Here is a 69,004-nt window from a genome sequence, read left to right on the forward strand (position 1 = left end):
AAAAAAAAAAAATACAGTGCTGAGGGGAACAGTGGACAAGACAGGAGAAGTCTGCTGTGCCATGAGTCACTTCCCTGGGTAGGGATTGAATTCATGCTGCAGTGGCTGTGGCTAGATTCATAGCACTGCACTTTAACCTATTGTGCCACCTGGGAGGGCCCTACATTTATTTTTAATAAAATTTTAAGAATGATTACTTTTGCTTTGTTAAATTGTCCCTTATCGTGTAACAACCAATTTTTTAAATTTATTCTTATTGAGTCCAAAATCTAACTTAAGGGCCTAAGGCTAGCTCATTCTGGAGAATTCAACCTATTTTTCTTTTTAAAAAACGCTTTCATGACCATTTTGTCCTTTATGGATCTTCCCCTAAGCTAGTTTTAGTCTCCCAACTCATCTCCTTGCTGACTGAAAGTAAATATAGGTCCATTTCATTGCTGCTATGCTTATGATTTAAGAGGGTAGTGAAAATAATGCATATGAAAAGGTCCAAATTAGTAAGTTTCTGAATTACCTTTGCTGAGTTAATGGGGGGGAAATGGAGATAAGAGTAGCTTTTATCTAAATTCCTCCCTCTCAGGTAAGTCAGCAGATACTTCGCTGATCTGCCTGTTCTGCTCCCTGCTCTGTCTCCGGTGAATCCTCTCACCCTCCGCATCTCTGGCCGGTACCCCAGTTCTGTATGAATAAATAAATGTTTAAAAACAAAAAAAAGTATTACAATTTAGCTTTACTGAGATCTGATGAACTTTGTAAGAACGCAGAAGATATTGAGAAGAAAAATCAGAAACTAGAACGATATAATTAAAAGCCCAATTTTAACATTTTTCACAACTAATGCTAAAACAGAAGGCAATGAATTAGTGATTTTTGTTGTCCGTTAATATAAAGGCAAATTGATTTCTCAGGTAAAGTAGATTTTTTCCTAATACAGGTCTGAATGAAATTTCTTACTTCTTGGGCCTCCAAGAAGGCCCAAGCATTAAGTCTCAGCACCATCTCCATAAGGGCTTAAGTTAGGTCCCCCGCCAGGGAGCTGACCCACATGGCACAGCAGACCTCTCCTGTCTCAACAGCTGCTCCTCTCATCAGACGATTTCAGTCAGTCCACCTGCCCTGCTTCCCACCCTGCATCTGGTAAATCCTCGCATGTCCTGCATCTCTGGCCTTCCATGCAAAAAATAAAATTTCTCACTGACTACTGAGTCTCAGTATCTTCCCCCAGTGGTAACAACAGGACTTTATTTAGCTATTTTAATGCTATAAAATGGCAAATTATCCCACATTACATTTGTTTTAATTCTTAAATACCTGAAAATTCAAGCTGGAGTAATTAAATTGCTGGCTAAAATTACTGGTGACATCCACATTGTAACAACATATAACAACACAACAGCTACAACTATAAAAGAAATCCTCAGCACTTTGAACATGGGCTTGCAGTAGGTACTTGGGCACACTGAGTTTCTTGGAAACAAAAATGTGTCAAATATTCCCTATCTGCTCTTGTGTATCTTATGCTTATTTTTATTGTTGCTGTGATGGCACTGAATTATTTACAGATCTCTTCCCTAAGGTATGAGTTCCACATCTGTGTTTTCTGTGTACCACACAAAATGTGCTCAATAAATATTCAATGAATAGATGAATCAACTCAAATGCTCATCAGAATACTAAAGGATTTAGTAGTAAAATAGCTACCAGAACCTACAACTCATAATAAAGAAAAAAATGATTTCGCGCATAAAATACTTCCCAGAGCACTAAAGCCTTTCATAGCTCTACTTTTTTCTATTTTTCTTTTTTCTTAGAACTTTTATAAGAGGGGGCTGCCCAGGAGAAAAGGGAGGTTCTGGGTTCCCCACTCCCCTTTCCCCTCAACATAGAGCCAAGCTGAAAGCAGCTGGTTAATCTTAGTTTTTACTCTTCTTCCAAACTTTTCTATGAGTCCCCCTACTTAAAGGTACTTTAAACTTGTGACAGACTTTTGGGTCTTGCTTTGGGCCAACCCTGTTTGGCTAAACATTTACCCATGAGAAGACAACAACTTCAAGTACTTAATTTAAAACTATATTCCTTTTTACCTGTAATCACACACTAATTAAAGTTCCTTTCCATAAAGGTTTTGTGTTTTATCTTAATATGAAAGGCAACAAAACCTATTTAATAGACAGGTTTGGGGGTTCTAAAGTGCCCCTCTCCCTGCCCTGTAACAAAACTACCTGGTCTTAAAGCATTTCTTATGCTCCCAATTCCATCCATTCCATAAAGGATTATTTGCTACAAAGGCTAATAACTCATCTTGGCTATTGGTGGTGTATATTCAGTCGTGTTGGTATAATTCCACTGAAACTTCTGATAACCTTTTAAAATGAACTACTTTATAGAAGAAAATCATTCTGGGGTGATTACATTTTGCTATCCTAGGCAACAGTCTCTAAACCATAATGAAAATAGGATGATTGAGTCATTCTAAAGACGTTATGTGTCATGGTTTTACAGTTGTAGTTGTAAGTTCTATTTCTGTCTCTCCTTTTCTAATGATTCTTCTCTAGCATTCACATTGCACACCAATGCACAGTATTTTCTAATTCTGTTATTTGGCTGTATTACCTATACTCTCCTTTGACATGCTACCTAATCAATGGGTGAAAACTTTTCCTTCCGCTTTCAAATCAGTCACATCCTGTATTCAATAAGCTTCTTTGCCCCTTGACACAGCTCAGCTATTTCCATCATGGATGGTTTCTCTGTACTTCTTCAGTTTTTCTACCTTCATTGTTCCAGACAAATGAAGCTGCCTGTGGTTTAAAGAGGAAGGAGGCCAGTGCCAGTAAGTCAATATGTTATTTTAAGGTCATCCTGGCCTCAGACACAAAGTTTTCTTTTCATTTAATTTTCAAAATACAGTACAAACATTTCTATCAGTGGCTCAGTTTCAACATCAGCAAAAAGTCCTGGAAAAGAGAAGCTGCAGACCAAGATATGAAAATATCTCAGTGAAAACTAAAACTTCCATACCATTTAGTAACAATGCACATAATATGCATAATTATTTCTTTTAGGCAATACGAAATTTTGCCCAAAACAAAAGTGATAAATATGATATTAATGATAAAAGCTCTCTTTAATATTTTCATTTTGTCTACTATCATAATTTTAGGAACTCACTTAATAAAAATAAGACCTTCCTAAGATATCAACTATTTCTATTGTGCAATACAAAAGATTTTAAGACTATGTATTCTTATATGCCTCAAGTTACAGTTTCACTCACACCAAAATAAGGTAAGAAACTTTGAAAAGCATCCAAATTCTTTTTGTATGGAATTTGATTAAAAGAATCCATGGCTAACACCACAGGATAAATTGATGAAAGAGAGCTAAAAATGCTCCCAAAGCCCAGGCTGTGTTTTTGTTTTTGTTTTTTTGCATATTTTCACATTAGCTGTAATTATGGAATCTGGACCTCTTCCTGATGAGGAAGTTTGTTTGAGGTAGAATGAAATGAAGGCAGGCAAGGATAATTGTGATTAATGAAAGGAAAGCAACATTTCAAACTATCAAACAGTTCATTTCCTGCTTCATGGTACGTTTAGCCAGGTCTTTAATTATGGAAAGATGGCTTGTCTGGAATCAGAGTGAACATGGGATGTAGAAAAATCAGTGTTACATAACCTAAAGAATCCAATTCCTTTTGGTCATCTAAAGGGGCATGGAATTTATTTTTGTTACAAAAAGAATTAGTTTTGTATTTTAGTAACGGAATTTTACCTATGAAGATAGTAGTAAAGGTTTGCATTTACTGAGCATCCTATTATGTGCCAATTGTTAAGCATTTCATGTAGACATTTAATGTCTCTAATAACTCTATGAGTTAAATATGATTATCATTATCCCTGTTTTATAGATAATGACCTCAAATAATTTACTCAAGCTCACTGAGGTTCTGTAACAGACATTCAAATGCCAGACATCAGTTAGTTTAAATCTCCATGCCAGACTGTCTCCTTACTTCTACAGAAAGAGGACTATGTCCAAATCATGTCAACTCTCATCTTCTGTGAGACTTTTTTCTCTCTTGCAGTTTATTTAAAATATATCTTGAAAGCATTAGATCATGGAAGAACCAGTGCCTCCAAAGGACAGTTTTGGCTTAAAAATTAGACTACTTCTTCAATACAACTATTATTTATAAGTTGTACTATTTCTAAAAATGAACATAGAAAGCATTTGAAACATATGAAAATCAGAACAAAATATTAAACCAAAAAATTGAAAGAACGGAACCAATTAGTTGGGGTGCCACTTGAAAGTATCTTATAATAAAAATAAATGTAAAATTTTCATTTAACAACACTAAAGAATGAGGTATATAAACGTTTTAATCACAGACTTTTACTGTATGCAATTAACTGTACTTCACAACTAGCATCTTACAAAAAAAAAAAAAAAAGACAGTACCACTTGCCTGTAAAAAGTACTGCAATTAAACAGAAAATTACATCAGCACACGAAACCACACATATCACAAGTCAGGGTCCACAGTTTTATTTTTTTCTTCAAATGCTATCATGATGACTTTGTATGATATTTTGTGTCCAAGTTAAGCTTCAACTTCATTTGTATTTCAGAAACCCCCTCAAGGTAGATAGATATTAAACAAATGGCTAATAGAAAGCAGGAAATAGACCCTATGAGAATCTAAGATGTACTGTGTGGTTTCTAGGTTGGATTTTTAAATACAACATAAAACACTGTATTCGTTGTAAACAAAAATGCAACATCTGTAGTCATAAAAATATTTTATTGGTAATTTTACATAATAGTGATTGGGCTGTAAATACTTTTTATTTCAGGATATTGATAAATGTAACTTGAACTGATATTTGTGTCTGAAAATAGGGCACTATGATTTTCATAAGAATTGTTCTATTTAATAACATGCCAACAGAACTGACTTATGATGAATTATTTTCCAGTTCTGTACAATGGTTTCCATTTTCTGTACTGAATAGATTCATACTTCTATGACCCTGGATCAGTTTGGGGCAAGGGAACAGTGATAAAACTATTATTAAGTTAAAGCTTTTCCAAAATTGCAGCTTTTAAAATATGGCAGGTTTCTTTTTCTTGCTTTTGCCAAATGCTTAAAATTATTTGAATTTTAAGGTTTCATATAATACAGAAAATACCAGTGTTCAATGACAACAACACTAAACCTAAATTATAAAGCTAAATAATCAATGTTTTATTGTTTACTAGTTTGCTAGTAAACATTACAATAAATGATGTCTTGAAAGATAAGCAATAACAAACAAACAGAAAAATCAGGTAAGACCAGAAATATAATTCAGGAACAATAATTTAGTAAAATGTGTCAAAAACATTGGCAACGGTTTATACAAATTCTTTATTTAATAACAATTTTCCTATTTAACCACACCAAGTACCAGCAGGTGTATTTAAGAAGATAACCATTAAGAAAATCCTGTTGCAGCCAGAGTTGATTAAGTTGATCTTTGACTTGTATACATATAACTATTTGTTTCACAATTCTCAAATAATACATATTTAGGCAGCTTGCACTATGTTATAAAAATTTTTAATTCATTACATGCCAATAGTAGAGAATTCAAGAATTAGGTGCTAGAATTCACTAAACTAAAAGTGAAAATAGACTTACCAGTAACACTGCGTAATGAATAATCCACCACATTTTCATGGCACCTTTAACTGTGGAGACCAGAATGTCTGGGAAGTTTTGGGAGGCATAGATAGCGATGAAATCTAACAAAACCTGAACAAATTCTATTTTACGTGAGAATCAAATTATGGATTGTACAGGAGTATGCTTGTCATGAAAATGTGGTACTTCTTGGCATAATCTGTGTATTTGCATGGTCTGACAGAAGTGGCTAAGAAGTCGTAGATAATAGACTTTAATGTGATTCTCCATTCAACGAGGCTTCTCCCCTGGGCGAGGATGACCTGGACACACCCCGCTCCGTGTTATCGGAGCTGGAGCCACTCTGGCTGTGCTGATCTGCGGATGCCGCACTGGATGCTGGCGGCGACTTCGTTTTCTCCTTAAAGTCTGTAATAATGACTGTCAGATCCCCAACGGTGACTTCCAGGTGCTGGGCACTACTCCGATCCACATTTTTCAATCTGGGCCTAGATACAACAGATGATGAAATTTTATTTTACTTTATTATTTTAAAAGATTTATCTTTATTTTTTTAAATAAAATAAAGAACTGGGATGTGGGCCAGAGGTGTGGGGGAGGGGGGTAGAGAGGGGAGTTGGGTAAAGAGACGTTGTGTTAGAGGATGCACCAGAGACAGAGTGGGGAGCAGAACAGGTGGATTCACTGAAATCCACTGCTGGGGGGAGCAGCAGGCGAGACAGGAGAGGTCTACTGTGCCATGTGGGTCAGCTCTCTGGCTGGGGTTTCAAACTCAGGCTGTAGGGGTAACAGTGCTGAGACTCAGCCCTCTAGACTATAAGGGAGGCCCCAATGATGAAATTTAAAACTAGGTTTTCTCTCAACCAATGTTCTGAGCATAGTGCAAATTAGAAATTAGGTAAAAACAGAAAGAACACCTTGATGGCTAGAGCTGGAGATCCATGTGTAACACAAACACAGTTGTCTCAAATCTTTAGCAATCAAGTTGCTCATTCATGAATCTTCATTGTAACAAACTACAAGACTCTGGAAACAATGGTCTCTTTGTGTTTTCACAGGTTTATGATAATTTTACAGAAAGCTTACCAATTACATTAAAATAAATGTTTCTGAACAACTAAGAAGCATTGCATGCCAGTTATGGCCAAGGTCACAGGGCTGTCACACCTTGCTGTGCACAGGTCACAGCATCGCAGCCTTCTGGTTTGCCTGGACTCATGACCATGTTGATTAAACCATATGCTCAATATTTACTAACAATAAAACCCTATGAAAATGCCTGTTCAATACTTTGACTATCAATCATATAGAGATAAAAATAAAACAGTTCAAACACGACATTTTTCTGAAGTAAAAAACAGGAAGCATCCTTATATTTAAGCTTATTTTTGTATTTGTAGACTCTGTTTAAACTACCTTTCATACTCTGAAAAATGCTTTAATGACACTCTGTAACATAAGAGATGTAATCTTCAACTTAAATTTTGCATATATCAGTGTAAAGAGAATAATGGTTTTATGGTCATAAAACATTCTTAAAATTTACCTGGTTTTCTTGTGACTATTCTTTTTGCTAGTTGTTTCCTTTTCACTTTTTTCTTTGTCTACTTTATCTTTTTTCTCTTTCTTTGACTGTGTAGGGGGCACAAACTGCTGAGTAACTTGTTGCGCAACCAACTGGGACACTGGCCGAGGTTTCCTGTGTGCATGTTAAAAAGAGAAGCGATTTCATGATTATGACTTCAGAATATCTATTTTTATGAGAAAAAACCTCAAATTACAATAACAGATATACATTACGGTCTCTAAGAAAAAATTCCCCCGTGTGCATGTGCAAGTGTGCAAATTCCCTTTCCTATCCAAGAAAAAAATAGAACTCTTTGCACTTAACATTAGTCTAAGATTTATGATCAAAATGAAGATAATTATTACTCAAATCAGCTTGAAAATTATTAAAAATGTATTATCAAACAATGCTCACAGGGAAACTCACATAAACATGAATTTAAAAAATAAACCTTGAAGTTTATACTTAAATAGCATTTAGATTTACTCTCCACCCCCCAGAAGGAACTGCCTAACCATCTGTGACGATAGCTGTGTGTTCTCACCTTTAAATCTTTCATATATTCATTTAAGAAGTATTTATGGAGTGTCAAAAAATCTCACTCCTTATTGCTCAAATCCTTGAGGTTTATATCTCTAGCCACAATCTCATCAGGCTTTTTCGGACCTTGGAGACCTTTAAGACATGCTTACTCATTTAAAACATATTCACTGGATTACAAATGAGATGGGCAAAAGCACAAAATGATGTAAACATATTACATTATTTAAAAAAAAAACATATTCACTGGGAATTCTGCACAGGAATATGTGCAAAGGTGCCTGTCTTCACAACTTGTGCCAGCACACTTGGTCAAGGGTCAAGAGTGGAACTTAAAATTTCAACCTTATAGTGGAACTTAAGTCAACTGAGGCCCAGAGTCAATGTAAATCGTCACTAAGTTCTTAAAACAAGAAAGAAGACTACAGAGTGGAAAGGAATGGGAGAGGAAAAGTGAGGGAGAATAAGATAAAAATACATTTTAACAGATGATCTACAACTACTACTGTTAGTTGTATTGTCTGGGAAATGCTGGCCCTGTTTTGGTTTGTAGAATTTAAAAAAAAAAATCTTTATTTTTTGGGTCCTTTACAGCAAGACCAAATAGAAAACAATGAGAAAATACTGTTCAATTTACAATTCAAATATTGCAAGGAGGTATCCTTTGAAGGAGGAAATAGGAAACCATATGTAAAACAAATTTTGGAGATGATGATTTTCCATCTGGATAAAGAAGATATCCAAAACCAGATGTCCAATACCCAATTTTAAAAAGAGGACTAACTTAGAAGGCAAAATTAAAGCTACAAATTGTGTTAAAGATGCAAATTAAGAATTGCACACATGAAAATGACAGTGAATGCATGGCAATTAATTGAGGAGCTTGCAAAATCACTATTTTTAAAGGCAGAAAATTTTCATCCAAAAGGCTTGGCAGTGTGGTGAACTCTTCTCTTCCTTTCTTTTTATCGTGGTCACATTGTTTTACAACTCTACACATGATTCAGAGCCCATGAGCACCCCACACCCATCCAGACACCCACCGTCCTCCACAACAGTCTACTGTGCCCAAAACAGGAACAAAGGACAGGGGGCTCTCAATCCCGCCAGATAAGCTCTTCCATTTCCTTGATGGCAAAGCTAGTGGTGTTCACCCAGACCCCAGACAGGATAGGTGGCCCTGCCCACTCCCCTTTCTTGTCCTTGTTGCTGGGTACGCACCCCTGGCCTCTGCCCAACAGCGAGACAGGGGTCTTTCAGACACACATTTGCTGCCTCGCCCTGCTCAATTTGCAGACACATTAAACTACTTTCCCTTTCCTCAAATTGTTTCTTTTTACTGGCCAAGGGAAACCTGAAACCAGAATTGGGTATCTTGACCTCTCTCTCTCTACTTTGCTCTCCCCCAAACCTTTGGAGCCTCAGTTCTACAATCAGATTTCTAGGATTTTTAATTGACTTGGTTTCATATGACTCTTTGTTTTTTGTCTGTATATTCCACATAGAAAAGAAGGGTATAGAAAAGAAGGGTATAGAAAAGAAGGGTTAAAGCAGTGGTTCTCAGACTTAAGATATCTCAGATACAAGGTATCAGGATCACCTGGAAAGCTTGTTTAGCTTGCTCAGCCCTACTCCCAATGGTTTCTAAATTCAGCAGGCCTTGGGGCTTGAGTCCCAGAATTTGCATTTCTAATTAGCTTCCAAATTATGCTAATACTTCTGGTTTGGTGACTAGACTTTGAAAAGAAGTTTGAAATAGGAGGTACATTACTGGTACTACGGCAGCATAAAACTTAAGAAGGGCAGGGAGTGGCAGAGAATGAAAACACAAAAAGTCTGGACAGAGAGGAAAAGGCCTGAAAGTGGAAAGCTGGGGCGTAGGCTTTACACTTAGAACACTGAAGGTCAATAAAGAAATTGAGACGTGAATTTTACTAAGATTACTGGCAGCAATCCAAGGGACAGAAGGACTAGAGACAGGGAAACTGTACAGAAACTAATAGACCAGGCAAAACCAAAACAGGCTAGAGTTAAGGCAGCAGCAGTTTTAAGCAGTGGCTGCTTAAAACAGGTTGAAGCTGCAAAATGGAGTGGACATGGCACATAATTAAATGTGCTTGTCTTACTTCTCAACCAACAAAGTCTCCCTCAGCACAACAAACAGAATCCCCTCAGGTAGTAAACATCCTGTCAGTGGGACCCAACAAAATACAGGGTATTGGATGTTGGTAAGGGCTAGGAGAAAAATGAGAAACATAATTAGTATTGGGAAAGGACTTGTAATTTTGTTTCCTCTTCTAGACTATACACTGCACAAAGAAAGGAAAGCTATCAGCTTTAAGCACCAAAATACAAATAGCACTTAGCACTGTACTGAAAAAATACTCAGTATTTAATGTATAATTGTTGCAAAAAGAATAAAAATCAAAGTTCATAATGATTATTATTATTATTTATTTATTTTTTTTTTTAAAGAAAACTACTCGGGGGAAGTGCACAGGACTATGGTGATGGCACACAGGTAAACTGGTGATGGGAAGCCCACAGAGATTACAGCCGAGATGAAAAAAGGCACAAAATGATGCAAAAATAAGCTATTATAATAAAAAACAAAAGAAAAGTACTACTACCTCTAAGTTTAGTCACTGGCATGATCAAGATCACTACTCACTACACAAAGAAGAAACAGAGGAAGGAAGAGCAACAAGAATTAGTGACTCTTAGTCATTTGGGATATGGGAAGAGAAAGAAAGCTGAAAGATGTAACAGGGTAGAGAAGAAAAGATTTGTTAAGATGAGCATCCAGTGAGTGAGTCACCTGAAACTGAAAGCCTCTCCAACATGGGAATGCAACGGCAGGGTAGGATCAATCTGGGTCTACACAGGAACCTCCTCCTTGTTAACAGAGGACTCACAATTTCCTTTGTTAATTTTGTCAAGTCATTCCCTCCATTCCAAAATTTAATGCAAAATGAATATCCAAAAATGTTAGTGTATTATACTGAATTATACTAAAATTACAACATTAAAATAAATTTATATTCCTTGGAACCTAAAGCCAAACCTTGATATTTTTAGTAATTAATCAATAAATTGCTGAGTAGCCATTATTAGCTAATTTCAGATACTTTATAGTCTCTTTCATTTAATGCTGCCTTTGGTAAATTTGGTATTTTTCTAAGTATTCTGGATTCATTAATAATCTCAATACCCCGGTTGTTTTTCCCATTAAAGTGGAAATAATTTGACAATTCAACCACAGATTATTTAATCATGGAGATTATAGAAAGTAACATTGTGCTCTGGGGTTAGGTGCAAGTGTTTTTATCACATGATCCACCCCCAGGTTCTGTCTCCCTGTTGGCACCTGTTAAATTACCTGATACTGTTCCTTAACCCCTCACTCCTGCTCTGTGTCAGAAAGGGCCAGCCCCCAACTTCTGTCAATACCATAACTGTTGCCAGATATTTTTCATATTTAACAAGTTTTATTCCTCCAGAATCTTCTTAAAATTGCTTTGCCTTTTTATATATAGCACAGCAATTTGAAAATGAAAGCATTAGAGCATAATTTGCTTTCCAAAAACTCTGAGCTTGAGTTCAATGATTTATTTTCAAATGGATTATGAATCCTTCTAACCATTCTACTCTTAGCGTGAATATGCTGAGTAAAAATGCCTGTCCAACAAGGCAAAATCACTGCTGAAAAAGGAATTAGGTAAACTAGTCCAATAAGCAATGTGGCATCAGGAGAAAGCATGATGACACTAGAAACGAGGTCGGTCCTAACAATGATGGCCCCCAGGATGTGATCAGGGTTACAGAAGTGAAGCAGTTATGTAGATGACATTGCAGACAAGTGGAAAAAAAAAAAACCCGATATTTTTGTGGATGACTAGGATAAAGAATTGCCCCCAAAGAAATACTAAAGGACGTAGGGGAATGTTTTATGGATGGAATGCTTATATCTCCAAAATTTGTATACTGAAGTCCCTGCCTCCTATTTATGGTATTTATATAGTAGTTCAACTGAACTAAGACAGGCAGGTCAGAAAGCCAAGAACGGGCCCACTTTAAATAGAGGGCTGAGGACCCTAGTGCTGGCTGTGTTTGGTTCGGAGATTCTACAGAGTAGTGGTCTGGTAAGTAGACTTGCAATCTCTGTACCTAGTGCTGTCTGATGATTTTGTTACTTTTTAAAAATAATATAATAGCTTATTTTTATATCATTTTGTGCCTGTGTCCATCTCAGTTGTAATCCCCACAGGCTTCCCATAACCAAGTCACCCATGGGCAATCACCATAGTCCAGTGCATTTCCCCCTCCCCTGTTTTTGGTCCCATTCCCCACTCCACCCCTGAAAAATGTCTCTGGTATATAGTTGCTCATAATTATTATTATTCCCCCCCACCCCCGGTCCTTTATGCCCCTGCTATGAGTGAAACCATCTGGTATTTTTCCTTTTCTTTCTGGCTTATTTCACTGAGCATGATCCATTCCAGCTCCATCCATGTTGCTGCAAAAGGCATGAGTTTATCTTTTTTGATTGCTGAGTAATATTCCATTGTGGATATGTACCACATCTTTTTAATCCAGTCATCTACTTTTGGGCGTTTGGGTTGTCTTTCCTATTGTAAATAAAGCAGCAATAAATATGGGGGGTGCAGGTGTCTTTTTGAATCAGTCTTTTTTGTGTCCACCAATCAAATTTTTTATAGTGGTTCTCTTCTGCCTTTAAAATGTGAATTTCAGAGGGCCTCCCTGGTGACACAGGGGTTAAAAATCTGAGCACTATCAAGCTATCACCAACCACTGTGGCCTGAATTCCATCCCAATCAGGGAGCAGATCCACAAGGTGCAGCAGACCTCTCCTATCTTGCCTGTTGCTCCCCTCAGCAGTGGATTTCAGCAGATCCACCTGTTCTGCCCTCCCACTCTGTCTCTCCATTCTGTCTTGCGTAGTTATGTCTCTTTGTATCCTAAACTTTCTGCCAATTACATACTCTTCCACTCTCTTATTCTTATTTTAATGATGATGGCTGATTTTCAAAGATCATAACCTTGTTCTTTTGTTTTAGGATTATTAATCTAATTTAATTGGGGTGGAGCACAATATATAAATATGTACATTTTCACAGAGCGTAATTTATTTTTTAATATTTATTTATGCATACTAAGTTATAGGCCAGAGGTGTGGAGTTCCCAAGAGGATTCCCCAGAGACAGAGTGGGGAGCAGAAAAGGCAGATCTATGAAGTACACTGCTGAGGGGAGCAGCGGGCGGGTAGTGCTAGGTCTGCCACGCCATGTGGTCACCTCCAGGGCGGGGATTGAACTCATGTTGAAGTGGCTTTAGCTTCTTAGTACTGTGCTTTAACCTGCTGTGCTGCCAGGGAGGGCCCGATGGTATGTCTTTTTACATGTACAGTAAGTCTGTTGGCTTACTGTACATAAGAAAAAGGGGAATAATAAAAACCATATCAGTCATGGTTTTGACATTCACCTATGATACCAAACACTTTCTAATAAGGAGAACAAAAAGACCACCTAGCTAGTAAAATTGTCCAGCCATGTCCCAACTGTTCTCTATTGTGATCTACATAATCACATAGGGCACAATTAGTTTGTAAGCTGTGAAATATGGTATTCACAGAAGTATGGGGATCCCTATGTGTCCCTGTGTATCTTTTATAAATTGCCCAAATAAACTGAGTATACACTGGCAGTCTGTTGGCTTACTGTACATAAGAAAAAGGGGAATAATAAAAACCAAAAATTAAAAATTTGAAAACAGAGAGAGGGGAGAGAATGAGAGTGAGAGTGAGAGCGAGAGAGAGAGAGAGAGAGAGAGAACCATCTGACAAACCTACTACATGCATTATCTTGTCAGGCACTAAGTATAGGGCTGGAGATTTACCATGAACAAGACACAGCCCCGGCTCTTAGTTTATTTATCTGATTAAATAGGAACCATACGAAGGGAAACCAAGTAAAAAAATTTTGTCAAAAACAAAAAAATTGGAGTAAAAACAGCCTTATTGTAAACAAGGTAGAAACAACTTCAGTTCTTATTTAAACTGTCGATTCATCAGGAAAGTCAACTTATGGGTCCTTTTAAAAATACATACTTTAGGTCATTTTATTAATTTATAGTTATAAGAAATAAAGGTACAATGAATATCAAACATCTTAATAACTATTTAAAATGTAGAAAACCCTATCATTCCATAATAACTTGGCTTTGAAGATTCACCGACTTGAAATAGACAAAGTATTTTTTTAATGTTACCAATACATTACTAGTTATCAGCCTTAATCCTAGGAATATATCTGTCTTATAACTACTGATACCCAGTTTAATAATCTCCCATAGATTTGGCTTATCTTTACTTCTACTTCTTGCATTTGTATCGTTAAAAATCTCCACTTTAAAAGCCTTGACAGCTCACAATCCTTTGAAGACAGATTTTCAATGCCCCAAAATTACCATTTTCATTTTAGACTAGGTATACATACCTACTATTCAGTAAATTTTGTTGCCAAGTGTCACAGAAGATGAAAAAACCATCATCTGCCCTTACAACAAAACAAGGTGATTCAACTTCATTATTACAAAATACTACATATAAAATTCCTTTTGTTGGGAAGCCGTATTTCCTTCTATCCTTAAAAATATATTTTCAGGCCCTCGCTGGTGGCACTGTGGGTTAAAGCACAGCACTGAGAAGCGAAAGCCACTTCAGCATGAGTTTGATCCCTGCCTGCTCCAGAGGTGATCCACATGGTGAAGCAGACCTCTCCTGACCCGCTCTCTGTTCTCTTCAGCAGTGTACTTTGTAGATCTGCCTGTTCTGCTCCCCACTCTGTCTCTAGTGAATCCTCTCACTGCCCCTCTACCTCTGGCCTGTACCCCAGTTATGTATGAATAAATAAATCTTTACATATCTATCTACCTATCTATCTACCTATCTATCTATCTAATCTATCTATCTATTCTTCACTTATGTTTACTGCAGCACCATTTATAATAGCCAAGATGAGGAAACAACTCAAATGCCCCAAAACAAATGAATGGCTCAAAAAGGTTGAGGCATATTTACACAATGGAATACTACTCGACAATCCAAAAGACAAACTTGGTGCCATTTGCAGTAACATGGAGGAGCTGAGGGGGATTATACTAAGTGTAGTAAATCAGAAGGAAAAAGATAAATAATCAGATGGTTTTACTTATATGTGGAACAGAAACCAAATAAAGGGACAAGAAAAAGACAAGGCCCGCAAGCTGACCAGAGATCTGAGGCATCCTGCAAGGGAGGGGGAGGAGATGTTGAACACAGGAGGGAAGAGCAGAGGGGAATATGGTGACGGTACAGAGTGCTGTGATGAAAGAACTATGGGGACTACACCTGAAGGGAGAAACCAACTACTGTACAAAAATGAACAATGCTACAAGAAAAAAAAATGTATGTGTGTTTTGTTCACTTAATGATTCTTGAATTTGTAAAAAAAGAAAATAAATAAATGTATCTGAGATGTTGTTATTCTGTATAGACTCAAAGAGCTCTGTGGTACCACACCACCTACAAAGGGTTAACAGAGGTGTAAGCCTCATGTGAGCTCCCTCAGCTTGCTATCAAGCCCTCTGAAGAGCATGCTGGGTTTGTGTCTTCTCACCATGTTTGAGAAGTAAGAACAAAGGATATGCTATCTTATTCTGAAGTTCTCCAAATGCATAAATCGGCAAAAGTAATTTGGTTTAGTGGTCTAGTGCTATATGCATGTTAATATTACCACGCAGAATACATTTATATAATGTATTTTTATTACTTTATGCTTTTTATGTCTCCCTTTTTTAAATGGCAAAATACTTACAAAAAAAAAAAAAAAGGTACATCCAATAAGTAACTGAGGAAGCCTGCAGTACTTCTGCAGGGCTGTGGTCTTACATGGTTCCCTGTAAAGCTAAGTTCTACCTCCCTGCCAGATCCAAATTCCCACCTGGAAAAGACAACAGTTTGTTTCTGTGCTCCCAGCACAATACAGCAGAGTTTACATGTCTTAGAGGCCAATAAACATCTGTTCATACTAACAATCACCCAAAAATACAGCTTTTCACCAATCATGTAAGGGTTGATTTGAAAGTACTCATTTTCACTTTCAGGGATTCACTTTCTTGAAAAATTACTGATGCCACTTTGCCTTTGACGTGTTTACTTATTTTTCATGCAAATAGAATGAAAGGTTCAGTGTACATTTCTGCATTCTATAAATGTACATTCGTCCAAAAAGCATGCCCATCTCCAGGCAGTGAACTCATCTTTGCTAAAACCAACATTGCTTGATTTAGCAACAATTTCATTGTTTCCTAAGTAATGATACTCAAATGGTTTTTGTTTCGACTTCTGCAGGACAGTCATCAGTTTGGCACAGGAATAAAGGATGTGGCTCTCTCTTAGTCCCACCAGATTAAGTGCTCCCATTTCCTTTATTGACCCTCTGTGTCCAACAAACCCTTTCCAGGGAAAGAGCATCACCAGGAAGTCACAACTGAACCACCGAACACCAGCTGATGGCAAAGTCAGTAGTGCTCACCGAGACCCCAGACAGGATGGGTAGCCCTGCCCACTGCCCCTTCTTGTCCTTGTCACTGGACAAGGATACGCACCCCTGGCCTCTGCCCAACAGCAGGACCGGGCTCTTTCAGACACACATCTGCTGCCCTGCCCTGCTCAATCTGTGACAAATTACACTACTTTCTTTACAAACTGTCCCGTTGGCCAAAGGAAACCAAGCCCAGCATTGGGTAACAGAAAAACCTAACTTCCACGGGACGTGCTAAGGAGCCCATGGCTCAGCCTTCACTCTTGGGCCTCCTGTCACCCAAGCTGTGGCTGTGAGGAACAGATTTGAAAATTACTGATTCAAGATAATAACGCCTTATCAATGAATGTACACCTCAGGCTCCACACACTCTTCTTGTTACTAGCTTAAGTATGCTTAGAGGATGCAAGGAATGCCACTCACTACTTCAAGAATCTATGCTGAATAGTCCAAATAGTTTTTACTCCAAGGTCTGTACATTCTAATTTTTAACATCAAACATTTCTGGAGAAGTCCAAAACCCAATTTTTCCTAAATTCTGGGGAGTTGCTGGCAGGGAAGATTTGATTTCTTGGCAAGTACTGAGGTCATAATTAGTAATAAGCACAGACAAAATAGGTGACTACATCAGCATTATAAAAACTAGGTTAGAGTGTTCAGTAATTAAACTCCCTCTGAAACTCTGAAAACCCTCTCAAATCATTAATAAACAACACAGCTCACTTAATTTGAAAGACAAAAGACGCTCCCCAGCACAACAAACAGGTCATCTTCAACTCTTCTTTCCCCTTAGTTAAGTAAACTAAGTCCTTTCAATTTTCTTCCTTAATTTTTGTGCACTGAAAAACTGGGGTGCAGGCCAGAGGTGCCGGGGATAAGAAGATTCTCCAGAACAAAGTGGGATGCAAAACAGACAGACAGACTGAAATCCACTGCTAAGACAAGCAGCAGGCAAGACAAGAGAGGCCTGCTGTGCTCTATATGGGTCAGCTCGCTGGCCAGGGATCCAACTCAGGCGACAGGTGAGAGTAGGCCAGCAGGGAGGCCCCTTTTTTATTATTACTGGTAGTCTCCCCTCTGTCTTTCCCCAGCATTCCTCTAGCTCAACCTAATAGCTGCCTTCTGCATCATCTCCTTGACTCCTCGCCGTCTCCCCTCCAAAGTAACATTACTTTTCCTTATGCTCATTTAACAAACAATTATTCAGCATTTGATCTTTTCAAATCACTATTTGCAGCAATAGGAAAGGGGCCCTGAACAAAACTTAGTTTTACTATGAGCAGTTTTATAAAGGAGTAGGCGGGATTCTCACTGCACAGAGAGAACATAAGCTATTTGATTAAAGCTCCACCGTACCTGTGCCCTCTCCCCGACCTACACATGCTTCTTTTATGGCCCTGCTTCTCCATGCACATTAGACTGTTTCTCCAGGGTAGCAGTGCCCCGAGACTGATCTTTCTCTCCTGCCCCCAACATTCCTTCTCTACTAGGTTATTGCTGTCAGCAAACACACATTACAATCGCTCATTTGAAAAAAATGCTTCCCTGAATCCACAGAGTTTCCAGCCTCCATCTCATCTCTCTGTGCATGCAAATGATCTGTCTTGTCTGATTCTCTACTTTTCTATTTTCCATTCTCTCACTAGGCCACCTCAACCTGTCATTTTTACCACCATGTTATTTCTGTCAAAGTCACCGACAACCATTTTACAACATACCCAGAGGTGGAACGTGGCTCTTACTGACTCATCTTTTCAAGCATTTATCTAAGTTTATCACAACTTATTTTATAGGAGAACTTTCTTCACAAGCTTCTAGAACACTATGCTCTTAATTTTCACTTGCCTCACCAGTGACTCCTTTACAGTCTCATTTACTGGTTCCTTCCCCTTTTCCAATTTCTAAACCTTAGAGTGTTTCAGGATTCAGCTGGAGCATAAACTTTAACAATGAATATAGTCCCTGGATGATCTTTTCTGGACATATGGTTCCTCTGGAAGACACATGTATAGGTGTGTATGCACACACACCCCTCACACCACAAACACACCACTCACACCTACACACACCCCTCACACCACTAATATACCACTCATACCTCACATACACACTGTAAACACACACCACACTCTACACACACACCCTCATGCTGAAATGTAGAAAAAAATATATACTGCAAAATATTTACTCTCTTCATATATCTATGCAGAGAAGAAAAAAATACCGATAAAAGGAACTGTACATGAATATTCATAGAAGTTATTGTGATGACCAAATTTGAAAACAACCCAAATGTCCATCAATAGCTGAATAAAGAAACTGTGGTACATCATGTAATGGAACACTACTCAGGAATGCACAGCAGATACAGGTAGTAACACCAATGAATTCCCAAAGCAATTATACTTTTATTTTTATTTTGTACACAGAAGAACTGGGGTGTAAGCCAGAGGTAGAGGAGGTGAGAAGATTCACCAGAGACAGAGTGGGGAGCAGAACCAGCCAACCAACTGAAATCCACTGCTGAGGGAAGCAGTGGGTGAGACAGGAGAGGTCTGCTGCACCATGTGGGTCAGCTCCCTGGCCAGGGACTGAACTCCAGCTACAGCAAAGATAGTGCTGAGCCTTAATCCCTAGGCCACCAGAGAGGCCCAAAGCAATTATGCTTAAAGAAGTCAGGGAGTATAAACAGTAGGAGGCTAACCTACAAAATTCTAGAAAACGCAAGCTGAGCTATCCAGAGAGTAGTCTAAAATCCTACTTAATTCACAATTCCTACCTCATCTTCTACATGCACCCCTCTGGATCTCTCTATTTCCACATTTTCTCAGCCATGGTTGCCATAATAAAAGACTGTAGCCTGCATGGTTTACACAACAGGAATTTATTTTCTCAGTTTTGGAGGCTAGTTAAGTCAACACCCAAGACCCCACAGGGCTCAGCTTCTGGGGAGTACTCTCTCCTTGGCAGGCAGAAAACTCCTCCTGTGTCCTCCGATGGCAAAGGAAAAGGAGAGAGATCTCGCTTTTCCTCGTCTTATAAGGTCACTAATCCAGTCATCCTAGGACCTCAACACTATGACCTCTGAAAAAAGCCCTCTCCCAAAACAGTCACACTGAGGGTTCAGGTTTCAAATTATAAATCTGGGAAGTTCACAATTCAGCCCATAAAATCCAGCCAGAACTGGGGAGGGAGGGAATGCACTGGACTGTGGTGATGGCACATGGGTGAACTGGTGGTAGGAGGCCCATGGGGATTACAGCTGAAATGGAAAAATGCACAAAATGAAGAATGATGTAAAAAAAAATTATACATACATATATACATATATATATATATATATATATATATATATATAATAAGAAATAAAAAGGAACTACATGTAAATAAACACAGGCATTCCATGCCTGGCTGGGGGATTCCCCCACTGTAGTCTCTGCCAACCTAACCCCTCCTTTTTCCAAATCTCTCAGCTCAATGTCAATTCCCACCTGGCATAAAATAGTCTCTGCCCTCCAATCTCAGTGCCCGCCAGCTCTTCCTCTATCTCCCTTACTCTGCTTCATTTTCTTCAAAGCACTTATTTCGATTTACCACACTGTGCATTAATGATCTGTTTTCCTCTACCAGCAAATATCACAAGCTCTCAGTACCTTCATCAGTTTAAACATGGACTTTTCCCTGTTTTGTTCACTGCTATTTCTGTGCCTAGGACATTTTAAAAGTAACTGATGAATTTTCATTGGTGAGTGAATGTTAAGCTCTTCTATTCCAAAATTTTGCAGAAACAGAAAGACCACAGCCACTGCCTATGCAGAGCCTTGGCTCCAGCTGGGCATACACATAAGCATGGCAAAGCCATGCTTCTAAGCTGAGGATACTTAGGTCCCACCTGGACCAAATGAATAAAACTAATCCAGTTATGAAACCTGATGTTTATCTGATCTCAGCATAAGGTCAAAGCTAAACTGTCAAAACTACAAATCAGACCCCAGGATCAAGATTATGTCAAGTGAAATAAATTACTGCATTTGACTCAGGCTTTAGTGCATCTGATCTCCCCTTCCCAAATATTTAGTCTTTTTTATTCTAGTCTATCTCCATCTCTCCCCTCTCTGAAAACCCTAGCACCTATGTACACTGTGCTGGATAGTCATAGTAAATACATGCATAATTGGACCATACAACTAGCTGTGCAGCTACCACATAGCTACATTGGTAGCTAGCTCCTATTTATAAACTTCTTACATTTCTTTTTTTTTTTTTTATCCCCTACAAGTGTTACACTGGACACTGAAAACACACATGCAGAATGATGAAAGTCTGTTCACAAAATTCTTTTCCCTTTTCAGTATATACTAAAGCAGAGAGGTGTTAACACAGTGGAATGATCTAGGAGCTTTTAAAAAATGTATCTCCATGGCTGGTTCTACTTTAGGGGTTCTAATTTACTTAACCTGATATAGAACCCAAGTATCTGTTTTTGGTCCCCCCGCCCCACCGTTTCCAACACGAGTTTAACAAAGAGGAAGGGATAAGAAGTAGTGACTGAAATACATCAAATCCAAATGCTCTACTATTTCTTTCTTTTTAAGATTTATTTATTTATTTAGACATACACAATGGGGAAGTGCAGGGGTGGTGAGAGGGTTCACCTGAGACAGTGGGGAACAGAACAGGCAGACTGACTTAGTACATTGCTGAGGGGAGCAGAGGGTGAGTCAGGAGAGGTCTACTGTGCTATGTCAGTCACCTCCGGGGCTGGGGATTGAACTTGCACCAAAGTGGCTATGGCTAGCTTGCAGTGCTACGTCCTAACCCATTGTGCCACCAGGGAGGACCCGCTCTACCTTTTCTAACTATAGATCAGCAGTATTAAAGGATGTTACCTGATGTAGAATCTGCAGAAAATAGTACCCATATTTCTAAGCTTTCCTTTAATAATTTGTATAAACAGTGTATTTGAAGGCCAAAATATTTCCTTTTTTAGCTAAAAAAAAAAAGGTCATTTTTAAAGATTTTATTTATTTATGCATATAGAAACTGGGATGTAGGCCAGAGGTACAGGATGAGTGAGTGAAAGGATCCCCCAGAGACAGAGTGGAGAGCAGAACAGTAGATCTACTGAAATCCACTGCTATGGAGAGAAGCAACGGGCCAGACAGGCACAGTCTGCTGCTCCTATGGCTCAACTCCCAATAGACAGCTTCAGAGTGTGCCCCGCAAAAACAACTCTTATATGGAGATTTCTTTTCTCTTTTATAGTTCAATTTCCATTCTTATGCTTTTTATTTATGGAGGACTTACTGTTAGAACCTACTTTCTTCTTGAGTTTCTCTGTGTTTTATTCATTTACTCATTCATGAAAGTGTATGTTGCAGTAGACAATTTTCTACAATGCCTCCCCCAAATGCCTGCCTCCTGCCATTCATTCCCTTGTCTACAGTCCCCTCCATGCCCGTGAGCTGGGCCTAGAAAAGTGCTTCTAACAAATAGAAACAGCAAAACTGAATGGATGCCACTTCCAAAATCAGGTCACTAGAGACTCCAACTTCCCATTTGCTCCTCATCTTACCTTGCAAGTTGCCCCACAAAGCAGTTGGCATGCAAAGAGCTGAGGGAAGGCCCTGGCCAACCAGTCAGCGTAAACTGAGGTCCTCAGCCCAACAACCTGCAAACCATCCCCTGAGCAATCTTGGGAGAAATCCTCCCCAGGGAAGTCCTGGAATGCCTGCAGTCTCAGACCAGAGTCAGAGGAGCCAGCTGAGCTGCAGCCAGATTCCTGAGCCCCAGAAAGGGCAGAGGGGTGGGGGAGCGATAAGTGTGTTTTATTTCAGGCAGCTAAGTTTCAGCAGTAATTTGTTCTGCGGCAACAGCTAATATACTTCCTGTCATCCCTTGCTGTCCAAGCACAGAGGGGCTGCTCCTCTCATAGAACACCCGCCATTAGGAGGCCTGTCTGATACCCCTAGATTTGTGCTCCCACCCCAGGTCTTTATTCCAGTATTTATCTGGTAGTTCTAGCTCTCTTCTTTTCACCTCTCCTTAATTGAACTTTTACCATCCAGATCTTGTTACATCATGTGATATAATCAGACTTCTGGCTCTTATGATAACTGCTCCTGGCAGAGTTTAACGCAAAGTTCTCAGATCTTTGTGCATCACAGGGGAACACCGTTGGACTATCAAAGGGCTTCACAGATGGCCAGATATGATCATCAAAATGTATTTATTTATGTATTTATTTCTGTGTAGAGGTAGTGGGGGTACAGGCCAGAGGCACAGGGGGTGAGAAGACTGGGCAGGCAGACTGAAATAAACTGCTGAGGGCAGCAGCAGGAGAGACAGGAGGGGTCTGCTGCCCCATATGGGTCAGCTTCCTTGACAGAGATAGAACTCAGAACCTAGCAGGCGCTAAGAATGAACCCCTAGGCCACCAGGGAGGCCTATGTTATCATCACCAATTTAAAAGGAAAACTCAGTCATGATCCTCCACAGAAACCCGAATGCTTTGTAGTGCACATTCCAAACTTGTACAAATTGTTTTAACTCATAAAAGGAGACATGAAAGTCAACCATTTTAGTGGGATGACATTCATTATAGTACAATAATCTAAGAAACAGCTTTCAGTAACAAAAGAATCCATAATTTGGGGTCATGTTCAAACTGAATATTCAAAATTACCCAACAAAGCTATAATTTTGCTACCTTTTAAGGAATGTACAAACTTAAGCAGAAATTAAGATCAGAAAGGGACATCCAGTACAGACTTTGATCTATTGTCCAAGCTCATGGACCCCATAGAAAACACAATAAACAGTATTTCTCTCACAGCTGTGTCTTGTTATAAATAACACTATTACTTTTTAAAGTAATATCTTAACTTTTATTATTTTAGGTGTGATCTTTTTCTTACAATTTACCAAAAAATTAGGGGTATGTTTACATACTTTGTGTTCCAAACGGTAGAAATCTTAGATTCAAAGGTATATTATTTAAGAGTGTGGCTCTCATGTAAAAGTGTGCCTAATTATACTCAGAACATTTACTTTGACAGTAATTGTGAGTTAATATTGTGAGCGATAAAAGCTGCAATATTAATATATTAATATTAATAGGTCAACAATAAGCTATTATTCTTCGAGGTTCCATTGAAATCATGAAGCATCTGAAGGTGTTATAAAATTTTTGAATTCGTAATTCATATTTACAAATCTTTCACACTTTGTTACCTTTCAGACAAAATGGCACTGTTGACTTTTTAAGTTCCAATTTGGAAAAAACTAAAAGCTATTTGGCTTCATTTGAATTTTGTATTGGCCAATTCCAGAACAGGGTCAGAAAAGGGCTGCAGCCTCCACAATGGTCCCAATGAGCTTTAGATACCTATGTGGTCCTGCCCCAGTACAGCCAGAGCTCTGGAGGAGTGACCAAGAATTTCAACACAAGGTCATGGACAATACTGTGACTTTCAGATTGCTCACTCTTGGATACTCACCCTGGGAGATGCCAGATACTGAGCCAGGGGATACTGCAGCAGACCCGAGGAGGAGGGTACATGGCACAGAACTGTGGCCTCCAGCCAGCAAGAGTAAGGAGTGCCAAGTTGGGAACAGGTACTGCGGTAGTCACAGTAACTGCACAATGCACCTGATTTTTTTTTTAAGATTTATTTTATTTATTTGTGCATACAACAACTGGGGTAGGAAGCAAATCTACTGAAATCCATTGCTGAGGGGAGCAGTGGGCAAAACAGGAGTGGGTCAGCTCCCTGGCAGGGGTCAAACTCAGGCCACAGTGGTTGGCAAGAGCTTGCTAACACTTAGACTTAACCCCTGTGCCACCAGGAAGCCCCACACCTGACATCTTACCTGTAGCCTCATGAGAGACCCAAAGGTGGAACAACCCACCTAAGCTGTTCCCAAAATGACTCATGCAATTGTGAGAAAATGTTTTGGGATAGTTTGTTACACAGAAGCAAATAACAAATCTGTTCTCCAAAATCCATGTGAAAAGATGGTGATTTCTACTTTGAGAAAAGAGAACACAAAAGAAAATGAGGAGAAAGGAACAGGAATGGAGCTAAAAGTGAATGAGAGGAGTCAATGCAAAGTGTTCAAAAACTTATCAGGCTGTCATTGTCTCTAAGTCTACGATCATTTCAACTGTTTTTTAAAGATTTGTTTATTTATGCATACAAGAACTGGGGTACAGGCTAGAGGTGCAGGGGAGGGGTGTAAGAAGATTCACCAGAAGTAAAGCAGGGAGCAAAAAAGGCAGACTGACAAAATATACTGCTGAGGGGAGCAGTAGGCAAGACAGGAGAGGTCTGCCGTGCCCATGTGGGTCACCTCTCTGGCCAGGAATCGAATTTGTGCTGCAGTGGCTGCAAAGAGTTTTAGAGTGTTGTGCTTTGACCTGTTGCACCACAGGGAGGGCCTTATTTTATTTTTTTATGATAGCCATACTTTCAACAGTATATCTTACTCTTGAAATAAAAACATTTTTAATTTAAATATTTTCTAAGTATTCACATGTGTCCTTTTACTATAAAGTAAACAGCCTACTGGCAATAACTAGAAGCCCATCCTGGATAACTCTGCACTTGAAGGATGCACTGACCCACAGGCCCTTTGCTAAATGCAAGAGAGAGTAAAGGATGAAGACAACCAGCTGTTTAACATTACCAAGTCCAATTCAGTAGGAAAAATAGACACGAAGAATGCAGTGATGGTCTAGAATGTAGCATATACCCCATAAATAACTGTTGAGTAGAAAGGAGAGGCAGGAAATACTAGAAGAGCCCACACACAACTGGGAGATTCAGGGTGGGGAGGAGACGCACAGGGAAGCTGTCTGAGAGCCTGTACTTAAGCCAACCCTTGGGTAAATGTAGAATTTTCAACAGATGGAGCTGAAAAGGACAACGAAGGCAAAAGGAACACTGTCCGAAATCCTGAGGTCAAGAAGACACATGTAATTTCCAAAGCAGTTTCAGAAAACCTGCAATTATTTAATTATCCAGTACAACTGGATTTAAGTAATTATGAGATCAAATAGAAGAGATTATGCTATCAGATGAAGCTAGAAAAGCAAGATGGAAACAGGCATGGAGAATTCTGGGAGATAACTTTGGTTGTCGGGAGTCTGGCTTTCATTCTGCACGAACAGGGAGAGGCAGTTCAATCAATGTGGTTATAATGCCATTTACTCTATTTTACATGTTTGAAAAGTTAAATACTATTTCTGAACCCTCACTGCTGACAATGCAGGGGCATCAGAGACATACCAGGGGCAGGAAAACCATTATGACATTATTACAATAGGGCCCTCCCTGGTGGTGAAATGGGCTGGAGTGCTGCACTGTGAAGCTAAACCAAGCCATGGCCACTTCAGTGCAAGTTTGATCACCGCCCTGGAGATGATCCTCATGGCGTGCAGACCTGTCCTGTCTCACCCACTGCTCCACTGAGCAGAGTACTTCGTAGATATGCCTGTTCTGCTCCTCACTTTGTCTCTGGTGAATCTTCTCAACACTCCTGCACCTCTGGCCTGTACCCCATTTCTGTATGTGTAAATAAGTAAAATCTTTAAAAAAACAAATTATAATAACAGTCAAGAAAGAAGTGATTAGGGTTAAATCAGGCTTTAGGGATCACACAGCCTTTGAGAGAGAGTGTCAGGATGCACTCAGAAGTCTAGCTGGATTTGAGAGTGTTGAGACTGAGGGTAATGGTAAAAATGACTTCAAAGTTTAAGCATGGGTGCCTGGAAGCATGATGACACCACATAGCACAGGTGCTCTTAAGTTGTGCTGTGTGCCCCCTGGGTGTGTGTTTACCTGAATGTGCATATATGTAAACACACACATGTTCACATATAATCTGATGTTTAAACATGTTATTCACATTATGTCTTACAAAAACTAAGTAATTTGTACACGTCTTATTAAAACTATAAATATGAAATGCTCAATTTACATTTCTATGTTTCTTAGATTAATATTAACACTAGGTGGAATTTCCTAAGTACCAACTGAATTGTATATGCTGCAGTTAGACTAGGGGGTAAACAAACCCAAACTAAGTATCAGAGGAAAATTATTCTAGAATAAACACACTGTTTATAATTCATATACAAACAGTCAGTCCAATACAAACAACAGGTCCAAAAATGTATATATCACTGTAGCAAATGCTTGCTAAATAAAAGCAGTTACATTTCATTTTGAAAGTGTTAAACACAAATCTTGATCAAAATACTCTGTTTCATATATACAATGCAATACATTTACTTTTATCATTTCCTTCAAATTGTTTTTTAAGATGGCCATAATTAAGAGATTTTGTTCTGACTTAAAGGGTGTTTTTTTTTTTGTTTGTTTCGCTTTGTTTTTAAAAGAGTAGGAATTTTATTCAGAATATTGAAAATGCAGTTTTAAAGGGAAAAAACACTTTGTTAGTTAGTAAAATTTGAAACAAGTAGAATCGGCTGACCTACTAAAACATATTATCATGCATTAGCTTCCTTTAAATAAAGAAGAATTTCTGTGTGCTATGGCATGAGATATTTTATTATGTAAATTTATATTTAAAAAAGCTTCCCATGATAAGGTTAGCCCCCCCCCCTTTTTTTAACATCATTTTTTGCATTTTTTCCATCTCAGTTGTAATTCCAGAGGGCTTCCCATCACCAAATCACCCATGTGCCATCACCAAAGACCAGTGCATTTCCCTCCCCCCACTGTTTTTGATCCCATTCCCCTCTCTACTCCCATAAAATGTCTCTGGTGTATGGTGTATGTTCATTATTATTTTCTCGCCTGGTTCATTATTCTCCTGTTATGTGTAAAACCATCTGGTATTTTTCCTTTTCTTTTTGGCTTATTTCTAAGCATGATCTTTTCCAGCTCCATCCATGTTGCTGCAAAAGGCATGTGTTTATTTTTCGTTGCTGAGTAATATTCCATTGTGTATATGTACCACATCTTTTTAATCCAGTCATCTACTTTTGGGCATTTGGGCTGTTTCCATGTCTTTACAGTTGTAAATAAAGCAGCAATAAACATAGGGGTGTAGGTGTCTTTCTGAACCAGTGTTTTCATGTCTTTTGGATTGATACCTAGGATACCAAGAATGGGATTGCTGGGTCATATGTTCAGCAGTTTGAGGAACCAAAGAGTATTTTTTGTTTTGTTTTGTTTTGTTTAAAGATTAGCTACCCTATAAGTAGAAAGATTTGAAAAAAAAAAATGAGCCTTCAAAAATATCTTCAAGTATATATCTCCGGCAGCAGGGGAAACAAAAGAATATAAACAATTGGGATCAAATCAAACCAAAAAGCTTTTGTACAGTGAAAGAAACCACAACTAAAAATGAAAAGAGACCTCAATGAATGGGAGAAAATATATGCAAAAATCAGTAATAACACAACCCAATAAAAGAAAACAAACCAATCAAAAAAAATGGGCATAAGAACTAAGCCAGGCATTTCTGAAAATTAGACACACAGATGGCCAATAGGCATGTGAAAAAAAAGTCCATCATCATGTATCACCAAGGAAGGTAAAGCAAAACCACAACGAGGTCCCATCTAACTCCTATGAGAATGGTTGTATCAAAAAGACCAAAGACCACAAGTGCTGTGGAGAAAAAGGACCTGCTTATCCTGGTGGTGTACAGTGGGAATGCAGACTGGTTCAGCCCTGTGGAAAACAGCATGAAAGTTTCTCAAGATATCAAAAATAGATCTGCACTACAACCCAGCACTCCACTCTACTTCGGTATCTGCTCCAAAACTATAAAACCACTAACTGGATGGGGAACCTGCACTTCCATGTTCACTGCAGCACAATTTTTAATAGCCAAACTATGGAAACAACCTAAATGCTCCCAAACAGATGAGTAGATAAAGAATGCAATACTCAGGGACTTCCTGGTGGCTTAGGGGCTAAGTCTCAGGACTATCACCTCTACAGTCCAAGTTCCATCCCCAGCCCAGGAGCTGACCCACATGGTGTAGCACATCTTTCCTGTCTCACTCACTGCTCCCCTCAGCAGTAGATTCCAGAAGATTCACCTGTTTTGTTCCCCACTCTGTCTCTAGTGAATCCTTTTACCCCCAGCACCTCTAGCCTACACCCCAGTTCTTGGAAACATAAATAAAATAATTCTTTTTAAAAATGGAATAGTTTAAAAATAAACTCAGTTTAAAAATAGACTCACACATTTGAAGCAACATGGATGGAGCTGGAAGAGATGATGCTCAGTGAAATAAGTCAGAATGAGAAATACAAGTCTCAAATGGTGTCACACATAGGTGAAATTTAGAGTAACTAAAAGATCAAACTCAAAAGGTAACCTTTCAGAGCTGGCTAGAGAACAGAGGCCTTCAGGGGGATGGGGAAAGAGAAAGGGTGTGAACAAGTGGGGAGTGAGCATGATGGACTCTGGGGGAGGGCTATGGATGCTTTAGTGGTGGGAGAACTGCGGTGACAACACCTGAAGGTAGGGAACCCAGCACTTCTTAAATACAAACAGTGGCATAAATCAACATTAGTGGTCTTTTTTTTTTTTTATTGAGCCTAATAATATCAATCACAGTTTGTCAACTTCCTTTTGATTATATGACACATTAATTTTTCACATTAGTCAAAAGAAATTAACAAGTGGTTATAATCTTCTATGTGCTAACATAAGACTTAATTCAGTCTTCATGAAGTTCTCCAAAATTTACATCATATGAAATTATGGCAGAAACCCTATTTCTTGGGGTAAGAACAGTATTCATGTTTGCAAAGATAAATTTAGTTCTAATCACCTAAATTCTACCACAATAAGGGAGGAAAGAAAAACAAGGGGAAGTGTTTTTTGTTGATGAATGAGAGTTCTAATTTAAAGAGAACATATGTCCTCCTATTCTCATCATTTCTTATCTAACCAAAGTAACTCACAGCCTCTTCCCAAAGACAGTCAGGGACCAACTGAGGATCCTCCATCCCCTAATGTGCTTGAGAGATTTAAATTTACCTTCCAGGTCAGCTAAGGAAATAAATGTGATTTTCCCTTCTACCAAACAAACAGCTTCCCATTTGTTTCAGGCTAATCCAAAGTTACTAATTAGTACATACAGCAGAAAGGTAAATGTGGATGATCTACAAACACATCCAAGTAATGAGTCAACCAACCAGCGGGTGTAAATGATTAATCAGATCTTTGGTGTCAGCTAAAGGAAGAAAAGAAGTGTATTAGGCTCCCCAAATGAGACAAATAAAAAAGAAACTTGTCTAATAAATAAGAAACTTAAGGGGACTAATTTCATCATCTTCAATAGGGACCCAGTTAACATTGATTATGTGCTGATAAATGGAAGCCCTGTCTAGAAAATTTTGTCAGATGAGGCCACAAATAAATACAATTACTCTGGAACAGGCAGATTGACAAAGTACACAGCTGAAGGGAGCAGCGGGTGGGTCAGAAGAGGTCTGCTGCACCATGTGGTTCACCTCCAGGACTGGGGATTGAATGCATGCTGAAGTGGCTTCTGAGAGCATAACAGTACAGAGCTTTAACCCGTTGTGCCACCAGGGAGAGCCCAAGTATGTATTTATTTATGCACAGAAGATCTAGGGCATAAGCCAGAGGTGCCAGAGGGGCACAAGCCACTCTGACTCACCAGAGACAGAGCAGGGAGATCCCCTGAAATCTACTGTTGAAGGAACAGTGAACAGGACAGGAGGGGTCTGCTGCGCCATGTGGGTCAACTCCTTGGCCAGGGATCTAACTCAGGCTGCCATGGTGACAGTGCTGAGACTTAACTCTTAGGCCACCAGGGTGGTTCCCAAAATGCCTTTTTTTTTTCCAATAGTTTATTTTTCCATCATTCTGTGCATTTTTCCATCTCAGTTGTAATCCCCATGGGCTTCCCATCACCAAATCACCCATGTGCCATCACCAAAGTCCAGTGCATTTCTCTCCCCCCACTGTTTTTGATCTCATATCCCATTCCCCCCGATAAAATGTCTCTGGTATGTAACTGTTCATTATTATTATTTTCTCGCCTTGTCTGTTATACTCCTGCTATGAGTGAAACCATTTGGTATTTTTCCTTTTCTTTCTGGCTTATTTCACTAAGCATGATCTTTTCCAGTTCCACCCATGTTGCTGCAAAAGGCATGTGTTTATTTTTTGCTTGCTGAATAATATTCCATTCTGTATATGCACCACATCTTTTTAATCCAGTCATCCACTTTGGGGAACCAAAAATGCTTCTTTAACATAGAATTTACTAAGTTATTATCTGAAAGGCACAGTGAGGAGCAAGCTCTGGGCTAGCAGGTGGCATTCATATCCAACTTGATGGTAGAAGGCATTACAGGCACTACTGCGTTAGTACACAGTATAACATATTTAAAAATTACTGACTTTTTAAGGATACCTTATTGCACTAAGGATCACATTAAGGGCTTTACTTTAACAAATTCAATTCCAATTCCTTTTCCAAGGTTCAAAATATTTAAGAAATCTACCATGATGACTTTCGAATTCATACTCACTTCCAAGTATGCTCAATTCTAAACTCCATACTTGTTTTATTCCCCCACCCATTTTATGAAGGTTCAATTGACAAAAAATATATACAATAAAGGTGTACATTGTGATGTCTGACATATGTATATGCTGTAAAAGTTACGACGATCAACCTAATTAACATATCCATACCTCGTATCACTTTTTTTGTGGTAAGAAAACTAATCTTTAAAGCAAGTTTCAAGTACACAATATTATTACCTAGAGTCACCAGACTGTGCATTAGACCCTCAGAATTCACTGGTTCTGCACAGCAGAAACCACATGCTTTGACCAACAATTCCCATCTTCTCCACAACCTGTACCCTTGATGACCACCATTCTACTGGACTTCTGTGAGTTTGGTCTTTTCAGACTCCACAAACATAGGTGATCACATACTGTCTTTCTAAAGCTGGAATGATGATGTCCTGGGGATTCAGAACCACGATTTGGAGCCTCACTGAACATGCCTCTCTGGAGTCATTAACATGTTCTGTCCATCTCCCCTTACTGAGATGGCTGTTCTAGAAAGCTGTGTCATTCCAGGTTTGAGACTGCTTCAAGTCTTGCTGTCAGTTACCCCTTCTTAGTCTATCTTCATTTGGCTAATGTAGTCATCACATTCATAACTCTAACCCCCAAAACTGCATCTCAAGTATCTACCTAACCAAAGAACTGAAAGTTGCCAAGAATAAGATCTTATCAAATTGGTGATGATATTTTATAAAACAATTTTTTTAATTATTACAAAAGTTTATTTTTACATCATTTTGCAAATTTTTTTTTTCCATCTCGATTGTAATCCCCGTGGGTTTCCCAACACCAAATCACCTGTGTGCCACCACCATAGTCCCGTGCATTTCCCTCCATTCCCCCCACCCCCGTTTTTAATCCCATTCCCCACTCCACCCCCATAAAATGTCTCTGGTATATGGTTGTTCATTACTTTTGTTATTTTCTCGCCTGGTCCATTATTCTCCTGCTATGAGTGAAACCATCCGGTATTTTTCTTTCTCTTTCTGGCTTATCTCACTAAGCATGATCTTTTCCAGCTCCATCCAAGTTGCTGCAAAAGATGTGTTTCTCTTTTTTGGTTGCTGGGTAATATTCCATTGTATATATGTACCACCTCTTTTTTATCCAGTCATCTACTTTTGGGCATTTGGGCTGCTTCCATGTTTTTCCAATTGTAAATAAAGCAGCAATAAACATGGGGGTACAAGTATCTTTTTCAATCAGTGTTTTTGTGTCTTTTGGGTAGATACCTAGAGTGGGACTGCTGGGTCGTAGGGAAGCTCCATGTTTAGCAGTTTGAGGAACCTCCAAACAGTTTTCCATAGTGGTTGTACTAGATAAAACCATTTTTTTACAGTGTTGTTGAAAGTCTATGACATTCAAAACTGCATAAAATGGAACAGATAAAATCAACTGAAAATAATGCATGATTGCGCTGGGTAGAAAAAAAGCTAGTCAGAAAAGGTCAGAAATTCAACAATAGTTCCTGAACATGCAGTCTACATACCCAGAACAAATGGTTGGACATTATCCAAAGAGTTTGGATAATATGGGCCCTCCCTGGTGGCACAATGGGTTAGGACACAGACTGCAAGCTAGCCACAGCCACTTCAAAGCGTGTTAGGTCCCTGGCCGTAGAGGTGACCCACATGGCGCGGCAGACCTCTCCTGACACCCCCGCTACTCCCCTCAGCAGTGTTATTTCGTCAGTTTGCCTGTTCTGCTCCCTACTCTGTCTCTGGTGAATCTTCTTACTGCCCCTGTACTTCAGGTCTGTATGCATAAATAAGTCTTAAAAAAAGAAAAAGTTCAGATAATACTTCTGTATCACCCTTGTAATTTTTGACTTGTAGAATATCTAGAATAAAGTTAAATAACAGTGATAAGAGAATAATATCCTTGCCTTGTTTCTAACAGTAATTTTATTTAGTTTCTAATACTGTCCTCATGAAGCACTTTCCTGGCAATGGTTTTAAGGTGTACAATTAATGTGAATGTTTTACTTCTCAGGAATGTCTGAATATATTAACTACATTCCTGGATCTAATGAGATGATCATATAGCTTTCCTCCCTCTATAATATGCTAAATTATAGTAAGAGCATTCCCACATACTTCTGCAGTCCTGGGGTAAATTCTACTTTAGTCAAGGCGTATTACTGAATCCCTACATCATCATTCTTAGAATAAAGTATAGTCTCACTTTATTATAGTACCTCCTGTTTTTTATTAGTTTCATACATTATTACTCTTGATTTATTGCTTGAAGATTTTGACTTTTTATATTTCTCACTTTAAGAAAAGCTGTAACTACTCTGATATTTTTGAAGGATCATTTTTTGGTTTTATTCATCTTTATTACCTTTTTTGTTTTCTAATTACTAGGTATTTTTATCTTTCTTAACTGTGTTTTCCAGCTTTCCCACAGATTATTTTGTTGTTCTTATTTTATAAATTTAAATTTTATAGTGCTGAACTCACTTATTTCATTTTATAGCAATAAAATGCTTAGAAATAATTTTACCTGTGTACCAAATGCTAGACAGTCTACAAATACCAGTTCTAAGATTTACTTCTAAAACGCTAAAAAAAAAATTTAGCATAGTGCTTTTACAGTTTTTAATTAAGAGATGTTTTTGTTTTGAAATTTGGGAAGGTTTTCTGATTTGGTTTTTGGTTCTTGTTTTTGTTATTTGTTATCACTTTTATTTCTAGTACTTACCTTTGATATTGTCCAACAGGAAACTGAAAAGTTTTTTTTTTTCTTCTAATAGTAAACGAGTATTATAATTTATTATGTCAACTTTATTCACTCATTTTTTATTATGATTTTATTTACAGCTGGCCTCTGAAAATCTGAGGAATTGGGGAAACTGACCTCCACACAGTCTAAACTATTTAGAAGTAACCCAAATAACTACCTATAGCTCACATGTAAAGAAATGTGCATATAACTTTTGACTACCCCAAAACCTAACTACCACTGCCTGCTAGTAAGTGGAATGCTTACTGAAAACATAGTCAATTAACACACATTCTTTATGGATCTGTGTTATGTACTATATTCTTCAAACATGAAAGTAGACTAGAACAAACAATGCTAAGAAAATCTTAAGAGAAAATTCATTTACTCTTGCTGTTTATTAATGCCACAAATTTATGCCACCTGTTTAAAAGATGAGTATCTGTCAGTGTCTATATCAGTCTCTGGCACACAGTAAGCTGTTCAACTTTTCCTCATAATATTACTTTTTTTTAGAGATTTATTTATTTGTGCATACAGAACTGGGGTACAGGCCAGAGGCTCAGGGGCGGTGAGAGGCTTCACCAGAGACAGAGTGGGGAGCAGAACAGGCAGATAGATGAAGTACACTGCTGAGGGGAGCAGCGGGTGGGTCAGGAGAGGTCTGCAGCACAATGTGGTCACCTCCAGGGCAGGGGGAATCGAATTCATGCGGAAGTGGCTTAAGCTTCTTAGTGCTGTGCTTTAACCGGCTGAGCCACTAGGGAGGGCTTCATAATGTCACTCGTTGCAGTTCCTTGGGACGACTTCCAGCACATGCATGGCTGGTACTGGTACTTCGTGTGGGTGTCCTGAAGTAGTTACTCAAGGTTTGCAACAGCACAATAAAAATACTGAAGGAACACAGAAACCACTTCAGTAAGAAATTTACTGGAGAGAAAAACCGCTCATGCAGAAACGAACAACAGCATCACAAGTTTTAAGTGGATACTCACACAACTGGAGCCCAACATTTGAGCTCATCCCAGTAACGGGAGGGCTTACAAAATTATTATGATGCCATTATATACATCGTAGTGTATTTTATGCAGATTCAATTTAATATGGCGTCTCTACCTTCCTCCCACAACAAATGACACCATTCATGACTGACTGTGTGCATGTTACATTTTAATAAATTTTAACTTTTATAATAGATTTGTTTATATTTTATACTAATAAATGACAAAATAGACTTTTATCTACATTAAATTTTATGTGTTTATGATGTACTTTTTACATACTTTTTTTGATTATTTCTAGGCTACTTCAGTTTGTTGGCAAGATTTTTGAGTCTACCACAAATCTTTAAAAAAAATTCCAGTATCTCTGGTAGCACAGGGGTTAAAGTCTCAGCATTATCAAACTATAGCCAGCCACTGTGGCCTGAGTTCAATACCCGGCCAGGGAGCTGACCTACATGGCACAGCAGACCTCTCCTATCTCGCCTGCTGCTCCCCTCAGCAACAGATTTTAGTGCATCTGCCTGTTGTGCTCCCCGCTCTGTCTCTGGGAAATCCTTTCACTCCCATCCACTCTGGCCTATACCCCAGTTCTTGTTGCACATTAAATAAAATCAATCTTAAAAACAATAAAAAATTTCTAGTATGTACTGAAAACAATGTAAGTGAAACACAGTTCAAACCCATGCTGATCAGGGCTCAGTTAATTGTGTATGATTCAAATTTTCCAAATCTTAAAACTCTCTGATGTGGCAAGGACTATAAAATATTTTAGTCTCTCATGACTGCTGTATTTCGCTCTCTTCCTCTTTTTTTTTTTTTTTAAGATTTTATTTATTTATGCATACAGAATTGGGGTACAGGCCAGAGGTGCTGGAGTGCTGAGAGGATTCACCTGAGACAGAGCTGGAAGCAGAATAGGGAGACTGATGAAGTACACTGCTGGGGGTGGGGAGGGCAGCGGACAGGTCAGGAAAGGTCTGTTAAGGCCATGTGGGTCACCTCCCTGTTGGGAATCGAACTTGTATTGAAGGGGCTGCAGCAAGCTTCATGGTGCTGCACTTTAACCTGTTGCACAACCAGGGAGGGCCCTTGTTCTCTTCCTCCTTATAGTTTTTGATTTATACACTTCAATGTTTGAGGTTTAAAAAAATAAAGATTCTTGCCATTTCTAGTGATAACTTTATCCTTGATTAGTACAAAGTACCTTTCAATTTTCTCACTTGATATTTATTAACTTTAATTCAACTTTGTCTAGTAGTAACACCAGTTCATGGATTCTCTATGTGGGTTTATATTGGTCTATTATCTTGTTCTATTTATTTACACCCAACACTTTAGTAATTTTGTTTTAGGCAGGTTTCTAAACATGAAGTGTATAGTTCAATTTTGTATTTCCTCTAATCTGAGTCTTGCTTAATAATATTGTGATCATCAGTTATGGAGTCAAGCATACTTATTTGTGTTTTCACTTTCTGAAGATGTTTTCCCTCCATGAGCATTTGCTTTTCTGGCTTTGCGATACAGTCACTTCAAAAACAAGCCCATGTCTTTGGGTACCTCATATAGTCCATGACTACAGACCAAACACGCTGCTATGAACCCAGCAGTCAAATGAATGCTCAGATGCAAATTAACACAAAGGAGATGCCCAAGTGAAAGAGAAGGAGGATTATTTAAGCCAGGAAGAAGTCACAGCATCCAGAGGACTCTGAGCCAGGAGGAAGGCTACATGAGACTGAGAGGCTGTCAGTTCCAATCAGGTAGGCCTTTAGGAGCCAAATGAAGGAACGTTTTCTAATAGACACAACAGATGCATGTTTCAGGAGAGAAGCCCCTTTAGTTAGGTTTCCATTTAAAATCTGTTGTCTAAAATAGGAAATTAAGTGCACTATGCAAGGAATTGGAGACACCAAATGGCACTCCACGGGAAGGTGTAGCACTGGGCGAGTGGGCAGATGGACCCAAAGACTAACTCAGGGAGCGCTGTCAGGATTTCACATCCTCTGTTCCCAGTTCTACAGCCGTACAGTGTACTTTTAGCTCGTCCCCAAGTTACATAAAGGACTGATGTGGACCTGGGGGAGGAGGCCCAAGAACCCCAAGGGGCTCTCAGTTGTGTCTCAGCAAGGAGACCAGAGTTATAGATAAGAGCAAGAAATTTATTGATAGGTAAGGACAGGAAAGCAGGGGTGGGGGGGCCAGCAAATGAGTTGCTAAGGGAGCAAGAAGCAGGGTTCATATGGGTATAGTGGTTAAGGTGTGGGGGTCTAGCCACTGGCGTCTCGGTACTATGTCTCTTGCTGACTGGCTGGGCCTATGGAGGTCTCCTAGGCTATGAAGCCCACAGAGTCTCTCAGGTTACCTGGCCTGCTTCCGTGAGAAAGCTTTGGTCCGCTGGCTTAGCAATGTTCTACTGTGTCATTGTTCTGAACATTCAAATTTTACTGTGTTGGGGGGCATCTCTACGCAAAACGATTGTTTCTTATTTAGGTTGATAAATGGGTTTGGGGCACTTGAGCTTGGGGGGTGCCCTCCAGGTTCCAAGTGATTGTTCATTTCCCAGTTTGATAAATGGCGTGGGGCAACCTGTCCCTAAATGACTGCCTGTACCCAATTCCTAACCTCCTCATTCAGTACAATGTGGTTGTTTTCATAAAAATAAACTCCTGTTGCTTTATATAAGCTCATTCCTTCAGTCTTTATCATTACATATATATTAGTTCTTGGTAACATTCTAAGTATGGGAATATAGCAAAGAAAAAAAAAATAACCACTTACTTCTCAATGCTTGCAAGTGGTGAACTAAACCTAAGCCTTCCTTATGTAGCTGACTATATCCCACCAAGTATTCTAAGTCAGTAACAGCAAGACATTTGATGGTGTGATACAGTAATTCACTCACTGAAAAGATATCTATTAAACACCAAGTGTATGGACCAGGCCTTATTCTACAGACATACAGAAGTAACCCGTCTTGAAGCAGGCATATGTCCTAGTAAAAACAAAACATACATATATCTTAAGTACCACTGAGCAGGGAATAAGTAGAGAATTACATGTAAGTGCTCTTTTTCTGCAAGGAAATCAGGGAAGCCCCCCTGACAGGCAGCCTCCTGGGGGAGGGGAAGTCGTAAATTACACAGGCATCTAAGTGTTACACCTTCCAGGAAGGGAGACCAAAAGCAAAGGCTCTCTGGCAGGTCAGAGACCACGCCATTGACAGAAATGTCAGAACTGCAATAAGTAAAAAAGAAAAAGGTGTGGACTCTCCCTGGTGGCTCAATGGGTTAAAGTGCAGCATAATGAAGCTACCCAGTGCTGCTTCAACACAAGTTCAATCCATAGCCAGGGAGCTGACCCACATGGTACAGCAGACCTCACCTGTCTCACCACTGCTCCCCTCAGCAGTGTACTTCATCAATCTGCCTGTTCTGCTCCCCACTATGTCTCTGGTAAATCCTCTCACTGCCTCTGGCCTATACCCCAATTTTTTATGCATAAATAAAACAAATCTGTAAAAAGAAAAAGGTGAAACTAGTTTAAAGACCGGTAATGTAAAGCCTTCCTTTCATACAAGGGAAAGACTCAGAATTTTTTTTTAAGATTTATTTTTATTTATGCATACAAGAACGAGGGTGTAGATCAAAAGTTTGGGGGTTGAAAGGATTTACCAAAGAGAGAGTGAGAAACAGAACAAGTAGATTGACTGAAATCTACTGCTGAGGGGAATAGTGGGCAAGACAGGAGAGGCCTCCTGTGACATGTGGGTCAGCTCCCTGGCTGGGGATCAAACTCATGCTACAGTAACTGGTGGTAGCTTGATAAATCTGAGACCACCAGGAGCAGGAGAATAACGATATGACTAAAGTTAAAATAAAAATTACTTGGCTGTCCTGTTAGGGTAATCAAAATGAGAAGACTGACCCACTGACAAGGAGCTCCCATTCTGTGCTGTGGGCCTGCACTACGAAAGACAGCTCAGTGGCTTGTCACACTTCTACAATCTGTCACCTACAATCTTTGCTCTTTACTAAAGGGAGCTGAAAACTGTATCTGCACAAAAATGCATGTATACATATTTATGGCAGCAATTCATAACTGCCAAAACTTACTGCCAAGATATCAAAGTGAATAAACTATGGTACAGCCAATTAAGTATCAGTGCGACAAAGAAATGAATTATCAAGCTACGAAAACTCATGGAGGAAATTTACATGCCTGTTATTAAGCTAAAGAGGCTGTGTGAAGAGGCTAAACCCTGTATGTGTCTAACTATATGACTGTCTGAAAAATGCAAAACTGTGGAGCCAGTAAAAGAAAAAAATAAAAAACAAAACTGTGGGAACTGTGGGTGACGAGTTAGAGGAAGATATACACAGGCAGAAAAACCAAAGGTTTTCAGGGCAACAAACTATTCTTTATAATGATGGCTACATGTTATTATATCCAAACCTATAGAAGGTACACCACCAAGTGTGAACCCTAATGTAAACTGAGGACTCTGGAGGATAACTGTCAGTTTAGGTTCATCGGGTGTAATGAAGGTATCACTCCATCAGGGGGCGCTGCTAAAGAGGTAAAGCTGTGCAAGGGCAGAAACAGGGTGGATATGGAAAATCTCTACAATTTCATCCTCTCAGTTATGAACCTAAAAGTACTCTGTCAGAAAAGATTGTTATAAATGAGTATCCATATATACTGTAAAAGTGACTTTTTAAAAAAGAAAATCTGGGGGATATTTTAAGGTGATGCCTTTTTATGGGTTCCTAAATCAATCACATTTAGAATTTAGACAACGCTTTGAGACATGAAGATTGGAATTAATTCTGGCTCTGCTACTGAATGGTTTCTATTCTTATGTATGTCACTTAACCTTTCTAGACTCTGCTTTCTTGATAAAGTAATTACAACATAGTGGCCAGTCTAGAATGGGATTTTGTGAGTGTCAAGTGAAAGTAAGCTGTGGAAAATTAAAATTCTAAATGTATTCTGAAGATGCAGCACTTAGGGCTTCCAGATGAAAAGGAATTCAGAGTGTGAAAGTGTGTTTATGTCATCAGGAGAGAAGAAATCTGGGGAACAAAACATAAACTCAATTTTGCACACATTAAGCCTAAAATATTTGGAAGACATACAAATGGAGTTGCTAAGCATTGTGGTAAATAACATGTTTATAAACAGTATTACCACAAATTAAAGAAGTGAAAAGTGAGCAGGTGCTAAACTAAGCCAAGGGCAATGAGGCAAAAGGGGAGGTGGACTCCCTGTTTAGACAGTCCCCAAGCTGTACTCCAGAGGATGAGTCGGAATGAGAAGAGTCAAAATACTACTCCTCACACTAGAACCACATGAGCAAAGACTCATATTTAGGAATTACTGAAAGAATTTAGATAAAGAAGTTATTGTTCAAGAAGTATTTAGTGGGCCTCCTAGATGCCACAGGGGTTAAAGTTTCAGTGCTATCAAGCTATCGCCAGTCACTGTAGTCTCGTTTGGGTCTCCAGCCAGGGAGCTGACCCACATGGCCCTGCAGACCTCTCCTGACCCACCAGCTGTTCCCCTCAGCAGTGTACTTCACTGATCTGCCTGTTCTGCTCCCCACTTTGTCTCTGGGGAATTCTCTCAACCTCACATATGTGGCCTACACGCCAGTTCTTCTATGCAAAAAATAAGTAAAATCTTTAAAAAGAATGGAATTTGGGCAAAATCACTACCATGGCAATAGACTGAAGGATAGAAAATGAAGTTAAAAAACTAATCCAGTGCCTCTTTGCTGCAAACACAGCCCACCCTTTGACCAGCTCTACTGCTGGTACCAGTGGATGCCCACCTCATACTTTGACTCTATAGCTGCAGCTCGGCAATTTGGCCAACACAACAGTGACCACAATTAGCAACTACCAGTTTTGCTTGACTATAGAGTTGATGAAATTAAAGAAGATAATTGATGACAATGAATGAAAGAATGAGAAGAATATTCTGTGCTTCACTTCAACACCAGGCCAAGACCTCCAATCCTACATTCCCCTGCTCACTCTAAGGCTACCTATTGTAGCTGGAATTCCTCCCTGCATATTAGGGATCAGGAGCATATTAGGGATCTGACTCATCCTGCTGTGCTGACTGCTGCACAGCCCAACAGTAACAGCACATGTGTTGGAGAGTAGTTTTAGGAATCAAACAGAACAGGATTGAAATTCTGCAAGAAGAGACATGGAGTAACCAAGAGGATGGTTGAGAAATATGAACACTCAGAATAAATGTGCAAATTAAATAATTAAGGAGAAAACAGGGGCCTCCCTGGTGGTGCAAGGGGTTAAGTTTCAGCACAATGAAGCTATCCATAGCCACTGCAGCACAAGTTTGATCTCCAGCCAAGGAGCTGACCCACAATATGCAGCAGACCTCTCCTGTCTCGCCTACTGCATCCTTTAGCAGTGTACTTATGTCAATCTACCTGTTCTCCCTATTCTATCTCTGGTGAATCCTCACACACAGCCCATAACTCTGGCCTATACTCCAGTTCCTGGATGCATACATAAAGTAAATCTTTAAAAAAAGAAGAAAACAGGCCATCACAGAACCTGAGCATTTACTTATTAACATTTACATATTTAGAGTCCCAGTAACCTCATTTTACATAAGCAATTTGGCACCACTTGAAATAAATTATAGAAGATTCTTTTGCTGGTATTGGAACAGATAACTAGTACTAGAGGTCACAAAAATCATGTACTGAGAATCATCTTTTTAAACGTCCTGCTATCTATGAAAGATGAAGCCAAGAGGCAATCAAATGTCAAGTAATGTGTACATGAGCTTGCTTTTCTGTATGTCTAGTCTCAAAGAGTATCTACAAGGAAAAAAGTAAAGAATCAGCCAAAGTGAAAATCTCTAAGCAATTAGTATCGTAAGAGAATGCACATCCAATCCCCATAAAGTAAGATGCTAAAATTCAACTTATAAGAGATGTCATCTCTGGTTCAGAGGAATGACTTTTTCTCAATTTTATTTATTTTCTTACATCATTAATTTTTGTACAGTATTTAATCTCTACAGAGCAGTGCCTTGAAACCAAGATAAAGAGATTTCCTCTCTACTGGGTGAAGGAGACACAAAACAGCATGTAACCCTACCTACAACAGCCCAGGCACATGGTTGAAGCTTAATAGTCTGACAAAAAGCAGGGACCAGGGCCTCCCTGTTGGCACGGGTTCAGTCTCAGAGCCAGTATGCTCCTGCCAGCCACTGTGGCCTGAGTAAGATCCCAGCCTGGGAGCTGACCCACGTGGTGCAGCTGACCTCTCCTGTCTCACCCACTGCTGCCCTCTATCAGACACAGTAATGAAGACTAGTGTTTCAGGACACAATAATGCATAGTAGAGTATCCACAAACTCGTAAATCATAAACAGAAAAAAAAAAAGATATTCAAAAGCACCTTTAATGAGAAATAACAGAAGAACCATGTCAAGCTTCCCCATGCTCTGAGCACTCATTGTAAAATACAGAAGCCACGTGTGGATGCCGAGCACCTAAGTAGTGGCTAAACCAAAATGAGGAGTGCTGTAAAATACAGAACACACCCCAGATTTCAACGACTTTATATGACAAGGACTGTAAAACTCTCACAGGTAATGGAAAGGATAATATTTAGATATATTGGATTAGATATAATATAGTATTAAAAGTAAGTAACATTTCACCGTTAAATTTACGTTTTTATGATGGCACACGGGTGATTTGGTGATGGGAAGCCCACAGAGATTACAACTGAGATGGAAAAAGGCACAAAATGATGTAAAAATAAACTATTATATTAAAATTAAAATATTTTTAATTTAGTTTTTAATGGGGCCACAAGAGAGTTTAAATTCTGTACATGCGTCCTTTTTGTGGCTTGCATTCTATTTCTTGAACAGCACTATTATAAATCAGTCATGTTGAATGCAGTCTTACGTTTATGAATATTTAAACATCTCCACCCACAAGAATACAATCTATTCCTTTAGCTTTACGTTCCTCCAGTGTATCTGCTGTAAAATGATTTGTGAAAAACAGCAGCAGCTACCTGACTGTCCAGAAAGGAGAATGACTCAAGTTTCTTGAGAGGTTTGAGCCTGTGGGCGGTGTGCCCCCCCGTGGTAACCGGCCCTCTTTCTGTTAGCTCTGGCAAAGGGTTACACGGCAGGAAGAAAGCACTATGTACACAGAAGAGGATGTAAGGTGTCTAGATTAATGTACCAGGCATGGTGATGTGCTTTGTTTTATGATTTTCTCAGTTACAATCCAAGTATAAAATTCACATAGTGAGATAACATCTTTCACTATGATTTAGTCAAGTCTGCTCATTCTCAGATTTATTTATTTATGCATACAGAACTGGGGAACAGGCTAGAGATGCAGGGGTGTGAAAGGAGTCCCCAGAGTAGCGAGCAGAACAGGTAGATCTACTGAAATACACTGCAGAGGGGAGCAGCAGGAGAGACAGAGGAGGCCTGCTGCACCATGTCACACTGGAGCTGGAGCCAGGATTGATCTTGCAGTGGGGCTGGGCCAGCTTCACAGGGCTAACCTTTAACCTGCTGCGCCACTAGGGAGGGCCCTCTCAGTGATTTCTAAATACTCCATCTTGACCCGCTAGGAAAGAGTTCACCTAATGTTGATTCCAGGTCACTGCCAAAGAAAGCAACTCTCTCACTAGGTAGAAGCAAGTGAGAACATATTCTTTATAAGATAGCATGACAGATGTTGAAAGATAACAGAATGGTCATAAACACAAATACAATCTGGAAACTTGGAAGAAAATGTGGTTTTAGAAAATTAGGAAATTTCACAAATAAGAAAGACAACATTATTTTAAAAGACAGCACTGACTCAAAAAATACATTAACTCTGAGAGGGACCAACTGCGCTATCTCAATAACTGAATATGACTTGTTTAAAACAAGTATGTTAGGGTGAGAAAAAAAAAAGAAATTGCATCTTTGAGATCTGAACTTTCCTACAGATTGAAATATTCAAGTCTGAGTTCTATAGCACAAATAAGTCAAGTGTGATTTATAGTGTTCTCCATCAAATTACCATGTACTTTGGTAAAGACTGAATTAATAGAAACAGAACTGTCCGGATAGCTTCCGGAGAACACTGGGTTGAAAGGACAGAGAGTGAGTATGTAAGATACTCTTTCAATCACCTAGCAGTTTATTATTTTTTTAAAAGATTTATTTATTTATTCATACAGAACTGGGGTACAGGCCAGAGATGCGGAGGGTGAGAGGATTCACCAGGGACAGAGTGGGGAGCAGAACAGGCAGGCTGACAAAGTACAATGCTGAGGGGAGCAGCGGGCGGGCCAGGAGAGGTCTGCCACGCCATGTGGATCTCCTCCGGGACAGGCAGGGATTGAACTCATGCAGAAGTGGCTTAAGCTTCTTAAGTGTTGTGCTTTAACCCGCTGTGCCACCCGGGAGGGCCACAGTCTACTATTTTTTAAGAGCACCAGGAGTAAGAGTAGGATGCCTGCTTCTCAAGTTCCACACCTAGACATTCCCCCATCTATTTAGACTGGCAGGGAAAGAGTGGGGATAGAGAAGTAAGAAGAAATATGCTTATAACATGCTGACTTAAAACTATTTTTAAAATTATGTTTACTTATACAACTCTAATTCTTTAGAAGAAGTGGACTTACTCCTAATCCCAGTACCTGGCTCAGGGCCTGGCATGTGTCCATGTTATTTCAGACCTAGATTAAATTTTAGCCACTATGCTAGGGCCACATACTTGTTTCTTTTTATTATCAAACAACAGCAAGCATAGAGATTCAAATAATAATCAAGCTTTCTAGTGTTTTTTTTTTCCATAAAAGAATATATACATTAGATGGAGGAGTTTAAAAGCTATAAAGTATAAATATATATCCTTTAAAGAAAAACATACAGTTCCACAAAGCTAGTTTCCTGTCACCACCATTATACCAGAACTCCTTAAACTTCTTAGATCACCCAAAGGCAACCACTACAGGGGCCTCCCTGAAGCCCAGGGGTTGAGGCTCAGAGTTATCACTGCCAAAAGCCTGAGCTGGATCCCTGGCCAGGGAGCTCACCCCCATGGTGCAGCAGACCTCTCCTGTCTTGCTTGCTGCTTCCCTCAGCAGTGGATTTCAATAGATTGCCTGTTCTGCTACCCACTCTGTCTCTTGTGAATCCCCTCCACCCCCAAACCTGGCCTGTACCCAAGTTCTTCTACACAAATAAAAATCTTACAATAAAGGTATTTTTTTTAAAAAGGCAACCATTACAATGAATTTGGCATAAATAAGATCACACATACATCCTACTATAACTAACTTCTCCTTATATTCATGAGGTTTCTTCATATTTAAAAACATCAAAAAGGCTGCAGGGCATAGAGGAATCCAGAGCAGGAATTATCTTAGATTGAACTATCTTAAGAGCCACTGCTTATTTTCTTTGTATGTATATCATCTGTCTTTTTCTTTTAATCCTTATATATTATGGAAACAAACCTACAGGATATTCCAGACATTCCCCATATTTCCCAGTAAAGCCATCTGTCTTTTAGTTTGGGTTAAGATATCTTTTGTTAAATGTAAAATTTTCTTGGGCCCTCCCAGGTGGCACAACGTTTGGACTAACAAGCTAAAGTCACTTCAGCATGAGTTTTATCCCCTCACCGGAAGTGACCCACATGGTGCCAGCAGACCTCTCCAGACCTACCCACTGCTCCCCTCAGCAATGTACTTCATCAGTCAGGCTGTTCTGCTCCCCATTCTTTCTCTCTCACTGCCCCTGTACCTCTGGCCTGGTACTCCAGTTCTGTATGCATAAGTAAATAAATCTTTCAAAAAAATTAGTAAGCCCTATGAAAACATAATTTTTTCTTTTTGAGGTAAGCCCCTTACATTTGAGAAAGTATATTCCTCTTTTGTTTATTTTTAAAACATTTTGTTCATGCTTGGGGTGTTTAATTCAACTGGTATTTATTTCTCAACCTGGTTCCTGCACTGATTCCCACCCCAGCTAACCCTGCTCCATAGACCATGCAGAAAATCAATTTGGTTACCTATTCTTTCTGTGCAAACAGAAAATATCACCTCTAGTAATTAATAATTCCCAAAAAAATGTAGTATGAATTCCCTGTTGTTTTATTAATCTGTCTTTATCTTGTATTAAGACTATTAGTATGTTAAATAACATAAGTTCTCACTTCTTTCATTTGGGTATTTTACATATAGCAAACGACACAGATAATGTACACAGCTTGCTTTTTAAGTATGCATAGCCCTGACCAACAGATTACTATGTCTCATGCTTTAGAACATTTTTTCTGAACCCTTCTTGGTACTTCCAAGACAACAGCTATTCCAGGCCTGTCACCATAGACCCACAGACTGAATAGCAGGCAGAATTAATTTCCTATAATAGAAAACACACAATTGGTAATTTTTCTTGTCTCACTTCTTTTACCCAACATCACCTTTTGGGAATTCTCCCCACGCAGAGGGTAGTAGCCATTTATTCTCTGTTCATTGTTATGTAGCAATTCTTTCTAAATATCATCATTTTAAAATTAGTATAATATCCATCAAGGAAAGTCCCATCTCATTCTTTTTCTTCTTTCATATTTGTCTCACTTGTTCTTGTATCTTTACTTTTGTAGGTGAAAGTCATTTTCCAGAAAATTATCCTATTGGGATTTTTATCTTAAACTACCTACCATTTATAGGGGTAATTTTTTATACTTCCCCAACCCACTAGTATAATAGTCTGTCTTTTATGCCTACCTAATTATGTGTCCTTCAATAAAACTTTGGCTTTAATTTGCTATTAAACATATTTTTATTTTCTAATTGCTGCCTATTTAAATGCTGATCTTGTATCCAGTACAATGAATTCTCTTATTACAGTCCCCCGATTTAAAAAACTTTTCTAGGGATATATTTATCTCATTATCTCCTTGTCCATCCTTTTGGTAATTTTACTTTTTTCCTCATCTTATTAATGGAGATATATTGTCTTATTCTTGACTTTAGTGGGACTGTTTCTCAAGTTTTTCCATTAAGTATAATGCTGTTTGAAAGGCAAACCTTTGCTAGAAGAAAAACATTCATCTCTTTTAAAAATTTGAAGGCTACTTTTAAAAATAATTAATGGGTAGTTTTATCATATCCTTTGATTAACTCAAGATTTTTTTTTCTGTAAATCTTAACTTAAAAATTACATCACTATAAAAAAAATTATATCTCTATGGTGATGTCACATGGGTGACTTGATGATGGGAAGCCCAAGGGGATTACAATTGAGATGGAAAAAAAATGTACAAAATGATGTAAAAATAAACATATTATATAAAAAATATATATATAAATGTAAAAAAATTACATCAACACATCAAATATTGACTATCCTCACTTTCTTACTCTAATTAAAATGTTAATGTCTATGTTCACAAAGAATCTATTTTCCTTTGTATATGCTTTCTAGTTTAGGTTTCAATGCTAACTAAACTCGTCTGATAAGTAGGCAGAGTCACTTTTTTTTTTCCCCTGGGTCAATTTGTACAAAATTGGGATTATCTTCTCCAAAAGTATATTTGAAATTATGATTACAAATATCACCATTTTATACCAATGAGAATGGCACAATGAAAAAGATGAGGGTATGGAAAGTATGGAATGGAACCCTTAAACACTGCTGATGGGAGAGTAAAGGGTGCAACCACTTAGAAAATCCACCTGGTGGCACTTCAAGACGGTAAACACAGAATTATTATAAGACCTAGAAATCCAACTCCTGGATATATACACAAGAGTAATGAAGACACATGTTCACTGAAAACTGTAAACAAATAGCAGAACTGCTCATAATGAGCAAATCTGAGATATAATCCAGATCTCTATCAACTGACGAATGGATAAACAAAATGTGGTAATATATCCATACACTGAAATGCCATTTGTCCACAAAAAGGAATAAAGTTTAGTGACACATGCTACAACACAGGAGTCTTTAAAGTACTGTGCAAAGTGAAAGGAGTCACTAGAACAGGAGAACAGGAGAATCTATAGAAACAGGGAGCTCACTAGTGGCTACCTAAGGATGGAAGGCTTGGAGAGGATTAGGGTTGACTACTAATAGGTATGTACACAGTTCCTTTTCAGGGTTGATAAGAATTATTCTAAAACTGAATGTGATAATGGTTGGACAACTCAGCAAAAATACACACAGTTGAACTTGTACATTTTCAGTGAATAAAAATGGTCTAGTTTATGATCACATTAAACAAAGCTGCTATTTTTAAAAAAAGAAAACAACTTTGCCTTTGGGGGAAATTTACCATTGTTTAAATTTCATTAAAAGTTATCAGTTTCCAGGCCTCCCTGGTGGCACAGGGGTTAAATTCACAGCGCTATCAAGCTACAACCAGCCTCTGGGGCCTGAGTTTGATCCCTGGCCAGGGAGCTGACCACACGGTGCAGCAGACCTCTTCTGTCTCACCTTCTGCTCCCCTCAGCAGTGGATTTCAGTAGGTCCACCTGTTCTACTCCCCACTCTGTCTCTGATGAATCCTCTCAACTCTGGCCTACACCCCAGTTCTTAGATGCATAAATAAGTCAATAAAACAGCTTTCAGCTTCCTTGTATTTCCTATTTCTTACATAGCATCAATTTTAGAATTTTTCCCCCTAGGAAACAGAACTTTCCACCTGGTTTTTAAGTTACATAAATTATATAAATGTTGATTTCTTGTGATTTTTAAATTTATAATCATATTTATAACTACACCCCATTTTTAAATTTTATTTTTCTATCATCTGTTCTGTGATGACTTATTTCCAGAAGTTTAACAACAGAAAGAATTAGCTTTGATTCAAATGAATATTGCTACTGCTTTTATTGTTGATCCTCTTAGAAAATTTCATTTTTATTTCTATTTCTTCTTTGGGGTTTGTTTTTTAAGGCTTTTTGTTTTGTTTTGAGTTGAATAGCTTCCTCATTTGTTTTCTTTCAACCTAATACATTCATTTAAGATTGTAAAAATGTATCCCTGAGTACCCCTTTTCTCATCTTGTTCAGGTTTTGATACACTGCTTTTGTTGAGATTCAATTCTAATTATTTCATAATTTCCACTTTTTTAATTTGTGGAAATTCTCAGTCATGTTTTTTTCAATATTACTTCTCCATCATTCTCTAGATTCTCTCCATTAAAACTCTAGCTAGACACATAATGGAGCTTTTCAATTTCCCCCTTAGATGTCTTGCTTTTTGTTCAATTTTTAATCTGTCTCCCTTCGCCTGTTCTGACAAAGTGATCAGTTTTATCTTGAATTTAATGTTTTTCTCTTCAGCTATGTCTAATTTTCTTTTTCAGTCCATTTATTGAGCTCTTTTATAAATAGCTGTATTTTTTATTTTAAGAATTTCAATTGGTTCTTAAATGTGTGTGTATATTTATTGATTCTTGATTGCTCTGTTTAATTATAATCATTATGCTGTGAGTTAAAAAAGGGGGAAAGATACATTTTAAGCTAAGACACTTTTAGGTGCACGTTCTTTGAAAAGTTCTCCATTTATAAAAGTTCTTCTTTAATATCAAAAAAGTACCATTTCTTTAAAGGACTTGTGACTGCTTTTCTACCAAATGCACCCCACTGTGCCTATAGGCATTGAGGAACAGAAAGAACAAGCTCTATTATTTCCACTTTAAAATTAAAGACACTGAAGCACAATGAAGTCTTTTTAAAAATACATTCTCTTCAACATCTTTGAAAAACATCAAAGCCACAGAAAAGCTGAAAATACAGCATAAAATTATATTCCCCTCACCTAGACTCAAAATCATTAACATTTGTCACATTTACCTTCTCTCTCCTTTTCCCCTCCCTCTATATATGTACATACATCATAGCCACATAGCCACATATCCACATGCTTTTTTCTGAACTCGTCAAACTTCAATTTTAAATATTTCAGCATGTGGCACAATGGGTTAAAGCACAGCACCATGAAACTCATGGTAGCCACTTCAATACGGGTTCCATCGCAGGCCAGGGAGGTGACGCACATGGTGCAGCAGACCTCTCCTGACCTGCGCGCTGCTCCCCTCAGCAGTGTACTTTATGGATCTGCCTGTTCTGCTTCCTGCTCTGCCTCTGGTGAATCCTTTCACCATTTCTGCACTTCTGGCCGCCTGTACCCCAGTTCTGTATACTTACATACTTAAATAAATCTGTATGCATAAATAATCTTTAAAAATATACATTTAAATACTTCAGCATGTGTACTGAAGTCTGAGTTCAATCTCAAAATAACTACCACCCCATTATCACATTAAAGAAACTGAGATGTAATGGTCTCTTACTTGGAAACAAAGTTAAAACACACACCACATCACCTGATGAACAAAGTTTTTATCTCAGCTTGTCTAATTGGGTATGAACTGGTTCTCCAGTGATTACGTAATTAGAAGAAAGATAATCTGCCAATGAATATTTCCTTCCTTCAGTGACCTTGAAATCAGATTTCACTTACTGCTTCATTGAACAAGTATTCTTAAGTCAGAGCATTTCTGAAAATGAAGCAATAAACATTGAAGATAATCAAATACACTATTTCCACTTGTTTTATAGCACAACAGTCTCAGAGTCTAGCTCTGCTATGAACTCTCACAGCTATAACCTCTTTTCTATGAGCCACTTTATAGTACTGGAGAGCAGAACTGAAAGGTCATTTCAAGAAACTGGAGCAACACAAGCCAAAGCATCAATACAACAAGTATGCAGGTGATACCAAAAGCTTCCAAATGCTATATAAACAGGACGGGACTGGATTACTGGAGCTCTTAAGTACCCAGCAAATGGATGCAAGTTTGATAAAAACAGCTACAACAGGTAACCACTAAGGCTCTTTGTGAACAAAAAACATCTTTCTTGAAATGGTTATCTGGTAACAGAGAATGAATGAGAGAAAATACAAATCAATGAACTCTGACCAATTCTAACATTTCACCTGCCAGCTCAATAAAGCACCTGGTTCCTGAAGGAGCAGAGCACTCAGACTGCACCCACCATACCACTCACCACATCAACACAGAGCTCCCTGAAATTACTTAGAACTCTAGGCGGCAGGAAAAGCCATGATTTTTTTTTCTTTTTATTTTATTTATTTATGCATACAAGAGCTATGGTGCAGGGAATGAGAGGATTCAACAGAGTCAGAGAGAGCAGAACAGGTGTATCTTCTGAAATCCACTGCTGAGGGGAGCAGCAGGAGAGAGCTGCTGAGCCATGTGGGTCAGTTCCTTGGGTGGGAATGGAACTCATCCTGCTGTGGCTGGCAATAGCTTGAAAATGCTGAGATTTAACCCCTGCAACACCAGGGAGGCCCACTGATGTATTTTTTCTTTGAAAAACAGAAAAAATGCATCATGACTTTTCTGAAAACCCAATATTACACTATTTACCAAAGATCAATGAACATAAAATTTTCTAGAAAAAGCTGTTATGCAAGTGACTCACTTCAACGCTGACAACATGATTTCAATCATCCACCTGTTAAGAATGAGGCATCTACCATCCATGTAATAATGACATAACACCAAACTGATAAAAGCAGCTCAACCAAATCCCTTTCTTTGTAATTAAACAACTCCTAAAGAGGAGAAATTTGAGAGAACAAAATCTCAATCTGTGAAAACTAGATGACTTACCAGTAACTTGAGTTATCCTATTGGGTCTTTTCCCTCACAGATCCACCTCTCTCGCCCTTCTGTCCAGCATAAGAGTCTTCCCGATGGGCATCCACTGGAACTGAGGGGCATGCAGTACAGATGCATATGTAAGAAAGTCGGGGGGAGGGGATTTGGGAGATGCTAGAGACATGCTTCAGTGCACTTGCTTACCTTCCTGAAATTGGACATTTCAACGGATCCTTGGTCCTCGAGGCATTCACAATAACTTCAAAGAATGTGGATCTGTGGAGATTACCCAATAGGAGAACTCCAGTTACTGGTAAGTGATCCAGTTTTTTCTTCTCTATCAGAGTAAGAAGATTATTTAATTTTATTTGAGATTATGGTACATGTGGAATTACACAGGGGAATGGGTTGCAATTTCACCAAGATTTTATGTGGGTGTGTGTATACACACACATTTTATATATACATATATAGATATAGGTATATATCTATATATACACATATATATACACATACATATATGCATGCACTGAAATAAATACAGAAACAATCTGCAAACCACACGGTCAACAGAAACTTCTCACATCATTCAGAAATACAAGGGAAGGAAAACTATTTGATTACATTTTTAAAGTTCTACTATAATGGCAGCTATATTTTAATATACAGAAAAAGTTAAAACAGCTCTCAAACTATTCCAATTCACTGAAACAACCCCATCACCTTTTAATATTAGTAATAGGATAATTAGATAATAAAATATGCCATTTCTTTTTTAAAGATTTATTTTATTTATTAATGCATAGAAGAGATGGAGTGTAAGCGAGAGTTGCAGATGTGTGTTTGTGTGACAGGATTCACCAGAGACAGAGTGGGGCAGAACAGGTTGATCTACTAAAATCCACTGCTGAGGGGAGCAGTTGGCGATACAGGAGATGTCTGCTGCACCCTATGTAGGTCAGCTCCCTGGCCGGGGATTGAACTCATGCTGCAGTAGCTGCCTATGGTTTTCTAGTGCTGAGACTTTAAACTCTTGTCCACCCAGGAAGCCCAAAACCTGTCACTAATTAACTAGCCATTGTTATTGAATTTTAGTGGAAAGGCCACTGCAATAGACTATCACTCGAAAAGACTTAAAGATAAAAACCACCAATGCAATTCCCATATATGTCTCAATAAATCTCTGTAACAAACTAGGCACACACACATATAAAAGTATGCAAGACCATTAATAAGAAGTAATGTTGTTTTAAGTTAAATAGTTGTAAAAGCAGCACACTAATAGTTCAGTGGCTATACTTTAAAAATAATTGTCTAAAAGTAAAGTCATTAAGGATTTCTAACAAAAGAAAAAAGATCTCCTCAGAAGGACTTTATCTTCAAGCTCCTTTGAAAACAAAATATTACCTTTAACTCAGTACAATCTCATCAAAGAAGTGTTTGTGTTAATGTGCTATCTCAGCATTAACATCAAATGCTAGTTTCTAATGAAGATACTGATGTATCATACCCTTTTACTGTCATGCTACTAAATAATCACACCCTGCCTTCAAAAAACACGTATTTCCATGGGTCTTCATCTTACAGAAACAAATTAAAGAAAATGTATAGTTCTTCCTTTGTTTCAAGATTCAATAGAATAAAAATGAACAAAATTATTCAAAAAATTGAAAACATAATTCTAATGAAAATCCTACATTTCAATCTTGTTTTAATATCAGTCCTTGTATTTACAAAAGGTTGACAGCACACAAGACTTCTGCTAGATTCTACTAATTATAAGATACAAATTGGTTAAGTCATACCTATTTTTCTACAAAGCTAAGTTTTACGATACAGTTAGTTAAGGCATAGGGTTTTCAACGACCCATGCAAGCAAATAGGGGCACAGACCTCCCTGCCTACGGTATACATAAATGCCAAAGTCATCTGTTATCTACAAATCTAATGAACAAGGATCCTAGATAATTTCTTTCTATTCATCTTGCAGCAAGCAAGTACATGGCACCAAAGGCCATATACTATTATATTGATAAAAGATACAGGAGTATTCATCCAAATATTTTATCCATATGCAATAAAATAATGTAAAAGATATCAACAATTAAGTAATAATTTCCTATTTTTATTTATTTCAAATGCAGTCTGCACTTAGACTGGAGTCTTATGGACTTAAAATATAACCAAATGCATTTCTAAAGGCTTGAGAAAATTTAAAGATTTTGTAACTATTTTAAAGAAACCAAAGGGTGACTTACAAACCAACCCTAAAAGCATGTCTGCCGCTGTTATACTACTCCAAGTAAGATGGGTTTTATAACAAACTCTTCAGGAAAAGAAATCCCCCAATTTAGGCTGCTTACCCAGGCATATCCTGGGTAAGCTTTAATAATTACAATCAGTGTTCATGCACAAATAGATGTTCTTTAGAAATCAAGAACCAAATCAAATACTTCACTATAGAAAATCTTCTCCATAGAAGTCAATCTAAATGTATGGAAAAACTGCTGAAAAAAAATGGATGTCTGCTATTATGGCTGTGGAAGGTTTGGAGTAAATCCTAAACATGAAGTACATGTTACAAAATTCACAATGTTCTGTACTTTAGAATCCTGTAACACTGTAATAAAAGTTAGTATTATATAGAGATTCAAAAACAGTGTCATTATTCCAAAATAAAGCAAGTAAATTACATACTTTGTAATTAAGTAGTGTTACAGAAACTGTCCTCCTTTTTTCTCCTTGCACACTTTACCGCATAGGCCACATAAGAGTATAGAGTCTCACTTTATCTAATTATTCTCAGCCTGGATGTCTTCCTCTCCTTATGCAAAGCGGAAAATTCTAGGTCACAGCAGAAACAGAAGACTGGAAGCTCATCTTTCATATATTTGGCAAAATTTATGAGTCTATTATACTTACTATCTCCCTTTACATTCTTAAAATATGACCCTCTACCCGCAGGGTCCCCATTTATAACACCATCACATTTCCTACTCAAAATTTCCCTTGCACTAATTAAGTATCTACTCATTCCCCCTACATCAACCCATAGAGAAACAAACAAAAACAGGGACCTCCCTGGTGACAGAAAGGTTAAAAATCTCAACCTATCAACAGCCACTGTGCCATGAGTTTGATCCCTAGTTGGGGACTTGACCCACATAGGGCACTGCAGATCTCTCCTGGGATTCACCTGTTCTGTTCTCCACTCTGTCTCTGGTGAATCCTCTCACCACCAGTACCCCAATTCTTGTATGCATAAATAAATCTTTTTTTAAAAAGTTCTGTTTTCCTGTAAGTGTAAATTAGCCTGAAATCAAGATGGCAGTAAAGCATTTAAGAACCAACACCCAGAATCCAAGCCTCCATCAAACTGAACCACCTGAAATGGAATTATTCTCAAATGAGATTATACATCTCTAGAGGGATGTAGTCTAAGAACTAAAAAAAGTAGAATGATAATCTCAATTTCACTCAGATTTACTGCTTGTATTAGTATCGGTACTATTATTTTTAAACTACACTATATGTAAGATAAAGAATAATAGGAATATCTGCAGCATAAAAAAAAGTTTCCGGTTGTACTAAAAAAAATACTAAAATTGAACTGCAAATACACCTTATATGCTAAAGATTGTCTGTAAAATAGTTAATAAAACATTCCAGACAACATTAAGAAGGTCACTATCATCACACAAATACAGATATCATCTGCTAATATTTTAAATCAGCTACTAGATTTACTTTAGTCAAGGAAGCTACTCAGACTTAAAAGTTATCAGACGCATATTGGTGCCCATTGCCCAACATACACAAAATATAAAACTAGTTTAAGTCACTGTCATAACTGAGTTTCATAGCTAGAATGTTAGTATCGCAAATCTTAAATTCTAAGATGAAGACACGACAAAAACAGAATCTCCAGGCTGACACTTGATAGTAAATATAGGAATACTGAAACTATTTGGAAAAGATTACGGGGAAGGGCACCAGCACGTAAGCACTAACTCCCTACAAGCCCCACTCTGAACTGCTCCCATCAAGACTTAGCGTCTCTCCCACACACTTCCCTTTCAGGAAGCATTCTGCTTCACCTAGACCCTACCTCAGGGAACACACACCCTTCTAGAACCACCTCCCCCAAACGTGGGCTGGTTTTAGTGACTCACTGCTGAGGAACAAAATTTGGCATGAGGTTGTCATTCTCCAAATAATAAAACTAAGGTTTCTGTTTTGTGGGCTCTTCCTCAGATATCCTGCTTTTGAGCAGCTCCCCAGGAAGGCAAGAGGCCCCTTGGCAAGAAACTGATGTCTGGGGCATCCAGACATCATGACAACCATGTGGATGAGCCTGGACATGAGCCTCCCTCAGTTAAGACTGAGACTTTAAGTTGGAACCAATTACTGACTCAAAACAAATTCATAAAATAGTAAATTTTTATTGTTTTCAGCCACTGTGTATTGCGTATTTTATTACACAGTTATAGCTAAACTCATAGACTATTACAAAATAATTAGTGTTAAACTAAAAATGGCAAAGTAAATGTTAATTGCTTAGAAACAAACTCAAGAGGCCTCCCTGGTGGCACAGGGGTTAGTTAGTCTCAGCACTAGCAAGCTATTATGGTCTGAGCTCCATCCTGGCCCAGGGGCTGACTCACATGGTGCAGCAGACCTCTCCTGCTTTGCCTGCTGCTCCCCTCAGCAGTGGATTTTAGTAGATCTGCTTGCTCTGTTTCCCACTCTCTCTGGTGAAGCTTCTCATCCCTGCCCCCACACCTCTGGCCTGTACCCCAGCTCTTGTGTGCATATATAAATAAAATAAAAATCAAATGAAAGGCAAATCTTGTCTATGAATTGATAGGGGAAAAAGGGAACGACCAGTTCTGAATTTGATTCCTGGTGTTTAGGTTCAAAAATCCTGAAACAGGGATGCTGTGCCCACACCTAAGTTTTAAAAAATGAAATAATGTTAAAATGTTTTGATTTGAATTTCAAAGACTCATGCAACAATCAAGCAACACCTCCCACTTCCCAGCACCTGTGCCCTCTACCACCACACTTTCTTTGCCACAATTTAGTGGTCAATGCTGGGCGGTTTTTCTTTTATGTCATTTTCTATTCTTTTCATTCTCCCCAAAGATACTTGAACCACATTAAGTTATCTTCAACAACAGTTTTATACTGCTAACTTGATTTGACAGTTCTCCTAATCCCTTACTTATCCCATATTTTTTTGTTTTTTAAAGGTTTATTTATTCATACAGAGTTGGCGTACAGGCCAGAGGTGCAGGAGCGGTAAGAGGCTTCACCAGAGACAGAGTGGGGAGCAAAACAGGCAGATCGACGCAGTACACTGCTGAGGGGAGCAGCAGGCAGGTCAGGAGAGGTCTGCGGCACCATGTGGTCCTGGGGCCAGGGATCGAACTCGCACTAAAGCGGCTGTGGCCAGCTTGCAGTACTGCACCCTAACCCACTGCACCACCTGGGAGAGCCCAGATCCATGTTTTTAATAAACTGTATCTTAAAATGGGATACTTTTGTTGGCTATATCCTCTACTCCTAATAGTTTCCAGTTCAAGGAATCATTTTCCTAACCAGAGTCCAAACTGTCAGCAGCACTACATGCTGTCCTTTACACACCAACCATAGTGACTCTCCAAGTGACACAAAAACAGTAGCAAAATGATACTATCAAAGCCCACAATGTCAACACAATAAGGAAGTTTCACAGTTATTCTTAAGTTCCATTTTTCCTCACCTTTTCTAATATCATATTCAAATTAATCTATGTCCTCCAGTAGCAGTCTTCAAATCAATTCTTAATAAGTTAAAATATTAGTTTATATTGTTATGTGTAAAAATGATTTTATAAAACAGGAAATTTTTCTAATATGCACTTTAATATATGACAATATTCAAAGTAATTATTCAAAATAATCTTGTTACTCAATCTTCACAAAATGTTGATCTTTACAGAATTATATTAAACCCAGTAAATTTCACAGACAACCATCAATTTACAGACCAGGTATGGTTTTAAGCAAAGTGCTGGGACTTTGCTCTTTTCTGGGACTACCCTGGTGGTGCAGGGGTTAAAATCTCAGCACTATCAAACTATCACCCGCTACTGCACCTTAGTACAATCCCCAACCAGGGAGCTGACCCACATGGCACAGCAGACTTCTCCTGTCTCACCCACTGCTCCCCTCAGCAGTGGATTTCAGTATGTCTGCCAGTTTTGTTCCCCACTCTGTCTCTGGTGAATCTTCTCACCACCGCCCCTAACACCCACATCTCTGGTCTATACCCCACCTTTTGTATACATAAATAAATAAAAATAAATCTTTAAACAAAACACAAGAAGTGCTGGGGTTTACTTGGCTAACTGATCAACAAGTTCTCATTCTTCCTCCTAAAAGCAAAAGGGCTTCTTCAAGCCACACATGTCCCTGTACACAACAAACCATTCAATTTTCCAAGACTCTGCAACTTTACCAGCTATTACTGATGAAAATATTAACACCAAAAATTACTGATCTTATTTGATACCAATGATTGAAAATTTGACAAAAATCAATCCAATTTTTAAAAGTAATCCTATTAAATTCTTTATCTACAATCAAGATCTTCCTATAGAAGTACAAACTTAATGATAACTATTACTAATTACAATACTTTTCCTTGAAAATTAAAGTCAGTTACCAGCATTGTTATATAACACAGAGAAAGCTTGAACACCAGGGCTAAGAAGCAGGTTTAATTTCACCTGTGCTGACTCAGCAGATTCGCATCCAAAGGCTGACCCCGGCCTGTAGGAAATCAGGGACTTATATGCACTTTCCGTTTCTACCAAAATTCAGGTGGGTTTCCATTGGTAGCTGTAAGTGATCAGATATGATGTGGCTGCATACCAAGAGGTGAGTGGTATGACTGCATACCAAGGAATGAGTTAAGGTCAGTATTCATGGGCCCTTCCCAGTTCTTTCTGCCTTATGGCTAGTATCTGACAAGATTCCTACCAGGAGCTAAGTTGCATAAAGGCCATCACTCAAGACCCACAGTCCCTTTATTTCAGGTCATCAAGCTTCAACATAATCTTATTCATCTTCCAAACTACCAGTCTTAGCCTCCTTTTAGCCTTTAGATATAGCTCGAAACTGTTGTAACTATCATGACAAACTTAAGGCAGGCACTAAGCAAAATTACTGTCATATTACAACTTAAAATATAAATTTAATTGTCAGACTTGTTAAAACAGACATTACAGAGAACACAGGGGAAACATAAGATTCCTTCTGATGAACATATAAACCATTTGAGATTGCTGACCTACTCCCCTTCCTTTTGAACACATTGTTTCACACTGGAGTTTCTCATTTCTATTTCACTTTTCTTCCTTCTTTGTGAGATATTCTTTCACAACCACAAAATAGTATGATGTTCTCGATTATCTCTCTTAAGGTGATCTGTCTTACCCACCACCACTGGATTTAATTCACAGTCATGTAGGCTAACAATTGCCACACACATACTTAAATACATACTTGTTCTCTTTTGTAAGCTTAGGTTCAACATACACAATTGTCTTACAGGTCTCTCAGATTTCACCCAGTACCTGAAATTCAGTCAACTGAATCTAAAATTCAGCAAAGTATTAGTTTGTCCTTCCTCCTGTGTACCTTGCATCAGAGAGATAAAAGACCATGTTACCCAACTGCTTAAATAAAGCAGAATTCTGGAATTAATCCTTAATTCTTCCTTCTCTCCAATCCAACTTTCTATCTCCCACGACCATATTCAGTTATCCACCAAGTTATATAAACTGTCTCCTAAACATATCTAGAATCCATTTCTCTCTCCCACTGTTGTTTTGTTTTGTCTACTACTGTCTCGTTTCTGGACTACTGCAATAGCATCTACATATGGCTTCTCTGCTTCTAGTGAAGGTTGAACAAGCAAGTATTAACACAAGATCAAATGAAATGAAACTGGCTGTGGTTTGTACTGATGGCAAAAGAAAACATCTTAAACTGCTAAAACAGCTGACTGTACAGGTTAAGTTAGTTCAAATTCTTTTATTGAGTAAAATGGGAATAATTCACTGGTTCATGAAATTTGGAAAATGTTCTTTAAAAAAGTGTCTTGGGGGCCCTCCCTGGTGGCGCAGCAGGTTAAAGCACAGCACTAAGAAGCCTAAACCACTTCCGCATGAGTTCGATCCCCGCCTGCCCCGGAGGTGACCACATGGCGTGGCAAACCTCTCCTGACCCGCCCGCTGCTCCCCTCAGCAGTGTACTTCGTGGATCTGCCTGTTCTGTATTTTCTGAATCCTCTCGCCCTCCGCATCTCTGGCCTGTACCCTAGTTCTGTATGAATAAATAAATAAATCTATCTTAAAAAAAATAATAATGCTTCCGAGACCCCCCCTAATGGTGCAGCGGGTTAAAACACAGCACTAAGAAGATAAAGCCACTTCAGCAATAGTTCGATTCCCACCTCTCAGAGGTGACCCACATGGTGTGGCAGACCTCTCCTGACCTGCCCCACTGCTCCCAAGCAGTGTACTTCATCAGTTGGCCTGTTCTGCCCCACACGGTGTCTCTGATGAATCCTCTCATGGCCCCTGCACCTGTTTTGTACACATAAATAAGTACCCCAGTTTTGTATGCATAAATAAGTTTTTAAAAAGAAAAAAAAAAGTATCTTGGGGGCCCTCCCTGGTGGCGCAGCAGCTTGGAGCAGTGCACTGAGATGCCAAGCCAAGCCATAGCCTCTTCAGTGAGAGTTTGAACCCCTGCCCCAGATGTGACCCACATGCATAGCAGAGCTCTCCTGTCTGGCCCTCCTCTGCTCCCCTTAGCAGTATAATTTGTAGATCTGCCTGTTCTGCTCCCTACTTTGTCTCTGGTGAATCCTTTCACTCCTACACCTCTGGCCTATACCCCAGTTCTTCCATACGAAAATAAGTAGAAATAAATATTTTTAAAAAGTACCCTCAGTGGAACATTACTCAGCAATCAAAAAAGTAAACGCATGCCTTTTGCAGCAACATGGATGGAACTGGAAGGGAACATGCTTAGTGAAATAAGCCAGAAAAAAAAGGGAAAATACTGGATGTTTTCACTCATAGCAGGAGTATAAAGGACCAGGGGAGAAAATAATAACAATGAACAGCTATATAACAGAGATGTTTTACAGGGGAAGAGTGGGGAATGGGATCAAAAATAGGGGGACGGAGTACACTGGACTATGGTGATGACACATGAGTGAATTGGTGGTGGGAAGCCCACAAGGATTACAATTGAGATGGAAAAAAGGCACAAAATGATGTAAAAATAAACTATTATATATATTTTAAAAAGACTAGATTTATCAGGAAAAGGAGAAAGGAAGAGAGACACCTGCACAGACACAGGTGGGCAGAAAGCTCCAAAGGAATGCTTGAGAGAGAAGATGCTTGAGCTATCAAAAAAAAAAAAAAGAAAGAAAAAATTTGTGAGGACCAGAGAATGTGAACAGAAGAAACTGACAATGTCACCATGGAAACAGACTTCTGTCCTAACACAGTGAAAATTGGTGCTTCTTTTTTTTTGTCTTAGAAAGTGACATTTAGGGCCCTCCCTGGTGGCGCAGTGGGTTAAATCACAGCACTAAGAAGCTAAAGCCACTTCAGCATGAGTTGGATCCCTGCCCCAAGATGACCCACATGGCGCAGCGACCTCTCCTGACCCGCCCGCTGCTCCCCTCAGCAGTGTTCTTCATCGGTCAGCCTGTTCCCCTCCCTACTCTGTCTCCAGTGAATCCTCTTACCACCCCTGCACTTCTGACCTGTACCCCAGCTTGTATGCACAAATAAATAAATCTCTTTTTTTTAAGTGGCATTTATTCAAAGAAAAAAATAACGAGATGTCCATCACTTGGCTCCCTTCCCTCCCCACTCCTGCTTCTCCTCAGCCCCCAAGGACTAAACCCTGGCTAGGGCCAGGTAGCAGGACAGCCCCTTAGATGAGGCTGACAACTGAGAGGTGTCTCCTCAATAGAAGTGTTAGAGAGTGACTCGACGTCTTGAAGAATCTTCTTGCCTTCTTCTGCCATACCCTTATGGCCAAAACATCCACCATGATCAAGTCTGTGGATGTAATTTTCCCTGCTGGTGGGAAGGTCACAGTTGATGACTAACAAAAAACCTGTTGCAATATCGATTCTTCCGGCCTATATCAAGAGAGACGACAAGCTTAGCATGTAAATGAAAAGGGGCTATTAAACCTGGCCATGAGGAACTTTAAGTATACAAGTAGGTAGCCAAAGGCAGACAAACACTACTAAGTCCCCTAGAGAGGGAATCACCTTTAATTTTTTAATTCTTTAGTCTCTATATACTGCTTGCCACTATTGTACTACTACAGTACTTACTAGATGTTAAACTTTATTATTATTATTATTATTTTTGAGAATTACAAAGTCATTTAATCTACCATGAGGTTTTCATAAATACATGTTCGGGTATCTTTTTTTTAAATAACAGTTTATTTTTACATCATTTTGTACATTTTTTTTTCCCATTTCAATTGTAATCCCCGCAGGTTTCCCATCACCAAGTCATCTGTGTGCCATCACCATAATCCCGTGCACTTCCCTCCCCACCCCCCCACCCCCGTTTTTGATCCCATTCCCCACTCCACCCCCACAAAATGTCTCTGGTATATGGCTGTTCATTATTCTTGTTAAAAACTTTATTATTTTAATGTACAAATGTATCTGTTGACAGTACACTTCAGGTTACCAGGAAACACACACATAAAGGATTGGAGAAGGAGAACAGACAAAAAGTATCTGTGAAATAATTTGTGAAAACGCTCTTTTTTTAAAAAAAAAAAAAGATTTATTTATGCATACAAAAATTGGGGTACAGGACAGAGGTGTGGGGGTAAGAGGATTCCCCAGAGATGGAGTCGGAGTAGTATAGGTGGATCTACTGAAGTCCACTGCTGAGGGGAGCAGCAGGTGAGACAGGAGAGGTCTGCTGCGCCATATGGGTCAGGTCCCTGGGAGGCAATCACACTCATGCTGCAGTAGCTGCCTATAGCTTAACAGTGCTGAGACTTAACCCCTCCTGAAACATTCTGTTTTGTTTTGTTTTGTTTTAATAAAGCACTTCCTATGCTTTTGTCATGAAAGTTACTCCATTTTAAATCCACATATTGGACAAAAGGGACATTATACTCCTATAAGGATGTACATATTATAACACCCCTCACATATTTGATTGTTTCAGCTAACATTTTCTGACAATTGATATGCCAGGCCTATGCCAAATATTTTATAAGAATTCTCTGATTTACAGGAATTCTCTCACTGAATTCTCATATTAACCCTATGTAGTAAGGGTTAATTTTACAGATAAAAAACCAAGGCTCAAAAGTGAGTAAACTTTCACAAAGTCACACAGCCAGTGAATGGTGTTCTACCAATAATTAAATTCAAAGAGTAAGGTTTCAGATTCCAAACTCTTAACCATGTTAAGTGCATGGTTAAATCTTGAACTATTTCACCTTTGGCTTTCCATTATTATAACAGATACACAAAAATGAAACACAAATATGCCATCAGAAAATTTTTTAAAATTTTTTCTTATACTAAAATATGAATACATAATTAATCCTATACAATAGATGATAACAAGAGTAAAATTAAAATATAAATTACCAAGGAATATCATAGGAAATGTTTCTAAGTTTATGGAAAACTGGCAACAAGGAAATACTTACCAAATACATACTTATAGATGATGGAATAGTTATATTAAATTCTACCAAAAGCAGAATTTGATGGCATGAAAGAAAAAAAAGAGAGAGAGAAAGAATTATGTAGAAGATGGATAAGAAAGGAAAGATAAAAAAGGTATTTTCTGAGAAAGTTTCGAATCTTCCTGCCACTACACAAAATTCATTATCAGCTCTTCCCTTTGAAATTGAATCTGAGAAGTACAGTTACAAATACCCCAGCTTGTGCTCAGTGTAAGAATTTGGGTAGTTGGGGCCTCCCTGATGGTACAAAGGGTTAAGTCTCAGCACTATGAAAGTGTTGGCAGCCACTGCAGCACAAGTTGGATCCACATAGACAGCAGACCTCTCCTGTCTCACCTACTGCTCTCCTCAGCAGTGGATTTCAGTCAGTCCACCTCTTCTGCTCCCCACTCTGTCTCTGGGGAATCCTTTAACCTCCCCGCATCATCTCTGGCTTACACCCTAGCTATTGTATGCATACAGACATTTTTTTTTTGGTAAAGATTTATTTATTTGTGCATACAGAACTGGGGTACAGGCCAGAGGTGCAGGGGTGGTAAGAAGATTCACCAGAGACAGAGTGGGGAGCAGAACAGGCTGATGAAGTACACTGCAGAGGGGAGAGGTGGGTGGGTCAGGAGAGGTCTGCAGCACCGTGTGGTCACCTTCTGGGCCGGCGGGGATTGAACTCATGCTGAAGTAGCTTTAGCTTCTTAGTGCTATGCTTTAACCCACTGTGCCACCAGGGAGGGCCAAATACATACATCTTTTAAAAAGAAAATTTATGATGGGAAATAACAAGAGAAATCATATTAAGTAAAATGTGTCATGACAAAGTTGCTGAAGTGGAGTGTGAACTTGAGGCCCTACCCCCTGCTCCTACTGGCAACCACTAAGCCAATTCCATGAGATCTCAGAGTTGCAGTTTACACAATTCAAGGCCCACAAGATGGCCAGGTCTCTTCAAAACCAGAAACAACTTGTTACTTGAGTCTAATTGCTAAACCTACCTCCTCCTCCTCCTAACATCTCACTTCCTTGTCGTCACACAGTGGCCTTGAAGCTGGACAGCTGCAAGAACAGATGCTCACGTCTAGACACCAGGGACTAATAGGGAGATGGATGTATTACTAGAGGAGGCATTTCTGGACAGAGGAGGTTAAACTCAGAGGGAAAGTTGGGCAAATGAGAAAGGACCACCATAAACTGAGACACATCCTGAAGACTCACACACCTGTATGGTATGCCTACCACATGCCTATGGGGGTCTGCAGTCCTGCCTGCACCCTAAAAAGGGAAGGACACCCTCTTTGGAAAAGGCAGCTCAGATGGAAAGAATAAGTCATAGCCTTGCCCACTTCATTATCTTATACTCCAATTTTAGTGTGCATATGAATAATGAAGGGATCCTGTTAAAAGGCAGCATGGGATCCAGCACCCCTTGGAGGTGCCTGCATTTAAGAAGGTCCACATGGTGTCTGAGCCACACTTCAACAACAAGGGCCTAAGAACACCATGTCCACTGTGCTCTAATTTGGGGGGGGGGGAAATAAATAAAATTGAGAATTACTCAAAAAGTAAGTCAAAACAGGTTTGATGGGGTGATATATCAGAATCATTAATTTATTAAACTCTGAGACAATCTGATTCTCAATGTTTTCCAAACTTTCTTGGCTTCTTGTTTCCAGATATTCTTAGGACTAGGGTTTATGAAACACATTGAGGCAGTAGAGACGATCAAGACAAGACACGAGAGGGGATGGGGAGACCAGGAAATCCTGGCTTAAAGTCTCCTTCAGCCGTACGTACGGTGTCTGCCAGAACACAGACCTGCAGATGGGCACAAAAAGCATCCACAGCAGCATGGCCAACCAGAACCATGTAAAATGACCTTGCTCCGCACGACACGCCTAGTACTCACTTTAATTGTCCTTGCCTCCCACTGCTTTTGTACCTATCACCATAAACATAAACACCCTATCTTTACTTAGGGGCCATTACCCTATATCTCTTATTGCCACCAAAGGCACATGGGTTGGGGGTGGGGACTAGAAGGATAGATGCTTTCCCCTTCCCACACCCCTCCAGTGTATGATTGTAAACAGGTTTTTGTTTGGCTCTTTTTCCTGAATGAAAAAGACTGTACTAACAACAACAAAGTCTCCTGCCTTCTATTCTTCCTCAGTTTCTACTTTGTTGTTATTAAGATTTATTTATGGGCCCTCCCTGGTGGCCCAGCACTAAGAAGCTAAAGCCACTTCAGCATGAGTTCAACTCCAACCCTGGAGGTGACCACACAGTGTGGCAGGCCTCTCCTGACCGCCCGCTGCTTCCCTCAGCAGTGTACTTCATCAGTCAGCCTGTTCTGCTGCCCACTCTGTCTCTGGCAAATCCTCTCACCACCCTGCACCTTTGGCCTCTTTAAAAAAAAAAAACCAAAAAGATTTATTTATTTATGCATACAGAACTGGCGTACAGCCCAAAGATGCAGGGCGGTGAGAGGATTTGTTACATGGTAGCCCAGAGTGGACTGGGCCGCCTGTCTGTGGGGCCTCACCTGCACTCACTATTCAGTTATACTGCAGGTACACACAGAAGGGTCAATAACGGGTTTATTTACAAAAAGGGAAAGGAATAGGAAACAACCCAAGGAAAGAGAGCGGGATACAAAGTAACTACAATACCTCACCGGCTGCCTGACTGAACACATCGAGTCACCAGGTCAGGAGAGCTGCTTCCCGAGGGAGCCAGCAAGATGCAATCACAGCCTATATATCCCCCAAATGTCCCAGAATTCCTGCTAGATCTGCCCTTGGGTCCTCACAGTTCTCTCCCTGACACTGCTGGGAGTTGTAGTTTCCAATCACTGGAGTAGGGTGTAGGGTCCACAAAGCTGGAGTAGGGGGTGGAGCCATAAGGCTCTGCAGAGTTCCTTTAGAACATCCTTCCCCTTAACAGATTCGCAGAAGTACATTTCTGAAGGGAGCAGTGGGCAGGACTGGAGAGGTCTGCTGTGCCATGTGGGTCAGCTCCCTGGTCTAGGATCAAACTTGTGCTGAAGCAACTACAGCTAGCTTCTTAGTGCTGCACTTTAACCCACTGCACAAGCAGGGAGGACCCTCTAACTTTTATTTATGCATCCAAGCTAGGGTGCAAGCCAGAAGTACAGAAGTGAGAGGATTCTCCAGAGACAGAGTGAGAGCAAGAACAAGTGGATCTACTGAAACACACTGCTGAGGAGAGAGCAGGGTAGGTCAGAAGAGGTCTTGTTGCTCCCTAAGTGGGTCACCTTTCTGGCTGAGGATCAAATTCATGCTGCCAATGGCTTAATAGCGCTTTGTCTTTAACCCTTGCACCACCAAGGAGCCCAAGTTCTACTTTTAAATGCTCATTTTCACACATAAAAAACTGAGAAAGGGAACACAACATTTTGAAAGTAGGGACCTCTGGCTCAAGAGCCATGGAGGAGAGATTTCTTTTTTTTCCTCACACACGTTCCCTGATGTTTTCAAGGAACATGCAATACTTTATCTTCAGAAAGAGTCATTATCTTAATGGGAACTGTAACTCTATCTGCTTTGTCCTGGTAATTCACATTCACACTAGAAATAGTTACTTTATTCTGATTTACATACAGTACAGCAGAAAAGATTTTCTAGTAAAGGAAGCTGTGGAGAAAATGGTGAAGCAATTAGCAAAGTGAAGAAAATGGAAAAAAGTGGTACATCTTTTTAAGATAGGCTAGAAATGAACATTAGGGAGGAGACTTCAGGTCCTGGAGACACAAAAGATATATACCAAAAAATGGGGGAAAAGATGAAAGAAGTGCAAAACAACTCTGCCTATTCTGAAAACTCATCTCCATCTCCAGTTTATGATCAACTACTTCTATGGTATCAAAATGCCTGTTTGCTGTTATTATAGGCTGACTGTCTCTCATACATCCTATTGCATCTGAGAGATGCATTTACGTGTACCATCTACACACACACACACACACACACACACACACACACGACTGTGCCAGAACTATCTTAGCCAGACCACAAAGCATAAAAAGTTGAAATGGTTCAAATCACATGTCCAAAAACTGTCAGAAGGCTCTACAAACTTCATCGTATACGGTCATTTGCACCTATATAAAACATCAAATGAGCTATCCAGTATAATACTAGTAGTTATTAGCATCTATATAACAAATTAAAGGAGAGGAATATTTATTGAAATTTTTGTCCTAAACAAACTGTGATGTCAAAGAAGTCAGGATATACAGCACAACACATGTTACTGTAAAGCATCAAGATGATGGAAACAAACCAAATGCCCAAAAATAGATGACTGAATCAAGTAGATGTGATCTGTATACACAATGGAATACTACTTAACAATCAAAGATAAACTCGTGCCGTTTGCAGCAACATGGATGGAACCAGAAGGGATGGTACTCAGTGAAATAAGCCGAAAGGAAAAAGAAAAATATCAGATAGTTTCACTTATGGAGGAATATAGGGGAACCAAATTAAGGGCAAAAAATAATAAACACACACAAAAAACAAAATTACCAGGTTACTATAATCAGAGACATTCTGCCAAGGGAGGTAGAGGCAGAGAGATCAAAACGGGACGGTGAGCAGAAGGGACTATGGTGATGGTTCGCAAGTGATTTGGTGGAAATTTTATGGGGATGACATCTGAAGAGGAGAAAGCAAACATTGTACAGTGATAAACATTGATGTAAAATATATTTAAATAAAAAAGACTAAATATTAACAAATGTATATTAGCGGGAAAAAACATCAAAATAAAGGTTAACATTTGTATTTCAGACAAGTTAACAAAGGGTAATAACTGATAGCCATTTTATTCTTTATTCATTATATTGCTAATTCAGATTTTAATAAAAGTAATTCTATTACTTATAAGTAGTAAATTTAATGTCAGAAGTAATCAAAATAAGCAGAACTAGATCTAGGCATAATGAAAATTACAAGAAGAAATCCTTAAAAGTAAAACAAGCAAGAAAACTCCTGAAGAAGCTCCCAGTAAGCAAGCTGAAATGCCACCATAGCAAGACCGTAACTGGAAATCCACAGATCTCAACCTGACACCAATCAGCTATCAACCTTGAACAAATCACAACCTTTTCAGGGCTATTTTCTTACATGTCAGGACAATTATCAGGTTAGAGCCATGAGTTTCAAAAAACAGGAGAAAACTTATCCAGCAGGCTGCTACTTACTAGTTAGTAGTTCTCTATGAGTCTCACAACCAGAATCGCCACACTTGGCAAAACAATTGTCAAATAAGGATTTGCAGACAATAGTGGTCTCCACCCATTTCCAAAGTTTTAGTAACAACATCACTACTCCAATCCCGTAAGATTTTCCCTCTGAGACTATCTTTATCCTTGTGTTATTAATGTTTTAAGTAATAAAAACTAGTATGCCTCAGGAAATGACTAAGTACTCTGGAAGCTCTTAAGAGATTCCTTCCAGCTCTAAAATTCTTAGTAATTCTTATGTTTTCATAATAAACAATATTATGAAATGGAGTAACAAGGAACAGAGGGTATAGTGAATATTTTAAAATAAATGATTATCAATTACAGAACACATAAATTAAGAGTTTTTAGCAACCCTAGAAGCCAATAAACAAAACCAGTATTCAATAAATACTAGTAATTTACTATCAAAGTCACAATGACAAAATTTTTAATACATTTTTCTTTTTTAAAAAATATTTATGTTGGGCCCTCCCTGATGGC

The 69,004-nt window shown here is 38.9% G+C and overlaps 1 protein-coding gene across 1 annotated transcript; it reads right to left on the minus strand.

Moving 5' to 3' along the window:
• Nucleotides 1-4,367: 4,367 nt before the first annotated feature.
• On the minus strand, nt 4,368-52,972 carry YAF2 (YY1 associated factor 2). Its single transcript, XM_012734141.1, has 4 exons — nt 52,959-52,972; nt 51,653-51,724; nt 7,236-7,388; nt 4,368-6,177 (listed from the first exon to the last, which is right to left on the minus strand). Exons 1-4 carry the CDS (start codon nt 52,970-52,972, stop codon nt 5,943-5,945), a joined length of 474 nt encoding a protein of 157 aa, XP_012589595.1. The 3' UTR covers nt 4,368-5,942.
• Between the last annotated feature and the right edge of the window lie 16,032 nt (nt 52,973-69,004).

The sequence above is a fragment of the Condylura cristata genome, unplaced genomic scaffold, assembly GCF_000260355.1.
Source record: "Condylura cristata isolate star-nosed mole 26May11 unplaced genomic scaffold, ConCri1.0 scaffold00047, whole genome shotgun sequence".
NCBI lineage: Eukaryota > Metazoa > Chordata > Mammalia > Eulipotyphla > Talpidae > Condylura > Condylura cristata.

Coding starts and splice junctions, on each gene's coding strand:
- YAF2 (XM_012734141.1), bottom strand. Junction 7,389..51,652: donor AAATGTCCAATTTCAGGAAG/GTAAGCAAGTGC, acceptor ACATGCACACAG/GAAACCTCGGCCAGTGTCCC. Junction 6,178..7,235: donor AATAGTCACAAGAAAACCAG/GTAAATTTTAAG, acceptor TGTTGTATCTAG/GCCCAGATTGAAAAATGTGG.